The 71,327-nt window shown below is 47.7% G+C and overlaps 2 protein-coding genes across 2 annotated transcripts; one reads left to right on the top strand and one right to left on the bottom strand.

The window, feature by feature from the left end:
• Window positions 1-9,055: 9,055 nt before the first annotated feature.
• LOC137833943 (uncharacterized) lies at window positions 9,056-9,739 on the bottom strand. Its single transcript, XM_068642012.1, has one exon. The coding sequence runs from the start codon at window positions 9,737-9,739 to the stop codon at window positions 9,056-9,058; it is 684 nt and encodes a 227-aa protein (XP_068498113.1).
• Window positions 9,740-25,046: 15,307 nt separating this feature from the next.
• On the top strand, window positions 25,047-38,023 carry LOC137833942 (uncharacterized). Its single transcript, XM_068642011.1, has 2 exons — window positions 25,047-25,207; window positions 37,480-38,023. Exons 1-2 carry the CDS (start codon window positions 25,047-25,049, stop codon window positions 38,021-38,023), a joined length of 705 nt encoding a protein of 234 aa, XP_068498112.1.
• Window positions 38,024-71,327: the final 33,304 nt, after the last annotated feature.

The following is a 71,327-nucleotide window of genomic DNA, read 5'->3' as shown; positions in this document are numbered from 1 at the left end:
GAACAATCTATCGTGTGCCCAAACTTCAATGGCTCTGCTAGTTATCCGTTATGAAGGACTGATGAATCCCTGAAAGATAAAGCATTCCTAAACTAGTTAAATCTTTCAGAAGAATGACCCAGAGCATGACACAGGACCCATGGCTAGGTCAAGACCATCCACTAGCCAGTGCCTTAGAGCCTATCATTCCTCAGAAGATCACCAAGAGCAGAGCCCATGTGATGGAAGCTAAGCACCAGCTCGTTTCTTTGTTTTTAATTTTAGTAGATTAGGTTGTATATAGCAAAATACGGGTGTACGTAGTATAAATTGGGCTCACTTTGAGAATTCAAATAGAAGAATAAGCTAGAAGAAGGTGTACTTAGTAAATTGGGCTTGTGCCAAAGCCCACCTTAACCTAGCTTCTAGAAACTCACCTATGTGCCACCCATGTGCTCACATTTGACCTAGTTTCGAAAAGCTTGTAGTCATTTACACCCTTATCCTTCCTCTCTTCCTTTCCAAGGCACTCATATCTATAAATAGGGTGTCTCCCCTCTTGTAAAGACACATTGAATTTGGAAAGTCAAGAAACTTTGTTAGAGTGTTTAATGAGCTGAGTCTCCTATTATCTTGAGTGCTCTTCACTTCAAGTGGCGGTTCTACACCATTCATCTTGGAGTATCCCATCCTCCAAGTGGCGTGACAACTTCTCATCTTCATAAGCTTTCTTCATCTCTTCACTTTTTTCCTTCCTTTTCTTTGCGCCACTTTTCTCCATTCTCTATGTCATTGTGTTTTCTTTTTCTTATGTGCTTTTAATTTCTGCCCATCATCATCTAAATCACCATATAATTGTATTTTCTCTTTACTCTTTAGAAGTGAACTTTCACACTTACTTAACCACTTAGTTAAGTTCGTGTCCAGTGGGAATCTTCTTTGGGTTTCTTACCATAATTGTTAATCCAAAGATCATAAACAAAAAGGTAACCTATAAAAATGTCCAATCCTAAAATCAACTCACATCAATGACCCTTTTCCTTTGTATGTTGTTCATGATTGGCATCTTGTTGACGTGGCACATCAATTCACCAACAATCACATGATCTGCGTCGTTATCTTCATGTTGATCCAATGGTTGAAATTCATACAACGATCGCATTCCTGCCTTCCCCCGAGTCTATAAATAATAGCGATGTGTTCCCCTCATTTGCTCACTTTTCTTCTCTCACTTCTCCTCCCTCTGAAAACCTACCCTGCTAAAAATTCGAGGTAACCATGTCTCTTTCCCTCTCTAATAGCTTTTCCTTGAAAGTGTCTAGAGTAGTGGTCACCAGGGTGTCAAAAGATGTTTTCCACCTATCAGACTCGGTCTCGGCCAGTTCCAAGAGTTCCTCCAAGTCTTCCCGTATTAACGGTCAGGCTAGTGTGGGTGGGTTATCGAGGATGTGTGTCTTTCGTTGAGTCTGCTGCTACTATTGTTGAGTTGAATGTTCCTCCAACCCAGGTTGTTGGCTACGAGTGGGTTGACGCTGGTGTTTGAGAGTATTCTTATAAATTTGATAGTACCACTTTCTTAAAATATTTTATTGCTAGTATAAATATGTTGGATGTGGAGACGCCAGATGGGCTTGTTTCCCTCTGTAAGTGTTTGCCTTTCGACGTTAAATGTCTAGGTCTGAACCCAGTCCTAGGTGATTATTTTTTTATTCGTGTTTAATAACTGATGTTCACGTTCGCTTCCCCTTAGACGAGTTTATCATTGGTGTGTTACGGGCCTTGAATGTGGTGTTGACACAATTACACCTGAATAGTTGGGCTTATACAAGATCAGATAATTGACTAAGGTTGTTTTTCTCGATTAGCCAACCGAGATCATTCTTTTTTGCTCTGTTTACTTCTTATAAATATTTTAAAAGTGTTCTCGAACTAGTTTCGGGACTGGGAGAACTACTGATTCTATATGCTATTCGGTCGGTCTTCACGTGTTCAACGCTCCTTCCTCGGTCTTCCTCGCCGAGTGGCTCCTCAGACGGGTGGGGTACCTGTAGATGGCACTCCAACGCTCAAGTCAGTAGGGTGTCGTATTCGGCTGTCAGAATATTGTAGATAATGACGTACCTTTGTCCTTGGAATGCGTGATATTTATATTACCTTGATGGGCCCTTGTTGTTGGGCCGGATTAAGGGGTTGGTTTGTGATTAGGGTTGGATTAGGTATTCTCTTAACCATGGGTTAGTCTTGCTAACCAGGTCAACCTTTGACTTGAGCGTCCTATGTCGGTCGGCCAGGTGTGCCACGTGGTCGACCTTGTCGTTTAGGTTGGGGTTTGGTAATCTGGGTCGGCCGAGTCAGGTAGACCGATCGGCCATCCCAGTACAGTTGCCTCTCAGGCTCGAGAGGTGGTACAGCCGAAGAGTCTGAAGAATGGGCTTCGGGCGGTTTGTGTAACGATGAGTGAAGTGACAGTAAGGGGCGTTTGAGCGACTGATGTGACGCGCATTTATGAGGGGTTTTTTAGGCGCCAAACGATGTGGGCCGTTGGATCAAGCAGATCCAATGGTTGAGATTTTGTGACGTTTGGGCTCCCGAGGTCACTACGGGCTATATATAGGGGCTGGGAACAGTTACACTTTACGCGTTATCTTTGCTTGAGCTCCAATACTCCAAACTGATTCGACCGATCTTGGTTGCCTCCTTCGTTTGTTCAAAGGTTAGTCATGTCTACTCATTCGCGTCCGACTTCTTCTTCTAAGTCTCCTCCTGAACCTCCTTCTTGTTCTTCGTCTTCTTCGTCCTCCCCTTCTTCTTCTTCCTCTTCGTCTAACCAGGTTGCCCCGGTCGGGGTAGCGGAGGGTGCTGCTTCCCTGCTGGGGTTGATGAGGGACGACGCTGGTAATGCGTCGGATAGGTCAGTCCCTTTGGAACGGTCGCTCCCTTATGTGGGGCCTGCTTGGGTTGACCCCAAGGTATGTGAGGTTTCGTCCCTTTTCTATACAAAATCCTCGGTGGCCGAGTTCTTGAACGAGGTTCCTGTCTTAAAGGCTTCGGCCGAGGAGTCCTTGTTAGCATTCGACCTTTGTTCCCTGGAGGACCGCGTGTATAGGGAACGATCATCCACCGAACCCCCCTTCTTTTTTATGTACAGTTGTCTTTTTGCGGACCTCCATGTGTCCGTTCCCTTTGACGCCTTTACGGCCGGAGTTCTTAAGGAACTGAACGTGGCCCCGACCCAGTTGCATCCCAATTCGTGGGCGTCCATGCAAGCCTTTCGCATTGTGTGTCGGACGTTCGGGGTGCGTCCTCTTCCTTCATGTTTTCTTCATTTCTACGCGTCCCATCCGGCCAAGGTGGCCGGTTGGCATTCTTTGGTAAGCGGGGCTGGTAGCGTGTTATTCAAGCCCTTCACGGCCTCTTATAAGAATTTCAAAGAGAAGTTCTTTAAAGTGTACATGGAGCCGGCCGGTACACATTATTTTTTTTTATTTGGTCGGTCAACCTCGATTTCTCTTGTTCTGGTCGAGGAAGCCCACAAAGATAACGGATTGGCCGAGGCCAGCCTATCCAAGCGAACATGAGCGGTTAATTTTTTCTTTATTCGATAATCTTCCTAAGAAGTTCCCCCCTTGGCCGCTCATGTCGCTATACACAGTGACCGATCGCACGACAGCTTTCGAGGGTATGTGGTTTAACACTTGTCTGTTTTGTTTTTCCTGCTTTGGCTGACCGGTTTCTTTTTGTCTATCTGCAGAAATCGCTAAGAAAGAGATACCGCAGGCGGTCGGTATGTTGCACTTGTTTAAGAACAAATTGAGTGAAAAGAGGGGGGCCACTGGTGCCAAGGGACCCATCGAGGAGAGCAACCGGGCGGGCTCCTCTAAGGGCTTGAAGAAACGCGGTCCGGAAGGGAGCAACATTGCCCGGACCGTGAGAGCAGCGGGGCAACTACCGATGCCTCCCCCAAGCCGATCGGTGAGGGCTACCTCACTGCCCACCGATGATTTCAACCGCCCGATCCCAACGGCGGTGGCAGTGCCCGTGTCTGCCTTGGGTGGCTCGACCCTAGCATTGCTGGGGGGCGATCGGTCCTTCTCGCGAGTCGTGAGCTTCAAACTACCTCCCAGCCTCGAGGGGGAAATAAGATCGGTCCCCGAGGACGATCTTCTCGATAGTGGCATCGAGATGATCTATCGGGGGCTAGTGTTGGCACGCCGAGGTGCTGACGCTCAGAGGGGCCGCGCAGAGGACGTGTCGTGCCTCGAACATGACCTCCAAAAGGCGGGGCATGACCTAAAGCAGGCCGTGGAGGCCAACACGACTTATGAGAAGAAGTTGTGTGCGCAAGCTGGAGCTGCGTAAAGATCGGCTGGCCGAAGTTGAAAAGGCCGACGCCAACAAAGCTGCGGAGATTACACTACTCCGGAAGGCATTGGAGGCGGCCGATCGCCGAGCCGCCTTATTGGAGAAGGAAGCCGCTGCCGAGCGGGAGGGGAAAGAGGCGGCCGATGCCGAAGTTCTGAAGACCATGGAGGATACCATGGTCTTAATCAACCAGAGCTTCGATCTGGTCGTCCGCCAGGCTGAGGTGCTGTATGACGGTCCTCCACCTTCTGGTCGATTTGACCAAGAGATGGAGGTTGTCGATGGCCGTTTGGTCCCTACAGGTGGCGGCCAGCCTGCTGAAGAGGGCGATCCTTCCACCGCCATTCTAAATGTTGAAGACTAGGGCGGTCGGCTTAGGGTGTTGCTTTTCTTTTTGTTCCCTCGAGGCCGGGGTGTGGCCTCCACCTTTTGGATTGATATAATGAAGTCTTTTCTTTAATCATTGCGTTTTTCTTTGGGTTTGGACGAACGAGCTAACTGGAATGAAATCAGCTAAGTAATTGGGATGAATTGACGCCAGTTGGCTTAATTGAACTAATGTTAATCGTAGAATCCACCAAGTCGTTGGGATGAATTCGACGGATATTGATCGAGGTGAAATCAGTTAAGTGATTGGAACGAAATAACGCCGGTCGACTTACTTGAACTATCTTTAATCGGAACAAAATCTTGCTTTTGTCGTGAAGCTCGTTCAGGAGGTCCTGACCGACCGCCAGGCTTTCTTTGTTGAGGGATAGGTCGAAGAGCTGGCGTCTGATGGATGGTTCTTCGACCTCCACCAGTATCATAGCTTCGGTGTCGTATGTGAGGCCGTAGGGGGTTTCTTGCGTGGTGGACTGTGGGGTGCAGCGATATGCCCATAGGACCTCGGGCAGCACCTCCGTCCATCTTCCTTTCGCGGTGCCGAGCCTCTTCTTTAGTTCGTTCAGCAGGACTTTGTTGGCCGCTTCTGCTTGTCCGTTTGTTTGTGGGTGTTCAACTGAGCTCGTGAGGGATTTGATGCCGAGGTCGTTGTAGAAGGTCATGAGGCCTTGATCGATGAACTGTCGGCCGTTGTCAGAGACTATAGAGTGTGGTATGCTGAATCGGCATACTATGTTTTTCCACACGAAGTTTTGCACGTTTCTAGCGGTTATGGTGGCTAGGGTCTCGGCCTCTATCCATTTGGTGAAATAATCTATCGCGACCAGTAGGTGCTTCGCTTGGCCCTTCCCAGGCGAGAACGGCCCAATGATGTCCATCCCCCACATGACGAACGACCAGGGTGACGTCATGCTGTGCAGTTCCTCTGGCTTCCGGTGGTAGAGGGGGTCGAACTCTTGGAATTTTTGGCATTTTTTGACGTAGTCTGCGCTGTCCCCATGTACGGTCGGCCAGTAGTATACTGCTCGGATGACTTTGGCCGCCATGGTTCGGGCTCCGGAATGGCTTTCGCACGCTCCATCATGAATTTCCTGCAACACATATTGAGATTGCTCCTTGGTAAGACATTTTAGGAGTGGTGTCGAGTACCCCCTTCGGTATATGTCCTGGCCGATCATGGTGTATCGGGCACACTGCCGTCAGATGCTTTTTTCTTCTCCTGGCTGGCATGTGCCATGCTCTAGGTACTGGATGATCGGGCTCATCCACGTGTGGGTTTCAGTTATCACCATGCACTCGGCGTTACACACACTAGGCTCTGGCAGACGCATTTGGACGACCGATCGGTGGTGGCTTTGTTTTTAGAAGAAGCGAGGCGCGAGAGTGCGTCTGCCTGCTCGTTTTCCTGCCATGGTATGTGTTCGACTGCGACTTTGTCGAACTTGGCTATGACGTTGCTGACCGTGCGGTAGTACCGCTGGAGCAGAGGTTCCTTGACTTCGAATTCTCCTTTGATCTGACCGACCACCAGCTGAGAGTCGCTTTTGCACGTGACCTCTTGTGCGCCTAGGTCGTTTGCTAGGTTGAGGCCGGCCACTATGGCCTCATATTCCGCTTGGTTGTTTGTTGCCTTGAAGGAGAACTGGAGTGCTTGCTCGATTAACAGATCTTCGGGACCTTCAAGGACGACCCCGGCACCACAGGCCTTTTTGTTGGACGAACCGTCTACGTAGAGTACCCACTTGGCCGAGGTCTCTAGGTGTGGGGCGAGTTCGGACGAGAAATCTACCAAACATTGGGATTTTACGCCGCCTCTTGGCTCATATCGGATGTCGAACTCGGACAGCTCGACCGACCACCCTATCATCCGTCCTGCGAGGTCAGGTTTAGACAGAATTTTGTATATGGGGTAATTGGTCCTTACCGTGATTTTGGAAGTATGGGCGCATCCTCCTTGCTGTCAGTACCAAAGCCAACGCCACTTTCTCTATCATTTGATATCTAGTTTCGGCCGCGTGGAGCGTCTGGCTAACGAAGTATACAGGGTATTCTTAGTGGTTCACTTCTTGGACCAGTGCTGAGCTGACCGCTTCTTCAGATACGACCAGGTACACTACGATGGGTAGGTCTAGCCTTGGTTTCTTAATGACGGCCGGCGATGACAAAAATGCTTTGAGTTGGCCGAAAATTTGCTCACATTCCTCGTTCTAGCTGAATTTTGATGTTTTGCGGAGTTTTTGGGCTATGGGCCTGATCCGCTCGGCTAGGCGGGGGACGAACCTAGACAGCGCTGTTAGTCGGCCGAGCAGTTGCTGGATTTCTTTCAAGTTCTTCGGGCTTCTCATCTCTGTTATAGCCTTGCATTTGTCGGGGTTTGCCTCAATTCCCCTGTGGGTTAGCATGAAACCGAGGAACTTGCCGCCCTCTATGCCGAATGCACACTTTTCGGGGTTGAGGCGCATATTGACCCTTCTTAGGGCGTCAAAGACCTCTTGCAAGTCTTTGATGTGTTTGCCGCACGAGTCGGATTTCACCACAATGTCATCTACGTAGACTTCCACGCTTCTGTCGATCATCCCCTTGAAGATTTTGTCCATAAGCCTTTGGTAGGTGGCTCCGGCATTTTTCAGACCGAATGGCATTACCTTGTAGAAGTAGTTCGCGACGTCGGTCATAAAGGCTGTTTTTCCCCTGTCGCTATGGTGCATGCTTATCTGGTTGTAGCCGGAGTAGGCGTCCAAAAAGCTCAGCATCTTGGGGCCGGCTGCTCCATCCACGAGTCGGTCAATGTTGGGGAAGGGGTATGAATCTTTGGGGCATGCCTTGTTCATATCTTTTTTTTGTAATCCACGCACATTCGCCGTTTGCTGCTTGCCTTCTTGACCATAACCACACTGGCCAGCCAAGTGGAGTACCGTGCTTCGGCGATGAAGCCAGCCTTAAGAAATTTTTCGGCTTCAGCCCTGGCCGCTAGCCTCTTGTCCTCCCCATGGTTCCTTTTCTTATGTGCCACCGGACGTGCCTCCTTGTATACAGAGAGACGGTGGGTGATAATGTCCGGGTGAACGCCCGGACGTCGGCCGTCGTCCAGGAGAAAAGGTCTGCGTTCTTTTTAAGAGTGAGGTGGATGAACTCTGCGTCAGCGGCCGCCATCGCCGTGCCAATGCTCGTATACCGCTCCTCCCCACCGAGTACTACTTGGCGCAACTCATCTTTTGCTTCGAGTCTTGGCTCGACTTCTCTTAGGTCCAGGTCTGCCATGGCAACGGTGTACCTGGGTTGGGGGAAGTGTCTCCGAGGGCTTCTACCTCGACCGACTATCTTCCCTTTTGGCGAGTGGCTGCCTACGGTCTTCTGCCGTGTTGGCTCTACTCTCAAGCTTTCTGCGTATCATTCTCTGGCGATTTTTTGATCCACGTGGATCGTCAAAATGTCGCCCGAGAGGGAGGGGAACTTCATTACTAGGTAGGGTGTTGAGATGATCGCCCCAAGCTTGTTAAGGGACGACCGCCCTAGGAGGATGTTGTAGGAGGTGTTTGCATCTATGACTAGGTATCTGATCCTCAGGGCTTTTGCTTGCTTCTTCTAGGTCGAAGGTTATGTACAACTCGATGTAACCCTTCGTGCCTACGTGTTCCTCGGAAAAACCGACCACGTGGTTGTTGTAGGGCATCATCTCTTCCACTGGAATTCTCATTGCCTTGAAGGTCTTCCAGTACAAGATATCGACTGAGCTTACTTGATCTACAAGGGCCTTCTTGATGGTAAAGTTGTCAATGTCGACCGATATCACCATCGGATCGTCCTGGGTAGGGTCTATCCCCTTGAAGTCTTTGTCCGTGAACGTAATTGGTGGCATTCTTGGTCGGACGGAGACGAGGTTTACTTGGTGGACGGTGTGCAGGTGCCTTTTCCGTGCGCTGTTGGAACTGCCGCCCCCCGACGAATCCACCTGCAATGGTGTTGATGACTTCCCGGCCTCTACGGGTGTCGGTTTTGGGGGGTTCGTCTCTCCTTCCTCGTTGGTCACCGAGCCGATCACCTTCTCGTGGTCCCAGGGGGGTTCGGTCTCTCCTCCTAGGAGTTTCTTCTTTGCACGGAGAGCAGCGTGTTTCTCGGCTGCTCCGCACGAAGCGTCGTAGGTGGCCTGCCTGGATGAGCTCTTCTATCTTGTCTTTCAGAGCTTGACATTCTTCGGTTGAGTGACCGGTGTTCTTGTGGTATCGGCATTTTTTACTGCGGTCAGCGTTTTCAGGGCTTAGGGCCCTCCGGGGTGGTGGTATTAGCTCAGCGCTGAGGGCCTCTTATAGTATTTTGCCCCTATCGACGTTCAGAGGTGTGTAACGGAGAAGCGGGGTCCTCGGGTGTCCCGCTTTTGGTCTCGGCCAGCCCTGGGCCTTCCTTGTCGTTCTCTATCATCCTTCTTTTCTCCACTGGCCTCAGCGCGGGCGGTGTTTCTGAACTCGCGGAGTTCCTCTAGCTGCATGAACTTGGCCGCTCGGCGTCTAAGATCATCGAGACTGGTTGCGGGCTGCATGCACAAGCTATCAGCGAATGGACCGGGACGCAGGACGACCAGCATGTGGTGCATTGCCACCTCAGGGCTGAGGTTGCAAATGCTTAAAGCGGTTTTACCGAACCGGTCGATGAATGTTCTCAGGGATTCTCCTTTCTCTTGGTGAACACCGACCAGTGCTATGGATGTCAGGTGGTGGGGGCGGCTCATTGTGAACTGGATGTCGAACTTCACTATCAGAGTCTCGAAGCAGTCTATCGAGTTCAGGGGGAGTTTAGTGAACCAGCTGAGGGCTCCCCCCTTTAGAGAGGTGGGGAAGAATCGGCACAAGACCGCGTCGTCCGTTGTGTATAAGCTCATGTGGGTTGTATACGCGTCCACATGTTCGTCAGGGTCGGTCGTCCCATCATACCGATCCCTGTTGAAGCCTTTCCACTTGTCTGGCAGGAGGGTATCCATGATGAGGTCGGTGAAAGGATGGCGCCGCTCGGTACCCATCGTGCCGGTAGTGTTAGTCGTTTTGTTGGGGTGAGATTCCCCATCCATCTCCAGGGTGAGGTCATTCTTCATCTCCTTCTCGGCCTAGAGGGCGGCTGCTGTAGCATAGGACTTCCCGGCCTGGTAGGTCATAACGAGGGACGACACCCCCTCCACCAGCCTTTTCATTTGTCTGTTCTCTTCCTGGAGGTTTTTGATTTCCTCCTCGTTCCTCTTAGCGGCCTCCTCATGGGCCTTCTTCATCTCAGCTAACTCCTTCTGAAGGGCTAACATCATCGCCGCCTGATCTGCCTCGGACATGGTTGCCATATTGCGGGTTGATACCATCTACTGCTACAATTCCTTCTTACTCTCCTCGGGCCCCACGGTGGGCGCCAATTGTTCTAGAACTAGTTTGGGGACTGGGAGAACTACTGTGCTATTCGGTCGGTCTTCACATGTTCAACGCTCCTTCCTCGGTCTTCCTCGCCTTGTGGCTCCTCAGACGGGTGGGGTACCTGCAGATGGCACTCCAACGCTCAAGTCAGTAGGGTGTCGTATTCGGCTGTCAGAATACTGTAGATAATGACGTACCTTTGTCTTTGGAATGCGTGATATTTATATTATCTTGATGGGCCCTTGTTGTTGGGCCGGATTAAGGAGTTGGTTTGTGATTAGGGTTGGATTAGGTCATCTCTTAACCATGGGTTAGTCTTGCTAACCAGATCAATCTTTGACTTGAGCGTCCTATGTCAGTCAACCAGGTGTGCCACGTGGTCGACTTTGTCGTTTAGGTTAAAGTTTGGTTATCTGGGTCGGTCGAGTCAGGTAGACCAGTCGGTCATCCCAGTACAAAAAGGAGTTTCATTAAGGTTGTGGTCGGGAAGAAGGTCGCTACCTTTTTTATGATACCGGTACTCCACGATTTTCTTATATTGGACTCGGGAACTCGCACGTTTTCGCTTATGGCCAAGGTCGCCGTTAATCCAAGTTAATCCAAGAAGACCTGGAAACCTAGTCAATATTAAACAAGCTTCCCCACAAAATTCCTACGTAACGGTTGCTACGGGTTTACTTGTCGTCAACCCGACTTCGTGATCTTAAGGGTATACATCCGTGTCCATTTGATTTTGTCCTTGTTGTTTTATGTTGTTTGACTTATGTCTTTTGCAACTATCATGGTCTTCGTCACTTTGGAAGAGGGCAAACTCTTTTACAAAGAGCTCTACTAAAACAGCGACAAGGTGTTGTCTGGAAGGCCCAGCCGATTCAAGCCGAAGCCATGGAGCCTCTACCGGTCGTCCCTGTTGGTGAAGCCCTCCCGCCTCTTAATCTTAGTTCTAAGAAGGTTCACCGAGAGAAAGATCACAAGAAGTCCTCTTGTCGCCATTTCGACAAGTTCTCTTTAAGAAAATCTCATAAGTGGGAGTATCGTGAGGTTGACGTCAAGCCCAACTCATCACAAAACAACTTCTTGGGGCGGGATAGGCCACTTCTTTCGAGCTTCCTGACTTCTTGAAGTTAAGTGCGCGTGCTATAATGCTCGACAAGCACATGGGTTCGATTCTCAAAGAGAAAGACGAGACCGACGTAGAGGACCTCAAGGTTCAACTGGCTGAGTCTTCCTCTTCCCTTCAATATGCCTTGCTTGCCAACAATAATTTGGTTGGTCAAAACAAGGATTTAGCTGTTGAGTTGGCCCAACTTAAGTTAGAAAATGACTCGTTGCTAACCCGTTGCTTGATTGTGGAAGAAAAGGGGAAGGACGTGTCGGCTAAGAATGACAGTCTTAAATAGGGTCTTACTGACATGAACATGACCTATTATGCTGAGCAAGATAAGACTGATCGGCTACAAACAGCTCTGCACAAGGTTTAAGAGGACTTTTGTCGAGCACAAGATTTCGTACTCGATCAACATGAGCTCGACTTTTAATAATGCTTTGGAGCAGGAAACTTACTTTTATGGCATCCTCCTTGACGAAGGAAAATTCAATTTTAACAAATTATTTTACAAGGGGGAACTTATGCTTATCACTGATATTGATGACGATGACATTGAGGAGTCTACTCAACTGGCCACCCCTGGTTCTGATGACACAACTGAGAAAGCTCTTCCCTCTTACTTAGCTTAAGAGTTTTGTTTGGTGGGTTTGTCCCCTTTTTTTTTGTGCTTCTAATGTAGGCAATTTTTTCTTTTTGATGGTCTCTTTGTGCTTTGATGGCTTTCTTTTTTATGTAATAACTTTTGATATATGAATTTGCCTTTTCCCCTAGTTTTATTGTCTTATTCTTTTCTTAATGGTCGATACCTTTACTTATTCGACTTCGTTGTTGATTTGTCGGTTTACCGCTTTTATTACTAGGCTGAGTTCCTTTGTAATATGCATTTACAATTGGCTCGACTTGTAGGCGTTACTTAATTTATAATCCTTTTTTATTTCGTTTAGGCATAGATCCTTTTATAGATTCTTCCTTGACCTATCGGTGTTGATTTGCTCAACTTGTCGATGTTTATTTGATGATTTTATTTTGTTTGGCAGGGATCTTTTTACAAATTCTTCCTTGGCCTATCGGTTTCGGGTTGATTACATCGGCTTGTCAGCATTTATCTGTTTGCTTTGCAAGGATCCATATTTCAAATTCTTCCTTGACTTGTTGTTGTCTTATCCGCAGGGATCCATGCGCGGATTCGTCCTTAACAGATAGGATTCGTCCTTAACAGATAAGTGTTTTGATTTACAAAGAAAGATAGTCCATAAGACATAAATTCACTTCAAGGTGTTTCGTTAAAACCTCCCTGACCAAAACCCATTTCAGGAAAAAATACTGGTGGTAGGAAAGAGTACACTTACATTGTTTGACCTTAGCTCAAATAAATTTTAAATGGCTTGAGCTCCAAGTTCTTGGAATTTGTTGGTCCTTAAGATTCTCTTGTCGATATGCTTCGTTGCCCAAACTCTTGAAAACTCTGAAGGGTCGTTGTTTAGGCACTCCTCCAACAACATCGTTGGTCCATGAATGTTTGTTGGATTATCGTGTTGTGTCTTCCCTTCCCTTTGTCGCCGACCAGCTTGGACAGGATAACTTCCTGAGTATTTTCTTGTCTTCGGATATGTTGTATTTCTATTTCTTCAAAACCAACCATTAACGTGGATACTCGGTGAAAATATTTCAAGAGTAGGGGTTTTCTACCTTATATTCTTTGTTTACCTGGCTCACTGTTAGCTGGGAGTCGCTTCCACATTTGAATTTTTATGCCTCCGTGTCTTTCACAAAGAGGAGGTTGGCTACCAGTCCTCATACTCAACCTAGTTGTTTGACACCTTGAAGCCAAACTTTAGTGATTGCTCGATTATGATATTTCTCGATACCTCGAGTACTATTCTTGCTCCCCCTCCGATCTTGTTGGATGAACCGTCCACAATTGTTGTTTATTGCTTTATCTTAGAGTTTGGATATGAAATTAGCAAAGCACTATAATTTTATGGGTCTTTGAGGTTCGTACTTGATCTTGAAATCAAATAGCTCAACAAACCACGCTATCATCCGGTCGCCAACTCGTGCTTTCGGAGCACCTTACTTATCGAACAAACAGTTTTGACCACAATCTCGTTACTTTGGAAATAATATCGCAATCTTTAAGTTGTGTGCACTAGTGCCAAGGCGACCTTTTTGATCATTTGGTATCGGGTTTCAGCATCGTGCAAAACCTAACTCACGATATATACGGGCTTCTGGTGAGTTGTTCCTTGGGCAATAGCGGTGCTTATGGCTTTGGCCGACACGACCAAATATACAAGCAAGGGGTCCCTCACTCATGGCTTGCTAAGGATGGGTGGAGTCGTCAATCCCTTCTTTACAAAGGAGAAGGCATTCTCGCATGTTTCATCCCATGCAAACTTGTTGGCCCTCTTCATTGATATGAGTATGGGATTTATTTTATCTGCTAGCATGAGCATGAACCTTGACAGCAAGGTCAATCTGTCGACGAGTCTTTGTACATCTTTAAAGTTTTGGGGGCTTTGCATTTGCTCCAAGGCTTTGGACTTGTTGGAGTTTGCTTTGATTCCTTGGCTCGTTAGCAAAAGTCCGAGGAATTTTCCCCCGTTTACCCTGAATACACACTTTTTGAGATTGAATCTCATGTTGAACTCTTGTAACATGCCGAAAATCTCATATAGACTTCAACGTTCTGTCTGATTTGTTCTCTAAAGACACAGTCCATTAGTCTTTGGTACGTAATGCCGCATTTTTCAGGCCGAATGGCATCACTTCGTAACAGAAGTTGGCCTTGTTAATAATGAATGCAGTTTTCGGCTTATCAACCTCGTGCATACTAATTTGGTTGTAGTCAGAATAAGCATCTAGGAAGCTCGTGATTTTGTGCTCTGCTACACCGTCGACCAATCTATCGATGATGGGAAGGGGATTGCATATTTTTTTAGACATGTTTTTATTGAGGTCGGTATAATCGGTTGAACATGCGCCACTGTTTGTTCCTTTTTTTTACTAGGACAATTCTTGTTGTTTACATTTCTGTTTTTAGGCTTATTTTGAGTTTTATTGCTGTTTTCTTAATTGTGCCTATCATGTGTTTGTGTCTTTTCCTTTTTGAATCCATACAAGTTTTGTCATAGTCATGTTTTTCCAAGAAATGTCATCACTTCTTGTAGTACTTTTATTGAATTTTTTTGTTTCTTGCTTTGGTATAATACAGTTTTCTGAGTTTGATATTTGATCCTTTGTGCATTTTCTGTTTTAGTTTTGTGTTCATACTTGTATTTTAGATCTATACAAGTTCCTATACATCATTTCCATTATGTCTTTGCTAGTTCTTAATTCTGTTTTTCATTCCTGTTAGGATTCCTCTGTTTTTCTGAAAACGTGCTTACTGTTTCGATTTATTGCAATTGATTTACTCACTGGAAAATTCTGAAATTCTGGATTTGTGTTCTTTAAAGTGTTATAAAACAGTAGAAAAAAGAAGTACTTCAAAATTCCAAGTACAAAAAAAATGATAAATCAAAAACAAAAAGTGTGCAATTCTGCCGAAAAAAATACGGTAATCTGGCAGTGATTTTGAAAACTTTATCTCAATTAATTGGCTTACTGTTTTTGAGTAATTCCAGTGCCTTTGTTGAGCTAAGATCTTGAAATTTCTGTGGTTAAATTTTCAAAATCCAGTTCTCTTTATATCGTTCCAGTTAAATCAGTGAACATCAAGCACAGTTTGCATAAAAATATTTTCCAGTAGCTCTGTTTTTGTTTTCTTCATCTACTCCAGTGCTTTTCTTTAGGTATCTTTTGTGTGCCTTCTTTTTCATTGAGTACCTTATTTTTCTTGCTTGTCTTTTATTCATTACTCTTTGAGTTTGTCATACATCTAGTATTCCTTTTGTTATAGCCTTTTATTGCTTATACCTTTACTTGCTTGTCTTTCATTATTCATTGGTTTTGTGGTGAAGTGCTTTGAAGATTGTGTGCTCTTGCTTTGACATATTTCATTTGAGGATACTCAAGGCCTCAAGATCAGCTTGGTCAAGGGAGTATTCTTTCTTTGAGAGTGATTTTCAGTGCCACTTCACTTTGGCAGTTGGTTCCAAATTCTTTTGGCTAACTTTGTTTTCTTAACTTTGTTTGCTGTTTTGTTGTTTGCTGTTTTCTTTTCCAAATGGCTTCATATTACAGTGATGAGTGTTACAACCAGCATTCTCCTAGCAAAGCTTATGTCCTTGGTGAATTAAAGGAGGCCAAGCGAGCTCTTACACAAAAGGATGAAGCTATTAGACGGTTGGAGGAAAGATTACAACACCTTGAAATGAAGCAAGCTAGGTCCTCTCATTCTATTCATTGAGAGCATCATCATCATAGACCTTCATCAAGAGGCTCTTCCAATGATCATGGCCGTGAAGAAGAACATATAAGAAGGAGGCCTCAACCCAACTTTCATGGATATAGACCACCTCATGCTCATGAAGATCAACGTGAAGATGGCTACTACCGTGATGCAAAGGCCAAGCTACCTTCGGTCAAAGTTCCTAGTTTCAATGGGGATAGTGATCCTAATGTGTATCTAGATTGGGAGGCTAAATGTGAACAGATTTTTGACCTCCATGAGACCCTAAATGAGCACAAATATAAGCTAGCCACCTTAGAATTTAGTGATTATGCCATGAAATGGTGGCATGGTGTTGTAAAGGACATTATCTATCACAAGGGTCCTCCCGTGGACTCTTGGAACTCTTTAAAGGATCAAATGCGTCGTAGGTTTGTGCCACCACACTTTAGGAAAGACCTCATGTTGAAACTCCAACGAATTCAACAAGGAACGCTAAGTGTGGATGCTTATTACAAGGAATTAGAAACGCTTTTACTTAAAGTTGATGTGAAAGAAAGCGAGGAAGCTATGATTGCTAGGTTTGTGAGTGGTCTAAGGAAGGATATTCAAGATATTGTTGAGTTACAAGAGTATTCATCATTGGATTCTTTAGTTCATCTTGCAATGAAGGTGGAAGCCCAACTTGCTAAGAAAAATTCTTTCAAATATGTTTCCAATGATGGTTACTACAACAATTCTTGGAAGAACAAAAAGTCTTTTTCTAAATTTCCTTCCAAAGATTCTTCTTTCAAACTCAAAGAATCTAAGCCATCTACTTCTAGGCCTAAATCACCAACTAAATCGTCTAGTAAGAAATGCTTTAAGTGTATGGGTTATGGTCACATTGCGGCTAATTGTCCTTCTAAAAGGAATATGTTTGTGCATAATGGCATTGTTATGAGTGAGCATGATTCGGATTCACCTAGGCATTCTTCACATTCTAGGGCATCTAGTGAGAATGAGAGTGAAAGTCCACTAGAAGGGGATTTGTTAGTTGTGAGAAGACTTCTTGGACAAGTTTCACAACCTTTTGATGAAAGTCAAAGGGAAAATATTTTCCATACAAGATGTCTTATTCAAAACAACATTTGTTCCTTAATAGTGGATGGGGGTAGTTGTGCTAATGTGGCTAGTACAAGAGTAGTAGATAAACTTGGATTGCCTACTATCTCTCATACAAAGCCCTACAAATTGCAATGGCTTAGTGAAGTAAGCGAAATAGTTGCGAATAAACAAGTCCTCATCCATTTCTCAATTGGAAAATACAAAAATGAGGTATTATGTGATGTTGTGCCCATGGAAGCAACCCATGTTCTTTTGGGAAGGCCTTGGCAATATGATAGAAAAGTTTTTCATTATGGCTTTACCAACAAACTTTCTTTTGATTTCCATGGTCACAAGGTTACTTTAAAATCTCTCTCTCCAAGGGAAGTCCATGAGGATTAAATTCTAATGAAGAAAAAGAGGGAGAGTGAAAAAGAAAAAAGTCCTAAGCCTACACTTCTTGTGTCTAGGCATGAGGTTCAAAGGGAAATAATGGCTCACAATCCTATCTTCTTAGCTATCCCTAGACCTCTTAAGTTAGAACCACTTGTTGATAGTTCTCATGCCTTGGATAATTTGGTAAAGGAGTTTCAAGATGTGTTTCAAGATCCTCCCAAAGGCCTTCCACCTTTGAGAGGGATGGAACACCAAATTGATTTGATTCCGGGATCTTCCTTACCAAATCGTCCGGCCTATAGAACCAATCCAAGTGAAACCAAGGAAATTCACCAACAAATAGAGGCTTTGATTGAAAAAGGTTGGGTCCAAGATAGCATGAGCCCTTGTGTTATGCCTATTATCCTTGTCCCTAAGAAAGATGGCACATGGAGCATGTGTTCGGATTGTAGGGCTATCAATAACATTACAATTAAGTATAGGCATCCCATACCTAGGCTTGATGATTTGTTGGATGAATTGCATGGTTCTCAAATCTTTACAAAGATTGATCTTAAGAGCGGCTACAATCAAATCCGTATCAAACCGGGTGATGAATGGAAGACGGCTTTTAAGACCAACTTTGGCTTATATGAGTGGTTAGTTATGCCCTTTGGTTTAACTAATGCTCCAAGTACTTTCATGTGCCTCATGCATCATGTTTTGAGACCTTTCATTGGTAAGTTTGTTGTTGTTGTTTATTTTGATGATATACTCATTTATAGCTTATCTTTGAAAGACCATAGACTGCATGTTAGGCAAGTATTAGAAACCCTTAGGAAGGAACAATTGTATGCTAACCTTGCTAAATATATGTTTGCACTTGATCATATAGAATTCCTAGGGTTTGTTGTGAGTAGCAAAGGGGTCCATGTGGATCAAGCTAAGGTGGCGGCCATTCAAAATTGGCCTACACCTAAATCCATGAATGAAGTCCGAAGTTTCCATGGACTTGCTTCTTTTTATAGAAGATTTGTACCTAACTTTGGTACAATAGCCGCACCACTCAATGATATAGTAAAAAAGGATGTAGTTTTTCAATGGGGAGAAGCACAACAAAAAGCTTTTGATATTTTGAAGGAAAAATTGACTAATGCTCTCATCTTAGCCCTTCCTAATTTTGCTAAAACCTTTGAGATTGAGTGTGATGCTTCAAGTATAGGCATTGGGGCTGTTCTCCTTCAAGAGAGCCACCCCATAGCTTATTTTAGTGAGAAATTGAAGGGAAGTCATCTCAACTATTCCACTTATGATAAAGAGTTATATGCACTTGTTAGGGCTTTGTTTACTTGGCAACATTATCTTTTTCCTAAAGAGTTTGTGATTCATAGTGATCATGAATCTCTTAAATATTTGAAAAGCCAAAACAAACTTAACAAGAGGCATGCTAAGTGGGTGGAATTCCTTGAGCAATTTCCTTATGTGATCAAACACAAGCAAGGAAAAATAAACATTGTGGCCGATGCACTTTCTAGAAGATATGCCTTGATTACTCTTTTGGGTTCTCAATATCTTGGCTTTGATCACATTAAGGATCTTTATCATGATGACCTTGATTTTTCTCTTATCTATCAAGAGTGTCTTAAAGGAGGACACAAAGACTTTTTTATACAAGATGACTTTCTTTTTAGAGGAAAACGTCTTTGTGTTCCCCAATGCTCAATTAGATTATCTCTTGTTAGAGAAGCACATGAGGGAGGATTAATGGGTCACTTTGGGGTTGCTAAAACTTTGGCTGTGTTGCATGAACATTTCTGTTGGCCTCATATGCATAAACATGTTCATAGTTTGTGTGATAAATGCATAGCTTGCCGCAAGGCTAAATCTAGGATGCATCCCCATGGTCTATATACTCCTCTCCCTATCCCTTCAATGCCTTGGGTTGACATTTCTATGGATTTCATCTTAGGATTACCCAAGACATCAAAGGGAAAGGATTCCATTTTTGTGGTAGTGGATCATTTTTCAAAGATGGCTCACTTTATTCCTTGCCACAAAGTGGATGATGCATGTCATATTGCAAACCTCTTCTTTCAAGAAGTGGTTCGTTTGCATGGGATTCCTAGAACTATTGTGTCCGATAGAGATCCAAAGTTCTTGAGTCACTTTTGGAAGACCTTGTGGGGTAAACTTGTGATGGAGATCAAGCTCAAGTGGACATGGAGGCCAATCATCAAGAGCAAGAAGAGGTTGAGGCTCAAGTGGAGGACGCCCATGGAGATCAAAGCCCACCTCAAAGGCTTACAAGAAGCATGTTCAAAGCTTTAAGAGCTAATAGACGATTATTTTCTCTTTTTGTAATTTCTTTGTGTGAAGGTGCTTAAGAGGGAAACATTAGAAACCTCTTTTGTTAAAGCATCTTTAGGTCTTTAGTTAGGAGTATTAGGGGGGGTGCGTTAGTAGATAGGTGTAGGAGTAACTAGGGAGGTGCCAAAGTGAGAGAGAAGGTCACACCTTCTTCATGACCATAGTTGGCGCCACTTTCATTAGCTTTTGGGGGGAATTTTGAATTTAATTTGCCTTGCATTTCAGCACCTCTAGGCTATAAATTAAGGTGCTGCCCTTGTACATTTCAGATTTGAATTTTGATTAGAGAAACTATACTCAATTTTTGAGAGAGCATTGGAGAGCTTTGTTACTTCTTCACTTGATGGAAACCATCTAGCCACATACATCCAAATAATGATGATGAAGAAGAAGCATTGGATTTGAGGACAAATCCTTTTCAAGAGGGAGGGGATGATGGAAGAGGCCCAAGCCCATGATAGAAAAAGCCTAAGCCCAAGCCCAAATACAAGTTCAAGCTTCAACTCAAGCCCAACAAATAGAAGATATGGGCAAACTAAGCATCATTGGATGTCTTTCTTTTGTAATTACTTTTGAGTATTTTTAGTAGAACATAAAGGGAGGTCTAGATATAAATATAAGAGGTGCAAATGTATAAATCTAAGTCACACCTTCCATGTGACACAAAAGAAGGTGTAGGTATAGATTTAGGAGGTGCCAAAAATAGAAACCAAGTCACACTTCCCTTGTGACTAGGAATTGGCTCCAAATTCAAATGCTTCTCATTTGAATTTCCCTCCACTTTCTTTTTAATTTCCAGCCCCCTAAACACTATAAATAAGAGGGCTTGGCTCATGTATTTGCAAGATTAATGAGAGTAAAGTTATGCTGCCAACATTGTGCCATGCTTTGCTTCTACCTAGTTTCTAGGCTCTAATCTTCATCTTCCTCACCTACTATAGGGCTGGCCGAACCTCCCTACTTCCATACACATCATGCACCTTCAAGATCACCATAGTTCCTAGGAGGATCTTGCACATTTACATCCATGGCTTCCACACCATTTTTCACATGATTCCAAGAAGAGCTCCATGAATTTGCCATCATCACTAGTCTTATCTTGATGGTTCAATGGTTGCCTCAAGTGGCGGCTTGCACACTCATCTTGGAGTCTCCATCCTCCTAGTGGCGTGATCATCCAAGCATTCCTCCATCTTCATGAGCTTTCTCTTCTCCTTCCTTACGTCTCTTTAATTGTTCATGTCCTAGTTTGCTTCCTTTGATTTTCTGTTCGGTACTTTTGTTGTTCTTGCTTCGGTTTTGTGTTTCTACTGATTCATCCTTGCTTCTTTTGTATTTTCTAGCTTTTATGTTCGGTACATTTCAGTTCTATGTTGTTTTGTTCGGTGCAATTGCTTTTCCTTTCACTTTAATCGGTTCAATTTGACAATAATTGGAACTTCCATATGAGTTTGTGTTTTGGTACTAGTTTTGGTGAGTTCTTGTTCATAGAACCTTGATCCAATTCTATGTTAAAGTGCCTGTCTCATAACCAACTCAAGATGATTCCTAAGAATGTCAAGAATCATTCATATTGTGCTAGTGGAATCACATCATGTGGTATCATCAGTTTAGGTGTGTTCTTGTTTAATTTTTGAGTTGTGTTGCACTTTAATTTCAAGAGCTCTTTAATTTCTTGCAATTTACGGTTCTGTTTTTAGGCTTATTTGAGTTTGCTTGCTGTTTTAATTCTTTTGCCTATCATATGTTTGAGTATTTTCCTTTTTGAATCCATACAAGTTTTGTCTTAGTCTTGTTTTTCCATAATTGTCATCACTTCTTGTAGTACTTTTATTGATTTTGTTGTTTCTTGCTTTAGTGTCATATAATTTTGCTGAGTTTGATATTTGATCCTTTGTGCATTTTCTGTTTTAGTTTGAGTTCATGCTTGTATTCTAGACCTATACAAGTTCCTATACATCATTTTCCATTATGTCTTTGCTAGTTCATAATTCTGTTTTTCATTCCTATTAGGATTCCTCTGTTTTCTGAAAACGTGCTTACTGTTTTTCCTTATTGAAATTGATTTACTCACTGGAAAATTCTGAAATTCTGGATTTGTGATGTTCAAAGTGTTAGAAAAAAGTAGAAAAAAGAAGTACTCAAAAATTCAAAGTACACAAAAAATGATAAATAAAATACAAAAAGTGTACAATTCTGCCGAAAAAAATACGATAATCTGGCAGCGATTTTGAAAAATTTATCTCAATTAATTGGCTTACTGTTTTTAAGTGATTCCAGTGCCAGTTTTGAGCTAAGATCTTGACGTTTGTGTGGTTAAAATTTCATAATCCAGTTCGCTCTATATCATTCCATTTAAATCAGTGAACATCAAGCACAATTTGCATAAAAATATTTTCCAGTAGCTAAATTTTTGTTTTCTTCATCTACTCTAGTGCTTTTCTTTAAGTATTCTTTTGTGTGACTACTTTCTCATTGAGTTCCTTATTTTTCTTGCTTGTCTTTTGTTCATTAATCTTTGAGTTTGTCAAACATCTAGTATTCCTTTTGTTCTAGCCTTTCATTGCTTATACTTTTCTTGTTTGTCTTTATTGCTTCTTTGGTTTTGTTGTGGTTGGCTTTGAGATTGGTGTGCCTTGCTTTGACATCTTTCATTTGAGGATTTCAAGACCTCAAGATCAGATTGGTGCAAGGACATTCTTTCTTTGAGAGTGACCTCTTTTTCTAGCCAAATTCACTTCGGCAATTTGGTTGCCAAACTCACAGTTTTTTTTTTTGCTAATTTTGTTTCTTGACTTGTTTGCTGTTTTTGTGTGTTTGCTGTTTTTATTTGCAAATGGCTGGATTTTCAAGTGATGCATCCTACAAGCAGCATTCTCCTTCCAAAGCTTCGGTCCTTGGTGAATTGCATGAAGCTCAACGCACCATTAGGCGTTTGGAAGAGAAATTATAAAAGATGGAGGTCCAACAAGCTAGGCCATCTCCTTCTATCCATGATGGGCATCATTCACATAGACCTTCAACAAGAGCTTCTTCAAATGATTTTGGCCGTGAAGAAGACCATAGGAGAAGGAGAACTCCACCCCAATTTCATGGACATAGACATCATAACCAAGGGGAGAGACATCACTATGGCAATGCCTTCTACCAAGATGCAAAGGCTAGGCTACCGTCGGTCAAGCTTCCTTGTTTTAATGGCTCTAGTGATCCTAATGTATATTTAGATTGGGAGGCTAAGTGTGAATAAATATTTGAGATCCATGAGATCCAAGATGAGCATAAGCTTAAGCTAGCCACCTTAGAGTTTAGTGATTATGCCATGAAATGGTGGCATGGTGTTGTAAAGGACATTATCTATCACAAGGGTCCTCCCATGGACTCTTGGAAGTCTTTAAAGGATCACATGCACGCTAGGTTTGTGCCCCCACATTTTAGGAAAGACCTCATGTTGAGACTCCAACGGTTTCAACAAGGCACGCTAAATGTGGATGAATATTATAAGGAGCTAGAAACGCTTGTGCCTAAAATTGAATTAGAAGAAAGTGAGGAAGCTATGATTGCTAGGTTTGTGCGTGGTCTAAGGAAGGATATCCAAGATATTGTTGAGTTACAAGAGTATTCATTATTGGGTTCTTTAGTTCATCTTGCAATGAAGGTGAAAGCCCAACTTGCTAAGAAAAATTCTTTCAAAAATGCTCCCTGATCCTGCCGGTTGACCTAAGTGTAAGAGTCTTGCCACGTCAAAGGTCTCTTCTCTTGATCAGCTTCACACCACGTTAGCCTTTGCTCCTCACGCCCTAATTCCTCGCAAGAACCTGAAGAAAACAAAGTGGCGCAGCTGCGGCCGATCGCGCTTCGACGCTCAAGTCAGTGACGGAATCACCAAAAACTCAGAGAGAATATCTCAACTCAAGGAACCGTGCACAGTGAATCTCAGTGTACTAGAAAGTATTCTGAAAGCGTACCTCAAAAGTCCGTTAAGAGTTCCTTATATACCTGAGCACTTTCTCTCTCTTGACGGTTACACCTCTGGACACGTGGCTCGCATCCAGCTGTACACGTGTCGCCATCTGGAGCCCCCTCCACTTGAGCGTCATTTCTACTCTTCAAGCTATTCGACTAAGTTACCCATACAAGGGGTAACTTGGTGCACAGCTTCCTTGGAGCGCGACCCTTTAAGTGGCGAGTACGGGGTGTCACCATGCACACCTTCTCTGTGGTCTCGCCTGCCGCTATCACGATCTGCTTCACTTGCACATCATGCATGCTCTGGGAAACTGTTCCCTTGCCTCGACCTCTGGCTAGGGAATGATCATCTGATAACCTCATCCTCCACTGCTGCGTGATAAACATATCATTGGCGCATTCTTCGTACTTGTACCCCTTGAAAGCCTTAGGCAAGGTTTCATGATCTTTCGGCGATGTGCCCCTTTCGGCGGTCTCTAACCACCTGATCTCCTAGTACTCATATATGGCGACTATGGCGCAACTCTGGCGACCGCCAATTACACATACTAGAGATCGGAGAGCGCCAAATCAACGATTGGCGACTACACAGACTTCCTGATGTACTTCCCTTCTATCAGCCAGGTGTCCCGTTCAACACGCCTATATTATCGCTTGCTGCCACGTCATCACTTCCGATTACCTGATCGGTACACAAGCCCCCCAGTCTTAAGCTGAGACTTTGACCAGCGAAAAGACTAAGAAGTCAAATCATCTTCGATCTACGTGGCGCTTGTACGGATCTCCGTAAGTTCGTACCCTTTGCCTCTCTGACGCTCCACCAACCCCCTCTCTAATCAAACGACACGTGACTTCATCAACGGTCGTTTTTAATCGTTGTTTGCGCTTCCTACAACGTTCGAAAACCCTTAAACCCTTCGCACTATTCACTGTTTCATCATCTTTCTTCATCCTCAATTCACTGTCTCATCTATCCTTTACCTTGTGCAGATAACATGTTGGGAAAAGGGAAACTGGCGAAATTGAGGGCGATCGCCCGATCTCACAAGCTCGCGGCGGGCTCCCAAACCGTGCCCAACTCGGTGGTGGAGATCGCCGCTGCCCAAGGCAAGACTCCTCCCCGAGGTCCAACTTCTTCTGGGGTACAACCCGCCCCAGAAAGGAAAAAACTAATTTTGAGGAAACCCAAAAGGAAGACTCCTCAGGTGGTGCAAGAGGAAGAACATGACGACGAAGATACTGAGGATGGTCTTATTACTAAGAGGACAAGGGTGGCCATCTCTATGCCACCTACACTCCCAACACCAACACCACCCTCACCTCCAGCTCTGCTAGGACCTGTCCAAGCAACACCCTTGGCCGCCGCGCCCCCAGTAGTTGAAAGCAGCGGCCCTAACTACGTGGAAAACCCTCCAAGCGCCTCAACACCGTTTGTATCTGTCGGAGAGGGTCCTCCTTCCACCACATCCATCGCTGGGGCCGCACTAGGAGAAGATGAGGGCGCTCAGATTTCGCCAATACTGATAACAGAATCCCCGACCTCACCACCACGCCTAGAAGCCCCCTTGCTTTACAAACTCAAGAGGGTGGTGGTGAAAGTCAACATCATACCCCGCCAGTGCCTCCAGCATCGGCATCAAGCCTCCCAGCTTCCTTTGAAGGGACCTTGGGACCCTTCACAGCCCAACTGAAGACCATGGCGGAAGATCTTCCTTTGCTCGTATCAAGAGCTGTGAAGGCTTCACTCAAGAAGCTCCAAGAGGAGAACTCCGCGCTCAAGGAATCAAATCTTATGATAAGGGCTGAGGCGGAGAAGCTCACTTGCAACCTGCTGATGACTGAGATGGAACACTCAAGGTTGGAGGACGCATTGGACGCTGAGTGTTTCGTCCGGTTGACCGGGACGTCTTCGTGCGCGACCTCAACCGTCAGCTAAGGACCCCTTCCCACTGATTGCCTGTGAATTCCTGCAAAAAAGAGGACAAAGAGGCGCCCTAGCGGCCGTTTGCACTCCGACGCTCAAGTCAGCCAGCAAGAAACACCAAAAACTGTCCACCCACGTATCTGAGCACCGCGTGTGGCACTCTGAAGGTGGTAAAAGAACTGTGTATCTGTGTGTGTGTTGTCTCCTTTTGGCAAAAATATTCTCCAGTCACTTGTACGTAACCTTAACGCACGGGCAAGCAACCAAAGAGTTTCTCGTAAGTTTGCCAAAGGTTCCAACCCTTTTTCCGACATTCTCAGCGCTATTTAAACTGCCCAGCATTTAAAGCGCCTTAAAGCGCTTTTACTCTCTAACGTAACGCACTCTTTAAAGCGCTTAATTACGAAACGTAGCGCATTTAAGACGTTTGAAACGCTTGGGAGCTCTAATAGTACCAGAATGCCCGAAAGGGAAACTGTATTGAATATCTTTAATTACCTGGCACCTGACTAGAGGGTGTTTCCATTCTGGCATGGCTGTCGTACACGTGGAGGGCCTCACGACGCCATGACCCCATCTGGGGGCGTTTCTGCCCATCTGGGGACGTTTCTACGTGTGGGTCCTCCTGCCTGGGAGTGCTACTGCTCTAGGGGTGGCTTTTTGGGTGCCATCTCATGCCCCCAAGTATCTAGCCACTTACTCTGAGAGCGTATCTGCCTTCCTCTCGCACCCTGCACCCGGTTATCCTGGGCGTGACCTTCCTCTTGGGTCGTATCTGTCCCGAAGGGGTCTCTGAGGCGGCAGGGGTGCTTCACGAGTCAGGCTGCCCTTCACTGGTACTATCACTATGGCTTTGAAACCACCTTTTCCTTCTCTTTATCACTTTCCCGAGATATCGGGTCCTGAGGCTTCCCCACGACGTCGCTCCCTCCATGGTCTTTCCTACCCATGGGTATCGAGGAACCACACCGCGGTTACCTTGCTTTTACACTGTTTGATCTGGCGACGCCCTGGTTGGGCGACGCCTCCACCCAGGCGACGCCTGGCCTTGGCGACGCCTTGCCTTGGCAACGCCTTACCTTGGCGACGCCTTACCTTGGCGACGCCTTGTCTCTATCTTGGCGACGCTTCCTCTTGGCGTCTCTACACCTGGGCGACACCTTGAGTTGACTTTGACTTTCCAGTCGTTGACTTTGACCTTGACTTAGTCAACGCCCTGATACGGGACGGTACACAAGCCCCCCAGTCTTAAGCCGAAGACTTGTCTTCAGCGCAAAGACTAAAGCCTTGCCCCCGCCATCCACGTGCCTTCTCGATGACGTGTCATTCTCTGCTGACTCAGCAAATTTTCGAATTATTGACGCGACATCTTCTGAACCGCAGGGGTATTCTTAATGACTGATTGGACATCCCCTGAAATGAGGATGATAATACCTTTTGGGCTACCCTTGATCGCGCGCCACGTGGCCCATCGCACGGCCATCCTCCAGGGACCTTTGCGTTTCCCTTGGGTAATTGATCCTCTGACGCGTGGCGCGATCCTGCGGCCCTTAGCTAGCGCTTCTTGAGTCGCGAAATGTAACGTTTAAGTTACTCCAAACCCCGCGCTCACCCTACTGTTACATTCATTCACTCTGCTACTTTGCCCTGTTCATCGCCTCCAAAACCTCTTCTCTCTGCACTTGCGATTCTCCCCTTCCTGCGCTCTCCTACCGCCTCCATTTCAATCAGCAAAGGTATGGTTTCGAGCACTCTCAACTCTTCACTGTTGTCGCATTATAGGAAACTGCCTGGGACTGTTGTTATTCTCGTATTTCTCTGGGTATTGTTTGTATGCTTCGTTGTTCCTTTCGCTTCCCTTCGTTCTCTTGTGGGTAGGGCGCTCCTAGGGTTCCTCCATTTTCCCCTTTTCTTCTGCCCAAACCCCTTTTCTCTGAACCCTTTCTTTCTCTTTTGATCTTCAGCATTGGCGTTTATGGCGAAAACCAAGACCACCGCGCCTCCCCCGCTCCCAACGCTGCCGCCCCCGACTTCATTGCCATTCCCCCTCCAATCATGCATCTGATGAGGGGTTTCAGTGGCGAGACTATGCCAGAAGGTACCGACAGGAGGGAAGGTATGCCTTTCTATTTGGGGGCCTTCTTGGCGGTGGCTCTCGAATGGCGCTCCCAGGCCAGAAACGCTGTCTTGCAAACTCAAACTCTCCAGGCCTTGGAAACGAAGGCAACTACCCTGGAGGAGGAGATGAGGATCCTGGGACGCCAGAACGAGGCTTATTGTTCCTCCTTGAAACAAGCACAAGAGTCCAGGGCAGAAACTGAGAGGAAACTGGCAGAGGACTTGGAGCTCCAGGCTGACTTCTACGCTCGTGAAGTTGCTCTCCAAGTACAGGTGACGGGTCTTCAGGAAGTGGTCAAAGCGGATGCAGAAACTCACAAAGACCTGAAGGACCGTTGCTGTGAACAGGCTGCCGAGGTGGAGCGGATGGAGGAGGAAATGGCCACGCAGGCCAAAGCCATGGACCTTCTCCGAGTTGACTACGACAAACTGCAGGTCGAGGTTAGCCGGCTTCGCGTGGAGAAAGAGGCTCTGGAGAAGCAAGTGGCCTCTGGAGACGCCGCCATTGAGGAACTGGAGAAGAAGAAAAAGTCCCTTATCCAGGAGATGGCGGGCACCTTCGAGGAGGGGTTCCAAGAGGCCCTGTCCCAGGCGTCCTGCGAGAATCCTAGCGTCAACCTTTCGAACTGCGACCCCACACACCACGTAGTCGACGGGAAGGTCGTGCCCATGGATTTGAACGACTGAACTGCTGCCCCTCATTCGCCACCTTCCTCTTCAAGCTTAACTCTTCATTCTTTACCTTCGCTTTTTGATTTTATCTGCCAAAACTTGTAATTCTTTGAACTATCCGCACTCTTGTTGCTGATTTGGGACATTCGCATGGTTGTCTTTATTTCTTTTTCACATACGATTCTGCCTATGCGATCTCGTTCTCATCTTTTCCCTTCATACGCTTCAATTATTTTATCTGTGTTCTGCCCGTTTCTCACACTTCGTTGGGCGGTTTGGTATGATTGGGTAAGGTCGCCCGCCAACCCTTACGCCCATGGAGAGGCTCACTAAGTGGCGCCGTATCGTCCACGGGACGTCTCTGATACCGAAAGGCTCTTTCTTTGATCTTTTAACGCTCGACGCCCACGCCTAAGGAGAGGCCTGCTAAAGCAGCACCGTATCGTCCCCGGGTGTCTAAAACGCTGAGTGCTGTGGGGTTTTTGTTCCCTCCATGGTCTTTCCTGCCCATAGGTATCGGGGAACACCCTGCCAGTGACTCGATGGCGTTTGACGGTCTCGTCTCCCTCCACAGTCTTTCCTACCTGTGGGTATCGGGGAGGCGACGCCTGCAACTAACTTTGCCTTTCTCTGATTTCTTCTCCCTCCTCAGTCTTTCCTACCTGGGGGTATCGGGGAGGTAACGCCAGTCGGTATTTGGGTTGGCGACGCCCGCAACTTCTCGTCTGTCGTCGCCCTTTACGTCCTTCCTGGCAACGTCTCGGGCGTTACCTTTACTTCGTCATCGACCTTAATTCTTGCCTTGGTCAACGCCTGATAACAGCGAAGAGCCCAAGGCTTTGCCTGTGCCATCCACGCGGCGCTCCTTGTATAGCTGATGGGACCTTCTGTCATTCGACTTGATCCACGTGGCGCTGCTTACATGGTTGGTGGGGTATCTAGTCATTTCATTTTCTGACTCCTGCTGTGCCCCTGGCTCATTTTCGACGGCGGATCGTACCATTGGATATTCTGTTGACGGGACATTTTCTGATTTAAACCAGAGGTGCCAGCGTCATCCTTTCATCTTCTGCCACGTGTATCAATCGTGCGGTGCATCCATTCACGTCGTTTGGCGCTCTAACCGCTTTATTTAACTCTTCAAGCTCTGGAACTATCTTCATCGTTTTCTCACTCTTCATATCCTACTTGCGTTCTTTCTTCTTGCACCCTTTTTTCTCTGTCGAAGGGCTGTTCTAACCTTCGCTCCCTCGCTCAACCCTTGCACTTCTAGCCATCCTGATCGTGCTAAAGAATGTCTTCTCACGATGCTTCCCCTAGGGTTCGTCCCACAGACTTGTACCCTTGGGCCTCGAGCGAACTTCTTGATGAGTGTTCGTGCTTGCTCTCCACCAGGGCCGTACGGGAACACAAAGGGGAGTTGTGTTCTTACGACCACCGGGCCTTCGCGAGGAGGCACGATGACGACATCGCTGTGCTCCCTTGCACTCTGGGGGAGCCAGTGTGTGGAGACGAACGGGCCAACAACGGGGTCCCTTTCTTTTACTTTTACCAGGTGGTGTTCAAGACCATCGGGGTGCGCTTACCCTTCTCCTGGTTCGAGAAGGAGCTGCTGACGGAGATCAACGTGGCTCCAGCCCAGTTATACCCCAACAGCTGGGCCTTTGTCAAGGCCTTCGATGTCCTCTTTGGGTTTCTGGGTTGTGCACCCTCGGTTGACCTCTTTCTTCACTTTTTTGAGGTGAAGAGACAGAGACACAACCTCTGGGTAACTCTCAGCAATGTACCCGGAAGAGTTCTCTTCACGCCCTTCCAAAGCTCGTTCACGGGGTGGAAAGGCCGGTTCTTCAAGATCTACTGTACTGATCTTGTTCCCGACGCTCTGGATGGGTTTCCACTGTACTGGGTGAGAGAGGAAAAGGCCCTCAAAGCTAAACCCCTCAAGAATCTGGCTCCAAGTGATCAAATAGCTTGCCGGATTCTTGCTGAGGCGGGAGGTTTTGACTCTGCTACGGTGATCAGCTTGGAGTTCAACGCTAGGACTCTTGAGAAGTACATAAGTAAGAACCACTGCCTCAGGCAACTTCGACCTTCGTTACTTTCTAACTGTGCCTGTCTTTCTTCACTGTGTCTCTAATACATCTGTTCCCTTTATGCAGGTTCGAAAATAAACCAAGAAAAGAGGACACGACTTACTCGAGCGCTGCGGGCTGGGAAAGGGGCTTCGGCCTTCCTCCAGTGATGACTCTGATGAGCGCTGAGAAGTGACTTGTTTGTGTTTTTCATTTTGTACTGAACATTGCTTGTAACAACAACTTTTCAATATCATAATTCTTTACAACGCCACTTTACTTTGCATATGCTTCATATACCGCGCGACTTCCTTTCGTCTCGTTCTGCCACCGATGCATGCTTTTCCTTGGGCGACGCCTTCTTTCTGGGCGACGCCTAGACCTAGGCGACACCTTCTTCCCTGGCGACACCATGGCCTAGGCGGCGCATCACATTACTTCTAACAAGGAAAAATAAAGGCTGAAAACCAAGGCACTTCTTTTTCTCAACTGGTTTTTCCATTTATTAGGGTGACCTCATTAAAAAACCCCCGAAAGGGAAAAAGAGCGTCCCCTTCAACTAAATTGTTACATGCTGCTTACATAGGTCAACTGAAATAAAATTTTAAGTTGGCTGCATTCCAACTGCGCGGGATAGGGCCTCCATCTAAAGTCTCCAGGTTGTACGAACCGTTGCCCTTAGCCTCAGTAACTCTGAAGGGCCCGGTCCACTTGGGAGACAGCTTATTCTCCAACTCGTAAGGGTGAGCTTTCCTCATCACCAGGTCGCCCACCTGAAACTGTCGTGGCTTTACTTTAGAGCTATATTGCCGCTCCACTCTTCTCTTCATCGCTTCAGCTTTTATTCTAGCTTCTTCCCTGGCCTCTTCTAGCAGATCCAGGTTTACCCGTCTTTCCTCATTAGATTCCTCCACCACAAAGTTTTGAAAACGCGGTGAGCTTTCGTGTATTTCTACTGGAATCATCGCGTCCGACCCGTACACCAAACTGAACGGCGTCTCCATAGTAGAGGATTGGGGCGTGGTGTGGTATGCCCATACAATCCTTGGCACCTCTTCCGCCCACGCCCCTTTGGCCTTCTCTAATCTTCTTTTTAACCCCCTCAGCAGAACTCTGTTTGCTGACTCTACTTGTCCATTGGTCTGGGGGTGTTCGACCGACGCGAACACTTGCTTGATTCCCACTTCAGCGCACAGATTTCTCAACTGCTGACTGGCGAACTGGGTCCCGTTGTCAGATACCAGGCGCCTGGGTACGCCAAAGCGACACACGATGTTTCTCCACACAAAATGCTGTACCTTATGCGCAATGATTTGTGCCACGGGCTCTGCCTCTATCCACTTAGTGAAGTATTCTATGGCGACGATCAGATATTTCATCTGCCTGATTGCCAGTGGAAAAGGGCCCAAGATGTCAATTCCCCATGTGTGGAAAGGCCACGGGCTGTATATGGACCGCAACTCTTCTGGCGGCGCCTTGTGCCAGTCGGCGTGCTTTTGGCATTGCTTACACCGCTGGGCGTGCCGTGCGCAATCCTCTTTCACTGTTGGCCAGAAGAAACCTGCGTGTATCACCTTGGAGGCTAAGGACCTTCCTCCTACATGGCTTCTGCAGATGCCTTCATGTAGCTCCGCCATTATCCTGGTGCACTCATCGCCACTGACGCACGTTAGGATAGGGTGAGTGAAACCGTGTCTGAACAGCACCCCATCCACCAAGGTATATCTTGCGGCGTTCCTTTTGATTTTCTTACTCTCTTCAGGGTCCACTGGAAGGGCCCCATCCGCCAGGTACCGTTTATAGGGCATCATCCAGGTGTCTCCCGTGGACAGGACACAAACCTGCATCTGCTCTTCCTCAGACGCATCCGCGTATATACTGATGAGGGGCGCCCTCTGCGTATCTTGGGTTAATGAGGAATGACTCCTCGGCCTTCCCCTTGATGCGTAAATCTGGAGGACATCCACCCTGTTGTCTTCCACGAATCGACGCGGAGCTTTGAGGGTCTCCTGGATCACTGTCCTCTGTCTACCCCCCTTGCCTGAGCTGGCCAGCTTTGCGAGCAGGTCGGCTCTGGCATTCTGCTCCCTCGGGACGTGTATTAACTCAAGAGCGTTGAACGCCCCTTTCAACAACTGGACGTATTTTAGATACGCCGCCATCTGGGGGTCCTTCGCCTGGAACTCTCCCGACACCTGCCCCGTAATCAACTGGGAGTCGCTCTTCACTAGGAGGTTCTGTGCGCCCATCTCCTTGGCCAAGAGCATTCCTGCAATCAGGGCTTCATATTCTGCTTGGTTGTTACTTGCCTTGAAGGCAAAACGCAAGGCCTGCTCGATCAGTATGCCGTCGGGTCCTTCCAGCACTATTCCCGCATCACTCCCTTGTTGGTTTGAGGAGCCACCAACCGAGAGCAGCCACTGTGAACTCGGCTCACCTCCGGGCGAAAGTTCTGCTACAAAATCCGCGTACACCTGCCCTTTAATGGATCCTCTAGGCTCGTACTGTATGTCGAATTCTGACAGCTCCACTGCCCAGCGTACCATTCTTCCTGCCACATCGGGCTTCTGCAGCACCTTCTGTATGGGGAGGTTGGTCATTACCACCACCGTAAAACTGTGGAAGTAATGGCGGAGCCTCCTAGCCGAGAACACTACCGCCAGCGCCGCCTTCTCTAGTGCTTGGTACCTTGTCTCAGCTCCCTGTAAGGCTTTGCTTACAAAGTAGATGGGCTTCTGACTCTGGTCCTGCTCTTGGACCAACACAGAACTGATGGCCCTATCTGTTACAGTAAAATACAATCGGAGGGGCACGCCCGTTACCGGTTTGCAGAGAATTGGAGGCTCGCCAGGTAATCCTTCAGCTTAACGAAAGCCGCTTCGCATTCCTCAGTCCATGCAAAGCGACTGTTTCTCTTGAGGCACTGGAAGTACGGATGCCCCTTTTCTCCTCCGGCGGAAACAAACCTCGAGAGCGCCGCCATCCACCCTGTCAACTGTTTAACCTCTTTTACCGATGTCGGACTCCACATGGCGATAATAGCCGCACATTTGTCGGGGTTCGCCTCTATCCCCCTCTCGGTGAGCAGAAAACCTAAGAATTTACCGGCCTCTACCCCGAAAACACACTTCTCGGGGTTCAACTTGAGGCGGTATTTGGATATTGTGTTGAACAACTCCTCCAAGTCTGCCATGTGCCGCACCCTGTTCTGCGACGCCACCACCATGTCGTCTACGTAGGCGTATACGTTCCTCCCGAGCATTGGCGCTAGGACCTTGTCCATTAACCTCTGGTACGTGGCGCCCGCATTTTTGAGCCCGAAGGGCATCACCTTATAGCAATAACTGCATGTTTCAGTCATGAACGCAGTCTTGCTCTCGTCCCTGGGGTGCATCTTGATTTGGTTATACCCTAAGAAGGCGTCCAGGAAGCTTAACACCTTGCTGCCAGACGCGCTGTCCACTAGGGCGTCGATGCTGGGCAGCGGATAGGAATCCTTTGGGCACGCCTTGTTCAGGTCCGTGAAGTCAACGCACATTCTCCATTTTTCGTTCGCCTTTTTCACCAAGACGACGTTGGCGAGCCACTCAGGGTACTGGATCTCCCTAATGTGGCCAGCACTCAGCAGCTTCTGCGTTTCGTCTTTCACCACCTGTTGTCGCTCCTCATTGAACTTCCTCCTTCTCTGACGCACGGGGCGGACCGTGGCGTCCATGCTGAGGTGGTGACACAGGAAATCGGGGTCGATGCCCGGCATATCCGAGGCGGACCATGCGAAGGCATCCAGGTGGCGCGAAATCACTTCTGCCACCCCTTCCTGTTCTTCTGGACTTAGCGAGCTTCCTAACTTGAAAGCTTTGCCGCCAATCTCCCTTTCTAGGGTGTTAGCTGCAGGTTGCTCCCTATTATCATCTTCGGCGGGCGCCGCTTCTTCTACGGGCGCCGCTTCTTCGGGGGGCACCGCCTCTTCCACGGGCGCCTCCTCCATTGGCACATCTGCTACGGGCATCGCCCTTTCTGCTATGGCCTCTTCAAGCGTCAGCCTAGCGGGCGTCGCCTCAATCATCGTTGCGTCCGCGCTCGGCGGACGTTCGTACACTATGAAAACGCCTCTCTTCGTCTTCAGGCTGTTTTCGTAGCATTTCCTCGCCTCCTCCTGGTCTGATCTGATGACTATCACCCGGCCACTGAGGTCCGGTAGCTTCATCTTCATGTGACGGGTGGAGGATATTGCACTCAGGCGGTTTAACGCCAGTCTGCCCAGCAAAATATTGTAGGCAGAATTGGCGTTCACGACGAGGTACCGAATGCTCTCTGTACGGGAGGCCTCTCCGTCTGTGAACGTAGTCCTCAACTCCAGGTACCCCCGGACCACTACCTGGTTATCCCCAAACCCATACAAACATCCCGTATAGGGACTCAGCAGATCGGGGGACAACCGTAACTTATTAAAGGTCGACAGAAACATGACGTCTGCCGAGCTTCCTTGATCAACAAGCACTCTGTGGACCTTCCTTCCAGCCGTGACGACTGAGATGACAACGGGATCGTTGTCATGGGGCACTACATCTCGGAGGTCTCTTCTTGTGAACACAATATCTGACTCCCAAGGCTCCCCCGAGAGCCTCTCTTCGATTGAATTCACCCCCCTCGCGTATTTCTTCCGCTGGGAGGCGGTGGGTCCTCCGCCGGAAAAACCTCCAGCAATGGTGTGGACCTCGCCAAGCACAGGCATCTCATGTGCTGGCTCATCTGCCGGCGGCGGCAGGGTGGCGGTCGTGGTGGACTCTGCGACATAATCTTTCAAAAACCCAGTCCTCACCAGCTCATCTAGCTGGTAGCCCAACGACAGGCAATTATCAATTTGGTGCCCGAAAGCCTCGTGAAATTCGCACCAAGAGTCTTTGCGAGGCCCTAACACCTTGTCGGTCTTCGCCGGTCGCCTCAGCCTCTCGGCTATGTTGGGTACGACGATCAAATCCTTCAACTCAACTACGAAGTTGTACCTCGCCGGTCTTGCTCTTTCTCTGGAGGGGCGTTCACCTCTGGCGGGGCCCCGAGGCTGGGGCTTTCTGGCCTCGTAGGGGCGTCTAGCCTCTGGCTTCTTTCTCCCCGTCGTTGTCTCATTGACTCTGACGGGTTGAACTCGCGTTGGTCCCCTCGGGCGTGAGGGCACGGCGCTGGTGCGCTTCACACATACCTCCCCTTCCGAAGCAATATGCTCTACCGCCCTACGCCGTAATTCAGCGAAAGTCCTAGGGCGATTGCGGATAATAGATTCGCCAAAGGGGCCGGGGCATACGCCTTTCACAAATGCGTACACGATCATAGGCTCCTCTGTTGTACCAACCTTCACGACCTGGGCCCCGAAGCGATTGATATACTCCTTCAGGGTCTCCCCCTGATACTGCTTCACGTCAAACAGGTCGTAAGAGACCGGTGGCGGGGCCTTGTTGGCCAAATACTGTTCTCTGAATAACCGCGACAACTGGCGGAAAGATGTGATATGACCCTCGGGGAGGCTAATGAACCAGTCCATGGCCATCCCTGTCAGGGTGCTCATGAAGAGCTTGCACTTGGCAGCATCAGAACCGCCTATCAGGACCATCTGCGTGTGAAATGCAGCGAGGTGCGTCTCTGGGTCCTCCATCCCAGTGAAGATTACCTTGGGTCCCGCGAACGTGTTCGGGATCGCTGCGTCTAGGATCTCCTGCGAGAAAGGAGTGGAAAACTCCCTCGGCGGGGAATGGTTCTCCGTCTCGTCCTGCCCAGGCCGCCTCCGATCGTTTCTCAGGCCCTGGCGCAACTCCTCATTCACACGGTGGAGCTCTTCGTTGCGCTCATGCGAGGCGTCAAGATCTGCCTGCATGCGCTCCTGCTCCATCTTCGAATCCGCCATGTCCTGCTGCAGCCCCCTCATTATTTCCAGGACCTGCTGCATGGATAGGTCTGCTGGGGCTGCGCGCGCTGCTCTTCGTCTGGTGGGGGCCATTGTCACTCCAACCTCCTTCAACGTTATTGTAGCTTGGTAACTTCTCCTCGAACTTGTGATGGGACTGATGTTTTATATCGAGCCCCACGGTGGGCGCCAAATGTTCCGTCCGGTTGACCGGGACGTCTTCGTGCGCGACCTCAACCGTCAGCTAAGGACTCCTTCCCACTGATTGCCTGTGAATTCCTGCAAAAAGGAGGACAAAGAGGCGCCCTAGCGGCCGTTTGCACTCCGACGCTCAAGTCAGCCAGCAAGAAACACCAAAAACTGTCCACCCACGTATCTGAGCACCGCGTGTGGCACTCTGAAGGTGGTAAAAGAACTGTGTATCTGTGTGTGTGTTGTCTCCTTTTGGCAAAAATATTCTCCAGTCACTTGTACGTAACCTTAACGCACGGGCAAGCAACCAAAGAGTTTCTCGTAAGTTTGCCAAAGGTTCCAACCCTTTTTCCGACATTCTCAGCGCTATTTAAACTGCCCAGCATTTAAAGCGCCTTAAAGCGCTTTTACTCTCTAACGTAACGCACTCTTTAAAGCGCTTAATTACGAAACGTAGCGCATTTAAGACGTTTGAAACGCTTGGGAGCTCTAATAGTACCAGAATGCCCGAAAGGGAAACTGAATTGAATATCTTTAATTACCTGGCACCTGACTAGAGGGTGTTTCCATTCTGGCATGGCTGTCGTACACGTGGAGGGCCTCACGACGCCATGACCCCATCTGGGGGCGTTTCTGCCCATCTGGGGACGTCTCTACGTGTGGGTCCTCCTGCCTGGGAGTGCTACTGCGCTAGGGGTGGCTTTTTGGGTGCCATCTCATGCCCCCAAGTATCTAGCCACTTACTCTGAGAGCGTATCTGCCTTCCTCTCGCACCCTGCACCCGGTTATCCTGGGCGTGACCTTCCTCTTGGGTCGTATCTGTCCCGAAGGGGTCTCTGGGGCGGCAGGGGTACTTCACGAGTCAGGCTGCCCTTCACTGGTACTATCACTATGGCTTTGAAACCACCTTTTCCTTCTCTTTATCACTTTCTCGAGATATCGGGTCCTGAGGCTTCCCCACGACGTTGCTCCCTCCATGGTCTTTCCTACCCATGGGTATCGGGGAACCACACCGCGGTTACCTTGCTTTTACACTGTTTGATCTGGCGACGCCCTGGTTGGGCGACGCCTCCACCCAGGCGACGCCTTGCCTTGGCGACGCCTTACCTTGGCGAGGCCTTACCTTGGCGACGCCTTACCTTGGCGACGCCTTGTCTCTATCTTGGCGACGCTTCCTCTTGGCGTCTCTACACCTGGGCGACACCTTGAGTTGACTTTGACTTTCTAGTCGTTGACTTTGACCTTGACTTAGTCAACGCCCTGATACGGGACGGTACACTGAGCTAAGGAACACACGCAAGGAGGCCTCCGATCTGCGCCAAAAACTGCACACCCAGCTTCAAGAGAAGATTGACCTAGAGAGCAAATTAGTTCCATACAGGGTCAAGGTTGCAGATATGGAGGCTGCACGAAAAGCTGAAGCTTCCCTGGTGGAAAAACTTGAGAAAAGGTCGACAGATAGGGAGGTCCTCCTGGGGAAGGTTGAGAATGAAAGGGACAAGGTTCTCGCCGAGCTTGCCGAAGCTCGCGAGGAGACCAAAAAGATCACTGCAGAGCTGGCCCAAACTCGGGACGAGAGCAAAAAAGCTGCTGAAGAACTTGCTCGATCTCATGAGGAGAAAGAAGGTCTGAAGAAGCAAACTCATGAGCTCGAGCAGAGCGCTGCTCAAGTCCTCTCCGCCGGGTTCGACGCCGCTCTGGAGCAAGTAGCATGCCAATACCCTGAGCTCGACCATTCCATGGTGTCGATCTGCAACGAAGTGGTGGATGGGAAGATTGTACCCTCCGAAGACTAACAGCCTCTCCCCATCACCTCTTCTTTGAAACTTGTCGTTCATCTTTTTGTTTGTAATAGCCATTTGTGTATAGACTTGTTTTGACGTTGCTTTATATAATTTTCATTTCCTGAATACCGTCTTTCTTCTTACCTTGCATGCTTTTGCCTCTATTTGTTGTGGGGTCAACTACTGTAACCGGTGAAACTCACTCAACTGCATTAACTTAGCAATACTCGGGCTCAACCCTTCATACACTGCTTTTAACTTGAGTAAACTGTTAACCTTATAACAACTTATCAAACTGTTAACTCAAAGTAAACTTGAGCAACTATTAACTCTTTAGCGATGACATTTAACACAACTTGTGAACTTAAGGCAACAAACCTTAGCATAAACCACTTACAAGGCAGCAGGTTTTAACTCAAACTAGTATTAAAATACAGTTTACCTGATCTGCCAAGCGAGGTGACCTCTTACTCCTGTCATCGCCTGGAACTGATCGCCGTACAGCCCACTCGCTATCTCAACCTTCACGCCGTAGGGCTCTGGCGATGCAGTCTTTCTTACTTTCATAACTTGATCATTGTGCCCTCATCTGGGGGTAGAGGCGCCTTTCGGATCCTTCTCTACCTCCTTGAGTTTTAGAACAATGATCTGAAATTTTTTAAGTCGAGAGGGATTTTATCTACCTTCGCACTGCCTGCAAGCGTGGAAGCTTTATCTGGTCTTATTGGGCCAATATTGATGTTTCACTTAAAGGGGGAAAGGCGTTTTCCATCAACCTTCCCTTCCCGCCGTTTAAGGTCACGAACACCTCTGACTTTTCAGTTCATCTTGCCTGAACTCACTCCGAGGTGAGAAGGACTTTTTCTGGTGCCCCAGTTTGCCTAGGGTGTACATCTCCTCCCCCTTGGATGCATTGAGGACTTTTAATCTTGCCTCAATCTGCTTATGCAAAGAGGTCTTTCGATCTGTTCTTGCCTTCACTCGCTTAAAGGCGAGGAGGACTTCCTCTGTTCTTGCCTGCACTCGCTCAAGGGCGAAGAGGACTTCTTCTGTTCTCGCCTGCACTCGCTCAAGGGCGAGGAGGACTTCTTCTGTTCTCGCCTGCACTCGCTCAAAGGCGAGGAGGACTTCCTCTGTTCTTGCCTGCACTCGCTCAGAGGCGAGGAGGACTTCTTCTGTTCTTGCCTGCACTCGCTCAGAGGCGAGGAGGACTTCTTCTGTTCTAGCCTGCACTCGCTTAGAGGCGAGGAGGACTTCTTCTGTTGCCTCAAGACGCACGAGAGCGTTGAGGTCTTTAATCTTCACTGGTGCCTCCGATCGTCGAAAGACGATGAGGTCTTTTAAACTGTTTAACTATTGCCACCGATCGCCGAAAAACGATGGGGACTTTAAAACTTTTAACTAGATACCGCCAATCGCCGAAAAGCGATGGGGATTTTAAAACCTTTAACTGATGCCGCCAATCACCGAAAAACGATGGGGACTTTAATACTTTTAACTAATGCCGCCAATCGCCGAAAAACGATGGGGACTTTAAAACCTTTAACTGATGCCGCCAATCGCCGAAAAACGATGGGGACTTTAAAACTTTTAACTAGAAAGCACGCAATCTTAGAAACTTTAAACTTGAAAACTCTTATTTATTGGGTGGCCTCATTAAAAACCCTCCTTAGGGAAAAAAGAGTGCCCCCTTGAACTGTTTCAACAGAAAGCATGTAAATCTCTTCATGTTCGTCTTTACTTACAAGGCTTTAACTGTAATATAATTTGAGATGTGCGGCGTTCCAGGTGCGAGGAATCGCCCCTCCTTCTAACGTCTCTAAGCAGTAGGCGCCGTTCCCGAGCACCTCGGTTATTTTGAACGGTCCCGTCCACTTAGGCGATAATTTGTTCTCCATCTCGTACTGATGGGCCTTCCTCATCACCAGGTCGCCTCCTCTAAACTGCCTTGGCATTACCTTAGAGTTATACCTTCTTTCAATCCTCCTTTTTACTGCCTCGGCCTTTACTCTAGCCTCCCCCCTGACCTCATCCAGTAAATCCAGATTCATTCTTCTTTCTTCGTTCGAGTCTTCCGCCACAAAGTTCTGGAATCTCGGCGAGCTTTCCTGGATTTCAACTGGAATCATCGCATCACATCCATAAACCAAGCTAAACGGGGTCTCGTGGGTTCCTGACTATTCAGTGGTATGGTACGCCCAAACTATGCGGGGTACCTCTTCAGCCCACGATCCCTTAGCTTTCTCGAGCCTTCTCTTTAAACCTCTCAGCAACACCCGATTGGCAGACTCCACTTGGCCATTCGTTTGTGGGTGCTCAACGGATACAAACACCTGTTGTATTCCCACCTCTTCGCACAGCTTCTTCAACAGGTGACTTGCAAACTGAGTCCCATTGTCCGACACCAGGCGTTTAGGCACACCAAACCGGCACACGAGGTTCTTCCACACAAAGCCTTCGATCTTATGTGCGGTGATCTGAGCTACTGGCTCCGCTTCGATCCACTTTGTGAAGTATTCAATCGCCACTACCAAGTACTTCATCTGCCTGACTGCCAATGGGAAGGGTCCCAGAATGTCAATTCCCCAAGTGTGAAACGGCCAGGGGCTATAAATTGACTTCAGCTCTTCTAGGGGTGCCTTGTGCCAATCGGCGTGCTGCTGACATTGCTTGCAACATTGAGCATACTTCTTGCAATCCTCCCTCATCGTTGGCCAGTAATAACCTGCACGGAGAGCTCTTGCAGCCAGAGCTCAACCCCCGATGTGACTCCCACATATACCTTCATGGAGCTCGGCCATAATTCTTGTACATTTTTCTCCGTGCACACATTCTAGGAGTGGGTGCGTAAACCCAAACCTGTACAGCTCGCCGTCGATCAAGGTGAACTTGCTAGAGTTCTTCTTTATCTTCCTAGCCTCCGTTGGATCCAGCGGGAGAACGCCATCTGCCAGGCAGCGCTGGTATTGCGTTATCCATGTGTCTGGCTTATGCGTAGCGCAGACCTGCGCCACGTTCACCCTCTCCCCTCGACATGCTCTTATTCTCGGCGATCTCAAGGTCTCCTGGGTCAAGGACCTGTGACTCCTCGCCGCTTTTTCCGTCAACTTACTTATCTGAAAAACCTGGTGGTCTGCCACGAACGCCCTGGGCGTCTTCAGAGTTTCTTGAATAACTGTTCTCTGCCTACCCCCCTTGCCTGAACTGGCGAGCTTGGCTAGCAAGTCAGCTTGGGCATTTTGCTCCCTGGGTACATGCACCACATCGAACGAGGCAAAGGAACCCTTCAACTCCTGCACACGCCATTTGTGGATCCTTGGCCTGGAACTCGCCTGTTACTTGTCCCGTGACCAACAACGAGTCACTCTTGGCCATCAACACCTTAGCTCCCATCTCCTTAGCCAACAAGATACCTGCGATCAACGCCTCATATTCTGTTTGATTGTTGCTAGCTTTAAAGGCAAACCTGAAGGACTGTTCTATCAGCACGCCATTGGGCCGTTCTAGAATGACTCCAGCACCGCTACCCTGCTGGTTAGACGATCCGTCCACCGAAAGTACCCAACGAAAATCGTCCCCCTCAACTCGTGCTGCTTTCGACGAGAGCTCGACCACAAAATCAGCGAAAATCTACCCCTTGATCGGTCCTCGGGGCTCGTATTTGATGTCGAACTCTGACAGCTCCACTGCCCACTTCACCATTCTCCCAGCTACATCAGGCTTCTTTAAGACTTTTTGGATAGGCAAGTCGGTCATCACCAGCACCGTAAAGCTGTGAAAATAGTGGCGCAACCTCCTCGCCGAGAATACGACTGCCAGTGCAGCTTTCTCCAAGGCTTGATACCTTACTTCTGGGCCTTGCAGCACCTTGCTAACGAAGTAGATAGGTTTTTGAGCCTGATCTTGATCTTGGGCAAGCACCGCACTCACCGCCCTCTCAGTTACAGCAAAATACAACCTGAGAGGGGTTCCTTCCAAAGGTTTGCACAAAACCGGCGGGCTCGCCAGGTACTCTTTAAGCTTTACGAAAGCTTCTTCGTATTCCTTCGACCAGGCAAACCTATTGTTTCGCCTTAAGCATTGGAAATACGGATGACCTTTCTCTCCACTAGCTGACACGAAACGAGATAGGGCGGCCATCCGACCTGTAAGCTGCTGCACCTCCTTTACGGTAGCTGGGCTTCTCATCGCCAAGATGGCAGCACACTTATCAGGATTTGCTTCAATTCCCCTTTCAGTCAAGAGGAAACCCAAGAACTTCCCTGCCTCTACGCCAAAAATGCACTTCTCGGGGTTTAGCTTTAATCTGTACTTGGTGATTGTGGTAAACAGCTCCTCCAGATCTGAGATGTGCTTGCTTTTTTCTAGCGAGGTTACGACCATATCATCTACGTACGCCTGCACATTCCTTCCCAGCATCGGTGCAAGTACTTTGTCCATCAACCTTTGGTACGTAGCCCCTGCATTTTTCAGCCCGAAAGGCATCACTTTGTAGCAGTAGCACGATCTCTCAGTCATGAAGGCGGTCTTCTCTTCATCCATAGGATGCATCTTAATCTGGTTGTACCCAGAGAAGGCATCGAGGAAGCTCAACAACTTGCACCCTGCTGCACTGTCGACCAGGGCGTCTATACTTGGCAAAGGGTATGAATCCTTTGGGCAAGCCTTGTTTAGATCCGTGAAGTCGACGCACATGCGCCACTTCCCGTTGCTCTTCTTTACCAGCACGACATTAGCTAACCACTCAGGGTACTGGACCTCCCTGATATGGCCTGCGGCGAGGAGCTTCTGCGTTTCGTCCCTAATCGCCTGTCTTCTCTCCCCATTAAACTTTCTTCTTCTCTGTCGCATTGGTCTGACCTGTGTGTCCATTGCTAGGTGGTGACACAAGAAGTCGGGGTCGATTCCCAGCATGGCTGAAGCAGACCATGCAAAAGCATCCAGATGCCTTTCTATCACTTTGGCGATCTGGTCTTGCATCTCACCTTCCAAAGATCTTCCCAACTTGAAGACCTTGCCCCCGATCTCCCTCTCGAGCCACTCCTCGACGGGTTTAGGCCTTGTTTCACTGGCGATCACCGTCCTGGCGATTCCCGACTCCCTAGCCTCTTCTGGGCGGTTTCTTGCTTCTTCCTCCCGACCGGCATTTTCTCCCCCTGCTTCAGCGTCCACCATGACGACATCGCCTCCGGCGGTCACTTCCATCGCCGCGTCGACAACTCGCCTCTCTGCTGTCCCAGGCTCCACGCCAGGAGGTGGTGTCGTGGTGACATAGCTCACCCACCTCTTGGTCTTGAGGCTGTTTTCGTAACACTTCTTTCCTCCTTCTGGTCAGACCTTATGGTGATCACCACCCCTTCCATTGACGGCAATTTAACCTTCATGTGCCTGGTTCAGGGCACAGCTCCTATTCTGTTGAGGGTCGGTCTTCCCAACAGAATGTTATACGCCGAGGGGGCATTCATAACGAGGTACTTGATCTTCTCCGTCCTCGAGGCCGCCTCGTCTGTGAACGTGGTTCTCAACTCAATGTACCCCGTGACCTCCACCTGGTCGCCAGCGAACCCATACAAGCATCCTCCGTAGGGCCTTAACTGGTCAAGGGGTAATTGCAACTTGGTGAAAGTCGGCCAGAACATGACATCTGTCGAGCTTCCTTGATCCACCAGTACCCGGTGGATCTTCCTTCCCGCCGTGACTAGCGACACAACTATGGGATCATTGTCATGAGGCACAACGTCCCTGAGATCCTCCTTTGTGAACGTGATGTCTACATCCGGCGAGTGGTCTTCGAACACATCTACTGCCATCACAGACCTTGCATATTTCTTCCTCTGTGATGCGGTACATCCACCACCTGAGAAACCTCTAGCGATGGTGTGGATCTCGCCGTGAGTGGGCATCTCATGCTGTTGGCCCTCACTGCTTGCCGGCTGAGAGCTCGACGCTTGCCCCATTCTCTTGTCCAGCAGGTAGTCATTCAGGAAGTCGCTCTTGACCAAATCGTCGAGTTGGTAACCCAGGGCCAAGCATGAATCAAGGGAGTGACCAAAACTTTGGTGGAATTCACACCATGCGTTCGGTTTTGGTCCTAACACCTTGTCTGAGACTTTCTCAGGCGCCTTAAGCCTGGCAGCTATGTTGGGAATGGCGATCAGGTCCGCCAATCCCATGACGAACTTGTACCTCGGGGGGCGATTGAACTCCCTAGGGCGCCCTAGACCCTTCCCCTTGTTTTTCTTTGGATCGTAAGGATGGCGAGTCCTTTGATCCTTTTTGGCCGCCGCCGTCTCCAGCACCCTCTACGGCTGAATTCTAGTTTGGGCCCGTGGCCTAGCAGGAGCCACGTTCCCTCTCTTTTCTGCAACCTCGCTCTCGTCGGCGATGTGGGCCACAACAAGTCGCCGAACTTCAGCAAACGTGGCGGGGTGGCCCCTAATCAACGCCTCGTTGAAAGGTCCAGGCAGCACGCCCTTTTTGAAGGCGTATACCAACATCTCCTCGTCCTTGGCAGGCGAGCGGACCATCTGTGCTCCAAAACGATTCAGATAGTCCCTGAGGGACTCTCCCTGATATTGCCTTACGTCGAACAAGTCGTAAGACACCCTAGGTGGCGCCTTGTTCATGATGTACTGGTCGACGAAAAGCTTCGAGAACTGCTGAAAACTGGTTATGTGACCTGTAGGCAGGCTAACGAACCATTCCAGTGTTGTTCCCTGGAGTGTGCTCATAAACATCTTGCAATACACTGCGTCTGAGCCTCCTGACAGCATCATCTGCGTGTGGAACGCAGTGAGATGTGCTTCAGGATCCTCCACGCCGGTGAAAGAAGCTTTCACAGCTACCACGCTCGCGATGACGGTGTAATTTCTTCAACAGTTGCGCGTCCTCTCTGCTCGTGAAGAGCTTGTCGTAGCTTCTCAGTGACCTTGCTGAGTTCCTCGTTCCTGGCCTGAGAGGCGACCAGGTCTTCGTGCATCTTCGCCTGCTGGACGCGCGACGCCTCCACATTCTCTTGCAACGCGCGCATGATCTCCATCATTTGCGCCATGGTCATGGCGCCTTCTTCAGCAGTTGGCACAACGGGACTTGGACGCGCACTTCTCATCTTTCTCATGAAAAATCAACAGATCAAACTCCAACGACCAGAACCTTTACCAGCGGAGCGATCGATCCAGCAACCAATCGGTCAAAACTTCTATAACTCCAAAGAACTTCCAAGAACGCAACCACAACAGCGCGAGATTGATTCGGATGCCAAAACCTCCACAGAAATTCGCAATCTCAACACGAACCTACCGCTTCTCCATTAAAACTCCCGATTCACCGATCAGAAACTCGAACGAACGGTAAAAACCTCGATTTACCGATTGAAACTCGCACAAACGGTGAAAAGCTTTAATTTATCGATCGAAAGCTTAAACAAACGGTGAAGAACTTCAAAAATGGTTGCACCAGCACACAACCACACAAGAACTGTAGAAACTTCAAAAAACTCACGCTGTGGATGGGAAACACGTTTTACACGGCCCCACGGTGGGCGCCTGATGATCCTGCCGGTTGACCTAAGTGCAAGAGTCTTGCCACGTCAAAGGTCTCTCCTCTTGATCAGCTTCGCACCACGTTAGCCTTTGCTCCTCACGCCCTAATTCCTCGCAAGAACCTGAAGAAAACAAAGTGGCGCGGCTGCGGCCGATCGCGCTCCGACGCTCAAGTCAGTGACGAAATCACCAAAAACTCAGAGAGAATATCTCAACTCAAGGAACCGTGCGTAGTGAATCTCAGTGTACTAGAAAGTATTCTGAAAGCGTACCTCAAAAGTCTGTTAAGAGTTCCTTATATACCTGAGCACTTTCTCTCTCCTGACGGTTACACCTCTGGACACGTGGCTCGCATCCAGCTGTACACGTGTCGCCATCTGGAGCCCCCTCCACTTGAGCGTCATTTCTACTCTTCAAGCTATTCGACTAAGTTACCCATACAAGGGGTAACTTGGTGCACAGCTTCCTTGGAGCGCGACCCTTTAAGTAGCGAGTACGGGTTGTCACCATGCACACCTTCTCTGTGGTCTCGCCTGCCGCTATCACGATATGCTTCACTTGCACATCATGCATGCTCTGGGAAACTGTTCCCTTGCCTCGACCTCTGGCTAGGGAATGATCATCTGATAACCTCATCCTCCACTGCTGCGTGATAAACATATCATTGGCGCCTTCTTCGTACTTGTACCCCTTGAAAGCCTTAGGCAAGGTTTCCTGATCTTTCGGCGATGTTTCCCTTTCGGTGGTCTCTAACCACCTGATCTCCTAGTACTCATATATGGCGACAATGGCGCAACTCTGGCGACCGCCAATTACACATACTAGAGATCGGAGAGCGCCAAATCAACGATTGGCGACTACACAGACTTCCCGATGTACTTCCCTTCTGTCAGCCAGGTGTCCCGTTCAACACGCCTATATTATCGCTTGCTAGCACGTCATCACTTCCGATTACCTGATCGGAACACTCCCAATGATGGTTACTACAACAAGTCTTGGAGGAACAAAAAGTCTTTTTCTAAATTTCCTTCCAAAGATTCTTCTTTCAAACCCAAGGAAACTACTTCTAGGCCTAAATCACCCACTAGAACGTCTAATACTAAATGTTTTAAATGTATGGGTTATGGTCACTTAGCTGCTAATTGCCCTTCTAAACGAAGTATGTACATGCATGAAGGCATTGTAGTGAGTGAGCATGATTCGGATTCTCCTAAGCATTCATTGCATTCTAGTGCATCTAGTGGGGAAGGGAGTGAATGTCCACTTGAAGGGGATTTGTTAGTTGTGAGAAGACTTCTTGGTCAAGTTTCACAACCTTTTGATGAAAGTCAAAGGGAAAATATTTTCCATACAAGATGTCTTATTCAAAACAACATTTGCTCTTTGATAATGGATGGGGGTAGTTGTGCTAATGTGGGTAGTACAAGAGTAGTAGATAAGCTTGGATTGCCTACTATCTCTCATACAAAGCCCTACAAATTACAATGGCTTAGTGAAGTAGGAGAAATAGTTGTAAATAAACAAGTCCTCATCCATTTCTCAATTGGAAAATACAAAGATGAGGTATTATGTGATGTTGTGCCCATGGAAGCCACTCATGTTCTTTTGGGAAGGCCTTGGCAATTTGATAGAAAAGTTTTACATGATGGCTTTACCTAGAGAAGTCCATGAGGACCAAGTCATAATGAAGAAAAAGAGGGAGAGTGAAAAAGATAAAAAAGATAAGAGTTCTAAGCCTACACTCCTTGTGTATAGGCATGAAATTGAAAGGGAAATAGTGGCTCATCATCCTCTTTTCTTAGCCATCCCTGGAACTCTTAAAGTAGAATCACTTGTTGATAGTCCTCATTGCTTGGAAAATTTGGTAGAAGAGTTTCAAGATCCTCCAAAAGGACTTCCACTTTTGAGAGGGATTGAGCACCAAATTGATTTGATACCGGGCTCTTCTTTACCAAATCGTCCAGCATATAGGACCAATCCAAGTGAAACCAAGGAAATTCGCCAACAAGTTGAGGCTTTGATTGAGAAAGGGTGGGTTCAAGATAGCATGAGTCCTTGTACTATGCCTATCATCTTAGTGCCTAAAAAGGATGGCACGTGGCGAATGTGTTCGGATTGTAGGGCCATCAATAACATTACAATTAAGTATAGGCATCCCATACCTAGACTAGATGATTTGTTGGATGAATTACATGGTTCAAAAATCTTTTCAAAGATTGATCTTAAAAGCGGCTACAATCAAATCCGTATCAAACCGAGTGATGAATGGAAGACGGCTTTTAAGACCAACTTTGGTTTATATGAGTGGTTAGTTATGCCCTTTGGTTTAACTAATGCACCAAGTACCTTCATGCGCCTCATGCATCATGTTCTTAGACCTTTCATTGGTAAGTTTGTTGTTGTTTATTTTGATGACATTCTCATTTATAGCTTATCTTTGGAGGACCATAGGTTGCATGTTAGGCAAGTTTTAGAAACCCTTAGGAAGGAACATTTGTATGCTAATCTTGCTAAATGTATGTTTGCTCTTGATCATATAGAATTCCTAGGGTTTGTTGTGAGTTGCAAAGGGGTCCATGTGGACAAAACAAAGGTGATGGCCATTCAAAATTGGCCTACACCAAAAACCTTGAATGAGGTCCGAAGTTTTCATGGACTTGCTTTTTTCTATAGAAGATTTGTCCCAAACTTTGGTACCATTGCCGCACCTTTCAATGACATAGTGAAAAAGGATGTAGTCTTTCAATGGGGAGAAGCACAACAAAAAGCTTTTGAAACTTTGAAAGAAAAATTGACTAATGCTCCCATCTTGGCCCTTCCTAATTTCACTACGACATTTGAGATTGAGTGTGATGCTTCAAGCATAGGTATTGGGGTTGTTCTCCTTCAAGAGGGCCACCCCATAGCCTATTTTAGTGAGAAATTGAAGGGAAGTCATCTCAATTATTCCACTTATGATAAAGAATTATATGCACTTGTTAGGGCTTTGTTTACTTGGCAACACTATCTTTTTCCCAAAGAGTTTGTGATACATAGTGATCATGAATCTCTTAAGTATTTGAAAAGCCAAAATAAGCTTAACAAGAGGCATGCTAAGTGGGTGGAATTCATTGAGCAATTTCCTTATGTGATCAAACACAAGCAAGGCAAAGTAAACATTGTGGCAGATGCACTTTCTAGAAGATACACTTTGCTAAATCTTTTAAGCTCACAATATCTTGCTTTTGATCACATTAAGGAACTTTATCATGACGACCTTGATTTTTCTCTTACCTATCAAGAGTGTCTTAAGGGAGGACACAAAGATTTTTTTATACAAGATGGCTTTCTTTTTAAAGGAAAACGTCTTTGTGTTCCTCAATGCTCTATTAGATTATCTCTTGTTAGAGAAGCTCATGAGGGGGGTTTAATGGGTCACTTTGGGGTTGCTAAAACTTTGGATGTGTTGCATGAACATTTCTTTTGGCCTCATATGCATAAACATGTTCATAGTTTGTGTGATAAATGCATAGCTTGCCGCAAAGCTAAGTCTAAAATGCATCCCCATGGTTTATATACTCCTCTTCCTATTCCTTCAATGCCTTGGGTTGATATATCTATGGATTTCATCTTAGGATTACCCAAGACATCAAAGGGAAAGGACTCCATTTTTGTGGTAGTGGATCGTTTTTCAAATATGGCTCACTTTATTCCTTGCCACAAAGTGGATGATGCATGCCACATTGCAAACCTCTTCTTCCAAGAAGTGGTTCGTTTGCATGGGATCCCTAGATCTATAGTGTCCGATAGAGATCCCAAGTTCTTGAGTCACTTTTGGAAGACCTTGTGGGGCAAGCTTGGGACTAAACTTTTATTTTCTACCACTTGCCACCCACAAACTGATGGTCAAACCGAGGTGGTGAATAGAACTTTGGGACAACTATTGAGATGTTTTATTTCGGGGAATCCTAAAGTGTGGGAGAATTTACTACCCCATGTTGAGTTTGCATATAATCGTGTAGTAAATTCTACCACCTCACATTCTCCTTTTGAGGTTGTCTATGGGTTTAACCCCTTAACACCTCTTGATCTTCTTCCTATTCCCATTCTTGGAGATGTCTTGTGCAAAGATGGGGATGAAAAAGCTTCTTTTGTGAAAACTTTGCATAAAGACATCAAGAAGAGAATTGAGAAGAAGGTTGGCAAGTATGCTGAAATTGCCAATAAAAGGAGAAAAGCATTGTTGTTTGATGAGGGAGATTAGGTTTGGCTTCACTTGAGGAATGATCATTTTCCTACTCAAAGGAAGTCCAAACTAATGCCTCGGGGGGATGGACCTTTCCAAGTCCTCAAGAGGATTAATGACAATGCTTATGAGTTAGATATGCCTGATACATTCTTAGGTAGTCATACTTTTAATGTCAGCGATCTAACTCCTTTTTCTGTAGGTCTCCAGAATTCGTGGTCGAATTCTCTCCAACTTGGGGAGTATGATGGAGATCAAGCTCAAGTGGACATGGAGGCCAATCATCAAGAGCAAGAAGAGGTTGAGGCTCAAGTGGAGGACGCCCATGGAGGTCAAAGCCCACCTCAAAGGCTTACAAGAAGCATGTTCAAAGCTTTAGGAGCTAATAGACGATTATTTTCTCTTTTTGTAATTTCTTTGTGTGAAGGTGCTTAAGAGGGAAACATTAGAAACCTCTTTTGTTAAAGCATCTTTAGGTCTTTAGTTAGGAGTATTAGGGGCGGTGCGTTAGTAGATAGGTGTGGGAGTAACTAGGGAGGTGCCAAAGTGAGAGAGAAGGTCACACCTTCTTCATGACCATAGTTGGCGCCACTTTCATTAGCTTTTGGGGGAATTTTGAATTTAATTTGCCTTGCATTTCAGCACCTCTAGGCTATAAATTAAGGTGCTGCCCTTGTACATTTCAGATTTGAATTTTGATTAGAGAAACTATACTCAATTTTTGAGAGAGCATTGGAGAGCTTTGTGCCTTCTTCACTAGTCTTATCTTGATGGTTCAATGGTTACTTCAAGTGGCGACTTGCACACTCATCTTGGAGTCTCCATCCTCCTAGTGGCGTGATCATCCAACCATTCCTCCATCTTCATGAGCTTTCTCTTCTCCTTCCTTCCTTCTCTTTAATTGTTCATGTCCTAGTTTGCTTCCTTTGATTTTCTGTTCGGTACTTTTGTTGTTCTTGTTGTTCTTGCTTCGGTTTTGTGTTTCTACCGATTCATCCTTGCTTCTTTTGCATTTTCTAGCTTTTATGTTCGGTACGTTTCAGTTCTATGCTGTTTTGTTCGGTGCAATTGCTTTTCCTTTCACTTTAATCGGTTCAATTTGACAATAATTGGAACTTCCATATGAGTTTGTGTTTTGGTACTAGTTTTGGTGAGTTCTTGTTCATAGAACCTTGATCCAATTCTATGTTAAAGTTGGTATCTCATAACCAACTCAAGATGATTCCTAAGAATGTCAAGAATCATTCATATTGTGCTAGTGGAATCACATTAGCTTGATACTAAGCTTTTATTTTCTACCACTTGTCACCCACAAACCGATGGTCAAACCGAAGTGGTCCATAGAACTTTAGGAAAACTATTGAGATGCTTCATTTCCGGGAATCCTAGAGTGTGGGAAAATTTACTACCCCATGTTGAGTTTGCATATAACCGTGTAGTAAATTCTACCACCTCACATTCTCCTTTTGAGGTTGTCTATGGGTTTAACCCCTTAACACCTCTTGATCTTCTTCCTATTCCCATTCTTGGAGTTGTCTTGTGCAAAGATGGGGATGAAAAGGCTTCTTTTGTGAAAACTTTGCATAAAGACTTCAAGATGAGAATTGAGAAGAAGGTTGGCAAGTATGCTGAACTTGCCAATAAAAGGAGAAAAGCATTGTTGTTTGAGGAAGGTGATTGGGTTTGGCTTCACTTGAGGAAGCATCGCTTTCCTACTCAAAGGAAGTCCAAACTAATGCCTCGTGGTGATGGACCTTTCCAAGTCCTAAAGAGGATTAATGACAATGCTTATGAGTTAGATATGCCTGATACATACCTTGGTAGTCATACATTTAATATCAGTGATCTAAATCCTTTTTTTGTAGGTCTCTAGAATTCGTGGTCGAATTCTCTCCAACTCGGGGAGTATGATGGAGATCAAGTTCAAGACCAAATGGAGGCCAATACTCAAGGACAAGAAGAGGAAGAGGCTCAAGTGTTAGACGCTCAAGGAGTTGGTAGCCCACCTCAAAGGCTTACAAGGAGTCAATTCAAGGCATTAGGAAATAATGGAAGGTTGTTTTCTCTTTTTGTAATATCTTTGTGTTAGAAGGTGCTTAGAGGAAAACATAAGACACCTCTTTTGTAAAAGCATCTTTAGGTCTTTAGTTTAGGAAAATAATAGGAAGCTTGGGGGGTGTGAGCTTAGTAGAGGGGTGTAGGTGTAATAGGGAGGTGCCAAACTAAGAGAGGAAGTCACACCTTCCTCATGCTCTAAGTTGGCGCCACTTTTATGTCATTTGGGGGGTAATTTGAGTTTAATTAGCTTTTCATTTCAGCACCTCTTAGGCTATAAATAAAGGTGCTTGCCTTTGTAAAAATCAGATTGGAAATTAGTAATAGAGAAACTCTACTCAATTTGAGAGAGAATTTGTGAGAACTTGTCTTCTCCTTCACCTTGTCTTATCTTGAGTGCAATTGGTTCTCTCAAGTGGCGGCACTAGCTCACTCATCTTGGAGCCTTCACCATCGAAGTGGCGTCAATCACCAAACCAAGTCTTCCATCTCCATAAGTTCTTCTTTCTTTCAACTCCATATTCATATGAATCTTAAACATGTCTTAGTTTCTTTTATTCGGTTCATCTTCCTTTCCTTGCACTTATGTTTGGCTATTTTCATTTGCTTCTGTTTTAATTGAGTTTAGTAGCTTCTTTTCATATTCTGTTCGGTTCAATTGTTTTCTTAAGAGTTTCAATCGATTCATTTTCCTTTTTACACATTTTAATCGGTTCAATTGGCAATAGATGGATCTTCCATGTGAGTTTGTTGTTTGGTGCAAGTTTTGGTGAGTTCTTGAAACATAGAACCTTGATCCAATTCTATTAAAAGTGCCTAAGCTATCTCCAACTCAAGTTGATTCCATAGAATGTCAAAGAATCATTCATATCTACCTAGTGGAATCATATCAAATGTGGTATATTGTAATTCCCGTATGAAGTTGGCGTGCACTAGTTCTTACACATCCGTCTGGGCCGCTATCCTTTTTTCCTCCTTGAGCCTTCTTTTCTTTTGTGATATTGGCTTGGCGTCTTGGCATATTTCTAATTTGTGAGACATGACAATTGTATTGATTCACAACATGTCAACTGCTATCCATGCAAAAAGGTCTCAGTTTTTCGACAAAACCTCAATGATTATCTACTTATCCTTTCCTTTTTAGGTTTGCGATTATTTGTGTGTTTTGTCCAGGTTTGTCGACCTGGCATGGGGCGGTCTCGTCTCTTTCTTCTACTCGAGGTTCGTCATTCGGCCTCAGGTCGAAGTTTACCTTCGATCGGTGACTTGGTATTTTGGGCATCATTCTGAGGTTGGTCGCGTAACATTCCCTTGCAGTTTTTGGTGGACTTTCACCCTTGCTAGCCCTCATTCTTGGTTGGAATTTCATGATTAAAAGGGGCGTAGACACGATGAACTTCATTCGATTCAGGGATGGTCTTCCCAATAGTATATTATAGGAGGTTTCGACATCTACTATCAAGTATCTAACTGTTCCGTCCGGTTGACCGGGACGTCTTCGTGCACGACCTCAACCGTCAGCTGGGGTCTCCTTCCCGTTGGTTGCCCGCGGATTCCTGCAAAAAAGGGGACAAAGAGGCGCCCTAGCGGCCGTGTGCACTCCGACGCTCAAGTTAGCCAGCAAGAAACACCAAAAAACTGTCCACCCACGTATCTGAGCACCGCGTGTGGCACTCTGAAGGTGGTAAAAGAACTGTGTATATGTGTGTGTGTTGTCTCCTTCAGGCAAAAATATTCTCCAGTCACTTGTACGTAATCTTAGACAACGGGCAAGCAACCAGAGAGTTTCTCGGAAATTTGCCAAAGGTTCCAACCCTTTTTCCGACATTCCCCAGCGCTATTTAAACTGCCCCAGCATTTAAAGCGCCTTAAAGCGCTTTTAATCTCAAACGTAACGCACTCATTAAAGCGCTTAATTACGAAACGTAGCGCATTTAAGACGTTGAAACGCTCGGGAGCCCTAATAGTACCTGAATGCTCGAAAGGGAAACTGTAATGAATATCTTTAATTACCTGGCACCTGACTAGAGGGTGTTTCTATTCTGGCATGGCTGTCGTACACGTGGAGGGCCTCACGACGCCATGACCCCATCTGGGGGCGTTTCTGCCCACCTGGGGACGTCTCTACGTGTGAGCCCTCCTGCTTGGAGTGCTACTGCGCTAGGGGTGGCTTTTTGGGTGCCAACTCATGCCCCCAAGTATCTAGCCACTTACTCTGAGAGCGTATCTGCCTTCCTCTCGCACCCTGCACCCGGTTATCCTGGGCGTGACCTTCCTCTTGGGTCGTATCTGTCCCGAAGGCGTCTCTGGGGCGGCAGGGGTATTTCACGAGTCAGGCTGCCCTTCACTGGTACTATCACTATGGCCTTGAAGCCACCTTTTCCTTCTCTTTATCACTTTCCCGAGATATCGGGTTCTGAGGCTTTCCCACGGCGTCGCTCCCTCCATGGTCTTTCCTACCCATGGGTATCGGGGAACCATACTGTGATTGCCTTACTTTTACACTGTTTGATCTGGCTACGCCCTGGTTGGGCGACGCCTCCACCCAGGCGACGCCTGGCTTTGGCGACGCCTTGCCTTGGCGACGCCTTGTCCTATCTTGGCGACGCTTCCTCTTGGCGTCTCTACACCTGGGCGACACCTTGAGTTGACTTTGACTTTCCAGTCGTTGACTTTGACCTTGACTTAGTCAACGCCCTGATACGGGACGGTACACAAGCCCCCCAGTCTTAAGCCGAAGACTTGTCTTCAGCGCAAAGACTAAAGCCTTGCCCCCACCATCCGCGTGCCTTCCTGATGACGTGTCATTCTCTGCTGACTCAGCAATTTTTCGAATTACTGACGCGACACTTTCTGAACCACAGGGTATTCTTAATGGCCGATTGGACATTCCCTGAAATGGGGATGATAACGCCTTTTGGGCTACCCTTGATCGCGCGCCACGTGGCCCATCGCGTGGTCCTCCTTTAGGGACCTTTGCGTTTCCCCTGGGCAATCGACCCTCTGACGCGTGGCCCGATCCTGCGGCCCTTAGCTTGCGCCTCTTGAGTTGCGAAATGTAACGTTTAAGTTACTCCAAACCCCGCGCTCACCCTACTGTTACATTCATTCACTCTGCTACTTCGCACTATTCATCGCCTCCAAAACCTTTTTTCTCTGCAACTGCGATTCTCCCCTTCCTGCGCTCTCCTACTGCCTCCATTTCAACAGCAAAGGTATGGTTTCGAGCACTCACAACTCTTTACTTCCGTCGCATTATAGGAAACTGCCTGGGACTGTTGTTACTCTCGTATTTCTCTGGATATTGTTTGTATGCTTCGTTGTTCCTCTCGCTTCCCTTCGTTCTCTTGTGGGTAGGGCGCTCCTAGGGTTCTTCCATTTTCCCCTTTTCTTCTCCCCAAACCCCTTTTCTCTGAAGCCTTTCTTTCTCTTTTGATCTTCAGCATTGGCGTTGATGGCGAAAACCAAGACCACCGCGCCTCCCCCGCTCCCCAAGTCTCATTATAAGGGCGAATATGACTGGGCCCCCGACGAACTTCTGGACGAATGTTCCCTCCTGAACTCTGTTGAGGACGTGGAGGCTCATAGGGGGGACCCTGCCCTCTATAACTTCAATGCGTTCCACAAAAATCACGACTCCCAAGTCCTGGTAAGCCGGGTGCGACCTGGGATGCCCGTTTGTGCGGACTCACGGGATACTGGGGGATGCCCTTTCTTCTTCCTCTATCAGATGGTGCTCAAGAGGGTGGGCCTGCGTCTACCCCTCACTCCCTTCGAAAAAGAGCTTCTGACAGAGATAAACACTGCTCCCGCCCAACTCCATCCCAACAGTTGGGCTTTCGTGAGGGGGTTCCAAATTCTCTGTGGCTATCTAGGCGTTCCTTCCTCCATGGACGTTTTTCTTCACTTCTTCGAGGTAAAGAAGCAAGGGAAGAGTCTCTGGATGAGCTTTTCTGGCATCGCCGGGCGCATCATCCTTACGCTCTTTCAGAATTCGTTCAAAGGATGGAAGGGGAAATTCTTCAAGGTACGCGCGACCAAGCGCGATCCTTCCATCCTAGAGGGCTTTCCCCTGTACTGGACAGACAAACCCATAACCATGAAGCCCTTGTGATGGAGATCAAGCTCAAGAGAACATGGAGACCAATCATCAAGCTCAAGAAGAGGTGGAGGCACAAATGGAGGACGCCCATGGAGGTCAAAGTCCACCTCAAAGGATTACAAGAAGCATGTTCAAAGCTTTGGGAGCTAGAGGACATTTATTTTCTCTTTTTGTAGTTTCTTTAGTTGAAGGTGCTTAGAGGGAAACTTTAGAAACCTCTTTTGTTATAGCATCTTTTAGGCTTTAGTTAGGAGCTTTAGGGGGGTGTGTTAGTAGATAGGTGTAGAAGTAGAATAGGAGGTGCCAAAGTGAAGGAAGGAGTCACACCTTCCTCATGGCTTGAAATAGGCGCCGGTTTTAGCTAGCTTTGGGAGGGAAATTTGAATTGTTTTAGCTTGCATTTTCAGCACCTTAGGCTATAAATAGAGGTGCTCTCTTTGTAAAATTCAGATTGGAATTAATCTAAGAAAATTATACTCAAATTTTGAGTGACCTTTGGAGAGCTTTTGGAGCCTTCTTCCCTAGTCTTATCTTGATGGATCCATGGAGTCCTCAAGTGGCGGCATCACTCTCATCTAGGAGCATTCCACACTTCTAGTGGCGAGATCATCCATCCTCCTTCCATCTTCATGAGCATTCTCTTCTCCTTCCTTTCTTCTTCTTCAATTGATCATGTTGCCTTGTGTTTTGAGTTGTTTTAGTTTCGGTTCTTCCATTTTTCCAGCACCTATATTCTGTTTTGTTTCTTAATTCTGTTCGAATCAATTGAATATTGGTTTATTTCTGTTCGGTCTTTTCAATTTTAATTCCTTTGTTGATTCAATTTGACAATATTTGGTTCATCCAAATGAGTTTGGGATTTGGTACTAGTTATTGGTGAGTTCTTGTCTTAGAACCATGATCCAACTCTAAGAAAAGTGCCTCTATATTTTCCAGCTCAAGGTGATTCCTAAAAATGTCTTCGATACCGCCAAACTCATCGCAAACGAATTCAATGCCCATGGGCTTTCTACCTACTTCGGTATCTGCTCTTGGCGATTTATGATGCATTAGTTGTTGTGGTTATCTGCATGTATTTGGCCACAAAATCTTCCTTCTGATTCATCTGAATTAAACTTATGCTACCATTTTTCGCTGTACAATGTTACTTGCATTTTCACGCCTCTTCATGTATTGTGAATTCGCATAACTGCTCTAGTGCTAATCCTTGTTGTTTGGCCTGTCTTGATATAGGATCAGTGATGGGCGTTTCCAAAAGAATAATGTTGGCGAAAGCACGGAAGGAGGCTCGTGCCGCTAAGGCAGGCGTCTCCTCCAGCCCTGTTGCCAATCCGGTTCTCCCACCGGCTCCGTCACCGCCGCCTCCAGTCACCGCTGAAGCTGTTTCTAGCCCATCTCCGACGTCTCCACCTGGCTCCGACTTGCTTCCAACTCCCAACTCTCCTTCGCCTATCGCCGCTGTCCCCCTAGCTGCGGCCTCGTCACCGGCTCCACCCCCCCTTGACAAAGGGAAAAGGGTTTTGGAGATTCTGTCAGATGACGAGGATTCGGAAGGGGTGGCACCCTTCAGAAGGAGAAAATCCGCGCGGGTTCCTCTTCTGGTAGAGACGTCGCCGCAGGGAGGGAACACCTTTATGGACAACCCTCCAAGCGCAACCTCACTCCCTCCTAGGATACTCCAAGAGGAAAGGGGCGAAGGCGCCGAATCTGCGCCGCCTCCGCCGCCGCCAGAAACCACTGCTTCCCCGGCTCCCGACGCTGCTGCCCCCAACTTCATCGCCATCCCTCCTCCAATCATGCATCTGATGAGGGGTTTCAGTGGCGGGACTATGCCAGAAGGTACCGACAGGAGGGAAGGCATGCCTTTCTACTTGGGGGCCTTCTTGGTGGTGGCTCTTGAATGGCGCTCCCAGGCCAGAAATGCGGTCCTGCAAACTCATACCCTCCAAGCCTTGGAAACAAAAGCATATACTCTGGAAGAGGAAATGAGGGTCCTGGGACACCAGAACGAAGCCTATCAAACTTCCCTGAGACAAATACAAGAGTCCAAAGCGGAAACAGAGAGGCGACTGGCGGAGGCATTGGAGCTCCAGGCAGACTTCTACACTCAGGAAGTTGCTCTTCAAGTGCAGGTAGCGGGTCTTCAGGAAGTGGTCAAAGCGGATGCAGAAACTCACAAGGACCTGAAGGACCGTTGCTGTGAACAGGCTGCCAAGGTGGAGCGGATGGAGGAGGAAATGGCCACCCAGGCCAAAGCTATGGACCTTCTCCGAGTTGACTACGACAAACTGCAGGTCGAGGTTAGCCGGCTTCGCGTGGAGAAAGAGGCTCTGGAGAAGTAGGTGGCCTCTGGAGACGCCGCCATTGAGGAACTGGAGAAGGAGAAAAAGTCCCTTATTCAGGAGATGGCGGGCACCTTCGAGGAGGGGTTCCAAGAGGCCCTGACCCAGACGTCCTGCGAGAATCCTGGCGTCAACCTTTCGAACTGCGACCCCACACAGCACGTAGTCGACGGGAAGGTCGTGCCCATGGACTTGAACGACTGAACCGCTGCCCCTCATCCGCCACCTTCCTCTTCAAGCTTAACTCTTCATTCTTCACCTTCGTTTTTTGATTTTATCTGTCAAAACTTGTAATTCTTTAAACTATCCGCACTCTTGTTACTGATTTGAAACGTTCGTATGGTTGCCTTTATTTTTTTGTCACATACGATTCTGCCTATGCGATCTCGTTCTCATCTTTTCCCTTCACGTGCTTCACTTACTTTATCTGGGTTCTGCCCATTTCTTTCACTTCGTTGGGCGGTCTGGTAAGATTGGGTAAGGTCGCCCGCCAACCCTCACGCCCATGGAGAGGCTCACTAAGTGGCGCCGTATCGTCCACGGGGCGTCTCTGATACCGAAAGGCCCTTTCTTTGATCTTTAACGCTCGGCACCCACGCCTAAGGATAGGCCTGCTAAAGCAGCACCGTATCGTCCCCGGGTGTCTAAAACGTTGAGTGTTGTGGGGTCTGTTCCCTCCATGGTCTTTCCTTCCCATAGGTATCGGGGAACACCCTGCCAGCGATTCGCTGGCGTTTGGTGATCTCATCTCCCTCCACAGTCTTTCCTACCTGTGGGTATCGGGGAGGTAACGCCAGTCGGTATTTGGGTTGGCGGCGCCCGCGACATCTCGCGCTGTCGTCGCCCTTTACGTCCTTCCTGGCAACGCCTCGGGCGTTACCTTTACTTCGACATTGACCTTAATTCTTGCCTTGGTCAACGCCTGATAACAGCGAAGAGCCCAAGGCTTTGCCTGTGCCATCCACGTGGCGCTCCTCGTATAGCTGATGGGACCTTCTGTCATTCGACTTGATCCACGTGGCGCTGCTTGCATGGTTGATGGGGTATCTAGTCATTCCATTTTCTGACTCCTGTTGTACCCCTGGCTCACTTTCGACGGTGCATCGTACCACTGGATATTCTGCTGATACGACGTTTTCTGATTTAAACCAGTGGTGCCAGCGTCATCCTTTCATCTTCTGCCACGTGTATCCATCGCACGGTGCATCCGTTCGCGTCGTTTGGCGCTCTAACCGCTTTATTTAACTCTTCAAACTCTAGAACTATCTTCACCATTTTCTCACTCTTCATAACCTACTTGCGTTCTTTCTCCTTGCACCCTTCCTTCTTGCACCCTTTCTTCTCCGTCGAAGGGTTGTTCTAACCTTCGCTCCCCTCGCTCAACTCTTGCATTTCTGGCCATCCTGCTCTTGTTAAAGAATGTCTTCTCACGATGCTTCCTCCAAGGTCCGTCCCAAAGACTTGTACCCTTGGGCCTCGAGTGAACTTCTTGATGAGTGTTCATGCTTGCTCTCCACCAGGGTCGTACAGGAACACAAAGGGGAGTTGTGTTCTTATGACCACCGGGCCTTCGCAAGGAGGCACGATGACGACATCGCTGTGCTCCCTTGCACTCTGGGGGAGCCAGTATGTGGAGACGAACGGGCCAACGACGGGGTCCCTTTCTTTTACTTTTACCAGGTGGTGTTCAAGACCATCGGGGTGCGCCTACCCTTCTCCTGGTTTGAGAAGGAACTGCTGACGGAGATCAACGTTGCTCCGGCCCAGTTATATCCCAACAGCTGGGCCTTTGTCAAGGCCTTCGACGTTCTCTTCGGGTTTCTGGGTTGTGCACCCTCGGTTGACCTCTTTCTTCACTTCTTTGAGGTGAAGAGACAGAGACACAACCTCTGGGTAACTCTCAGTAATGTGCTCGGGAGGGTTCTCTTCACACCCTTCCAGAGCTCGTTCACCGGGTGGAAGGGCCGGTTCTTCAAGATCTGTCGTACTGACCTTGTTCCCAACGCTCTGGATGGGTTTCCACTGTACTGGGTGAGAGAGGAAAAGGCCCTCAAAGCCAAACCCCTCAAGAATCTGGCTCCAAGTGATCAAATAGCTTGCCGGATTCTTGCTGAGGCGGGAGGCTTTGACTCTGCTACGGTGATCAGCTTGGAGTTCAACGCTAGGACTCTTGAGAAATACATATGTGAGAACCACTGCCTTAGGCGACTTCGGCCTTCGTTACTTTCTAACTGTGCCTGTCTTTCTTCACAGTATCTCTAACACATTTGTTCCCTTTGTGCAGGTTCGAAAATAAGCCATGAAAAGAGGACACGACTTACTCGAGCGTTGCGGGCTGGGAAAGGGGCTTCGCCTTCCTCCAGTGATGACTCTGATGAGCGCTGAGAAGTGGCTTGTTTGTGTTTTTGCATTTTGTACTGAACATTGCTTGTAACAACAACTTTTCAATGTCATAATTCTTTACAACGCCACTTTACTTTGCTTATGCTTCATATACCGCGCAACTTCCTTTCGTCTCGTTCTGCCAACGATGCATGATTTTACTTGGGCGACGCCAAGACCTAGGCGACGCCTTCTTCCTTGGCGACGCCATGGCCCAGGCGGCGCATCACATTACTTCTAACAAGGAAAGATAAAGGCTGAAAACCAAGGCACTTCTTTTTCTCAACTGGTTTTTCCATTTATTAGGGTGACCTCATTAAAAAACCCCCGAAAGGGAAAAAGAGCGTCCCCTTCAACTAAATTGTTACATGCTGCTTACATAAGTCAACTGAAATAAAATTTTAAGTTGGCTGCATTCCAACTGCGCGGGATAGGGCCTCCATCTAAAGTCTCCAGGTTGTATGAACCGTTGCCCTTAGCCTCAGTAACTCTGAAGGGCCCGGTCCACTTGGGAGACAGCTTATTCTCCAACTCGTATGGGTGAGCTTTCCTCATCACTAGGTCGCCCACCTGAAACTGTCGCGGCTTTACTTTAGAGCTATATTGCCGCTCCACTCTTCTCTTCATCGCTTCAGCTTTTATTCTAGCTTCTTCCCTGGCCTCTTCTAGCAGATCCAGGTTTACCCGTCTCTCCTCATTAGATTCCTCCACCACAAAGTTTTGAAAACGCGGTGAGCTTTCGTGTATTTCTACTGGAATCATCGCGTCCGACCCGTACACCAAACTGAAAGGCGTCTCCATAGTAGAGGATTGGGGCGTGGTGTGGTATGCCCATACAATCCTTGGCACCTCTTCCGCCCACGCCCCTTTGGCCTTCTCTAACCTTCTTTTTAACCCCCTCAGCAGAACTCTGTTTGCTGACTCTACTTGTCCATTGGTCTGGGGGTGTTCGACCGACGCGAACACTTGCTTGATTCCGACTTCAGCGCACAGATTTCTCAACTGCTGACTGGCGAACTGGGTCCCGTTGTCAGATATCAGGCGCCTGGGTACGCCAAAGCGACACACGATGTTTCTCCACACAAAATGTTGTACCTTATGCGCAGTGATTTGTGCCACGGGCTCTGCCTCTATCCACTTAGTGAAGTATTCTATGGCGACGATCAGATATTTCATCTGCCTGATTGCCAGTGGGAAAGGGCCCAGGATGTCAATTCCCCATGTGTGGAAAGGCCACGGGCTGTATATGGACCGCAACTCTTCTGGCGGCGCCTTGTGCCAGTCGGCGTGCTTTTGGCATTGCTTACACCGCTGGGCGTGCCGTGCGCAATCCTCTTTCACTGTTGGCCAGAAGAAACCTGCGCGTATTACCTTGGAGGCTAAGGACCTTCCTCCTACATGGCTTCCGCAGATGCCTTCGTGTAGCTCCGCCATTATCCTGGTGCACTCATCGCCACTGACGCATGTTAGGATAGGGTGAGTGAAACCGTGCCTGAACAACACCCCATCCACCAAAGTATATCTTGCGGCATTTCTTTTGATTTTCTTACGCTCTTCAGGGTCCACTGGAAGGGCCCCATCCGCCAGGTATCGTTTATAGGGCGTCATCCAGGTGTCTCCCTTGGACAGGACACAGACCTGCATCTGCTCTTCCTCAGACACACCCGCGTATATACTGATGCGGGGCGCCCTCTGCGTATCTTGGGTCAATGAGGAATGACTCCTCGGCCTTCCCCTTGATGCATAAATCTGGAGGACATCCACCCTGTTGTCTTCCACGAATCGACGCGGAGCTTTGAGAGTCTCCTGGATCACTGTCCTCTGTCTACCCCCCTTGCCTGAGCTGGCCAGCTTTGCGAGCAGGTCAGCTCTGGCATTCTGCTCCCTCGGGACGTGTATTAACTCAAGAGCGTTGAACGCCCCTCTCAACAACTGGACGTATTTTAGATACGCCGCCATCTGTGGGTCCTTCGCCTGGAACTCACCCGACACCTGCCCCGTAATCAACTGGGAGTCGCTCTTCACTAGGAGGTTCTGTGCGCCCATCTCCTTGGCCAAGAGCATTCCTGCAATCAGGGCTTCATATTCTGCTTAATTGTTACTTGCCTTGAAGGCAAAACGCAAGGCCTGCTCGATCAGTATGCCGTCGGGTCCTTCCAGCACTATTCCCGCACCACTCCCTTGTTGGTTTGAGGAGCCATCAACCGAGAGCAGCCACTGTGAACTCGCTTCCACCTCTTGCTCACCTCCGGGCGAAAGTTCCGCTATAAAATCCGCGTACACCTGCCCTTTGATGGGTCCTCTAGGCTCGTACTGTATGTCGAATTCTGACAGCTCCACTGCCCAGCGTACCATCCTTCCTGCCACATCGGGTTTCTGTAGCACTTTCTGTATGGGGAGATTGGTCATCACTACCACCGTAAAACTGTGGAAGTAATGACGGAGCCTCCTAGCAGAAAACACTACCGCCAGCGCCGCCTTCTCCAGTGCTTGGTACCTTGTCTCAGCCCCCTGTAAGGCCTTGCTTACAAAATAGATGGGCTTCTGACTCTGGTCCTGCTCTTGGACCAACACAGAACTGATGGCCCGCTCCGTTACAGTAAAATACAACCGGAGGGGCACGCCCGTTACCGGCTTGCAGAGAACCGGTGGCGTCGCCAGGTACTCCTTCAGCTTAATGAAAGCCGCTTCGCACTCATCAGTCCAGGCAAAGCGACTGTTTCTCTTGAGGCACTGGAAGTACGGGTGCCCCTTTTCTCCTCCGGCGGAAACAAACCTCGAGAGCGCCGCCATCCGCCCTGTCAACTGTTGCACCTCCTTTACCGATGTCGGACTCTGCATGGCGATAATAGCCGCACATTTGTCGGGGTTCGCCTCTATTCCCCTCTCGGTGAGCAAAAAACCCAAGAACTTACCGGCCTCTACCCCGAAAACACACTTTTCGGGGTTCAACTTGAGGCGGTATTTGGATATTGTGTTGAACAACTCCTCGAGGTCTGCCATGTGCTGCACCCTACTCTGTGACGCCACCACCATGTCGTCGACATAAGCGTACACATTCCTCCCAAGCATTGGCGCCAGGACCTTATCCATTAGCCTCTGGTACGTAGCGCCCGCATTTTTCAGCCCGAAGGGCATCACCTTATAACAGTAACTGCATGTCTCCGTCATGAATGCAGTTTTGCTCTCGTCTCTTGGGTGCATCTTGATTTGGTTGTACCCTGAGAAGGCGTCCAGGAAGCTTAACACCTTGCTGCCGGACGCGCTGTCCACTAAGGCGTCGATGCTGGACAACAGATAGGAATCCTTTGGGCACGCCTTGTTCAGGTCCGTGAAGTCAATGCACATTCTCCACTTTCCGTTCGCCTTTTTCACCAAGACGACATTGGCGAGCCACTCAGGGTACTGAATCTCCCTAATGTGGCCAGCACTCAGCAGCTTCTGCGTTTCGTCTCTCACCACCTATTGTCGTTCCTCATTGAACTTCCTCCTTCTCTGACGCACGGGGCGGACCGTGGCGTCCATGCTGAGGTGGTGACACAGGAAATCAGGGTCGATGCCTGGCATATCCGAGGCGGACCATGCGAAGGCATCCAGGTGGCGCGAAATCACTTCTACCACCCCTCCCTGTTCTTCTGGGCTTAGCGAGCTTCCTAACCTGAAAGCTTTGCCGCCAATCTCCCTTTCTATGGCGTTAGCTGCAGGCTGCTCCCTGCTATCATCTTCGACGGACGCCGCCTCTTCGACAGGCGCCGCCTCTTCAAGGCCTTCCTCCATTGGCACATCTGCTTCGGGCCTCGCCCTCTCTACTATGGCCGCTTCAGGCGTCAGCCCAACGGGCATCGCCTCAACCATCGTCGTGTCCGCTCTTGGCGGACGTTCATACACCATAAATACGCCTCTCTTCGTCTTCAGGCTGTTTTCATAGCATTTCCTCGCCTCCTCCTGGTCTGACCTGATGACTATCACCCGGCCACTGAGGTCCGGTAGCTTCATCTTCATGTGACGGGTGGAGGACACTGCACTCAGACGGTTTAACGCCGGTCTGCCCAGCAAAATATTGTAGGCAGAATTGGCGTTCGCGACGAGGTACCGGATGCTCTCTGTACGGGAGGCCTCTCCGTCTGTGAACGTAGTCCTCAACTCCAGGTACCCCCGGACCTCTACCTGGTTATCCCCAAACCCATACAAACATCCCGTATAGGGACTCAGCAGATCGGGGGACAACCGTAACTTATTAAAGGTCGACAGAAACATGACGTCTGCCGAGCTTCCTTGATCAACAAGCACTCTGTGGACCTTTCTTCCGGCTGTGACGACTGAGATGACAACGGGATCGTTGTCGTGGGGCACCACATCTCGGAGGTCTCTTCTTGTGAACACAATATCTGACTCCCAGGGCTCCCCCGAGAGCCTCTCTTCGACTGAATTCACCCCCCTCGCGTATTTCTTCCGTTGGGAGGCGGTGGGTCCTCCGCCGGAAAAACCTCCAGCAATGGTGTGGACCTCGCCAAGCACAGGCATCTCGTGTGCTGGCTCATCTGCCGGCGGCGGCAAGGTGGCGGTCGTGGTGGAATCTGCGACATAATCTTTCAAAAACCCAGTCCTCACCAGCTCATCTAGCTGGTAGCCCAACGACAGGCAATTATCAATTTGGTGCCCGAAAGCCTCGTGAAATTCGCACCAAGAGTCTTTGCGGGGCCCTAACACCTTGTCGGTCTTCGCCGGTCGCCTCAGCCTCTCGGCTATGTTGGGTACGGCGATCAAATCCTTCAACTCAACTACGAAGTTGTACCTCGCCGGTCTTGCTCTTTCTCTGGCGGGGCGTTCGCCTCCTACTGGGCCTCGGGGCTGGGGCTTTCTGGCTTCGTAGGGGCGTCTCGCCTCTGGCTTCTTTCTCCCCATCGTGGTCTCATTGACTCTGACGGGTTGAACTCGCGCCGGCCCCCTCGGGCGTGAGGGCACGGCGCTGGTGCGCTTCACACATACCTCCCCTTCCGAAGCAATATGCTCTACTGCCCTGCGCCGTAATTCAGCGAAAGTCCTAAGGCGATTACGGATAATGGATTCTCCGAAGGGCCGGGGCATACGCCTTTCACAAACGCGTACACGATCATAGGCTCTTATGTTGTGCCAACCTTCACGACCTGGGCCCCGAAGCCGTTGATATACTCCTTCAGGGTCTCCCCCTGATATTGCTTCACGTCGAACAGGTCGTAGGAGACCGGCGGCGGGGCCTTGTTGGCTAAGTACTGTTCTCGGAATAACCGCGACAATTGGCGGAAAGATGTGATATGACCTTCTGGGAGGCTAATGAACCAGTCCATAGCCATCCCGGTCAGGGTGCTCATGAAGAGTTTGCACGTGGCAGCATCAGAACCGCCTATCAGGACCATCTGCGTGTGAAATGCAGCCAGGTGCGTCTCTGGGTCCTCCATCCCGGTGAAGATCACCTTGGGTCCTGCGAACGTGTTCGGGATTGCTGCGTCTAGGATCTCCTGTCAGAAAGGAGTGGAAAACTCCCTTGGTGGGGAATGGTTCTCCGTCTCGTCATGCCCAGGCCGCCTCCTATCGTTTCTCAGGCCCTGGTGCAACTCCTCATTCACACGGTGGAGCTCTTCGTTCCGCTCATGCGAGGCGTCAAGGTCTGCCTGCATTCGCTCCTGCTCCATTTTCGAATCCGCCATGTCCTGCTGCAGCCCCCTCATTATTTCCAGGACCTGCTGCATGGATAGGTCTGCTGGGGCTGCGCGCGCTGCTCTTCGTCTGGTGGGGGCCATTGTCGCTTCAAACTCCTTCACCGTTACTGTAACTTGATAAACCTTCTCGAACTTGTGATGGGACTGATGTTTTATATCGGCCCCACGGTGGGCGCCAAATGTTCCGTCCGGTTGACCGGGACGTCTTCGTGCACGACCTCAACCGTCATCTGGGGTCTCCTTCCCGCTGGTTGCCCGCGGATTCCTGCAAAAAAGGGGACAAAGAGGCGCCCTAGCGGCCGTGTGCACTCCGACGCTCAAGTCAGCCAGCAAGAAACACCAAAAAACTGTCCACCCACATATCTGAGCACCGCGTGTGGCACTCTGAAGGTGGTAAAAGAACTGTGTATATGTGTGTGTGTTGTCTCCTTCAGGCAAAAATATTCTCCAGTCACTTGTACGTAATCTTAAAGCACGGGCAAGCAACCAGAGAGTTTCTCGTAAATTTGCCAAAGGTTCCAACCCTTTTTCCGACATTCCCCAGCGCTATTTAAACTGCCCCAACATTTAAAGCGCCTTAAAGAGCTTTTAATCTCAAACGTAACGCACTCATTAAAGCGCTTAATTACGAAACGTAGCGCATTTAAGACGTTGAAACGCTCGGGAGCCCTAATAGTACCTGAATGCTCGAAAGGGAAACTGTATTGAATATCTTTAATTACCTGGCACCTGACTAGAGGGTGTTTCTATTCTGGCATGGCTGTCGTACACGTAGAGGGCCTCACGATGCCATGACCCCATCTGGGGGCGTTTCTGCCCACCTGGGGACGTCTCTACGTGTGAGCCCTCCTGCTTGGGAGTGCTACTGCGCTAGGGGTGGCTTTTTGGGTGCCAACTCATGCCCCCAAGTATCTAGCCACTTACTCTGAGAGCGTATCTGCCTTCCTCTCGCACCCTGCCCCCGGTTATCCTGGGCGTGACCTTCCTCTTGGGTCGTATCTGTCCCGAAGGCGTCTCTGGGGCGGCAGGGGTATTTCACGAGTCAGGCTGCCCTTCACTGGTACTATCACTATGGCCTTGAAGCCACCTTTTCCTTCTCTTTATCACTTTCCTGAGATATCGGGTCCTGAGGCTTTCCCACGGCGTCGCTCCCTCCATGGTCTTTCCTACCCATGGGTATCGGGGAACCATACTGTGATTGCCTTACTTTTACACTGTTTGATCTGGCTACGCCCTGGTTGGGCGACGCCTCCACCCAGGCGACGCCTGGCCTTGGCGACGCCTTGCCTTGGCGACGCCTTGTCCTATCTTGGCGACGCTTCCTCTTGGCGTCTCTACACCTGGGCGACACCTTGAGTTGACTTTGACTTTCCAGTCGTTGACTTTGACTTAGTCAACGCCCTGATACGGGACGGTACACTAACCTTGATTGTTTGGTGTGTTTTGTCTCCTTTTCTACATTCCCCTTATGTCCACTCTCTCCCCCGAAAATCCTACTATCTTTTCATCATGAGTGATCACCACGTCTGGGGAGAGTCCCGTCTTCTTGAAGGTTTTTAGGTACAAGATGTCCACTGAGCTTCCCTGATCGACCAGGGTTTTCATCGCGACAAAGTTTGACACCTCTATTGTGATGACCATGGGGTTGTCCTGGTCCTGGTCAATGCCTCAAAAATATTCTCCGAGAAGGTTATCGATGGCATGCTCCTCTTGTTTCTCCCTACATAATTGACAAATCGGAGGCTTTGTATATGATGTTTCACTATGAAGCTCCTCCTCCCATGAACCCTCCAGCTATGGTATTGATAACTGTTGATTTTGGCTTAATTTCAAGTCCCACATCGGTGGGTTCATTGTTTGGGAAGGAGGTTTGAGGGTTATAAATTAAAATCTCCTCCTTCACTGTTATATATCCCAATTTGTAATATCTTCTCCCATAATAATAAAAGTGAGCTGTTTTTGTTGTGCTCAGAGATTAGGCTAAATTGGCCGAAATCCGTTAACAATTTTTTGGTGTGTTTTTTCCTCTTTATCTCTTTTATTATTCTGCTCTGTTTATTCAATATTATTTTTCGGGTAGCTCTGTTAAGGTTCTGTTTTAGTGAGGAAATTACCCGTTTTTCCCAACAAATGGTATCAAGAACCAAAGGTTCGCCTTGGGTTGTTTGAAATTATTTGTAATATTGAATACTATATTTTGAGTTTGTAATGGCAAATCAAGAAGAAGAAGCGAAGGATGTATCCAGAGTGTCTCGTTCCTCGTCATCATGGTCGAGGTTCCTGGTGTCCACTTTGAAATTGGCGGTGGAAATATTTGATGGCACTGAACATTTTGGCATGTGGCAAGGAGAGGTCTTGGACTCTCTTTTTCAGCAGGGTCTTGATATTGCTATTGAAGGAGAGAAACCAGAAGAGGTAGAGGAGAAAGACTGGAGCATCATCAACCGGTTGGCATGCGGAACTATTCGATCCTGCCTGTCTAGAGAGCAGAAATATGCGGTAAAAAACGAGACTTCTACACAAACTGTGGAAGGCATTGGAGGAAAAGTTTCCGAAGAAGAGTGGTCAGAACAAGCTCTTGATGAAGAAAAGGTTGTTCTGATTTGACTACCAACAAGGTACTACTATGAATGCACACATCACTATGTTTAATCAATTAGTAGCAGACCTGTTGAATTTAGATGTGAAGTTTGAGGATGAGCATTTGGCTTTGATGTTGTTATCATCTCTTCCTGATAAATTTGAACATTTGGAGACTACGCTACTTCACGGGAAGGAGAATGTGTCGTTAGATGTTGTTTGTTCTGCTTTATATAGTCATGAATTGAGAAAGCAGGATAAGATGAAAACCAAATCAACGACATCAGAAGAAGCATTGGTGGCAAGAGGTCGTCAGCAAAGCCATACAAAGGAGACAAGAAGGAGGTCTAAGTCTAAAGGTCGAGCCATTGCCAAAGATGAGTGTGCTTTCTATCATGAGAAAGGACACTCGAAGAAAGACTGTCCAAAACTGCAGAAGAAAGGGAAGGCTCCACAAGATGCAAATGTTGCAGAATGCAAAAGTGATGTGGAATCAGATATCTCTTTAATTGTCTCGCTTTCAGCATCATCGTATCCAGATGAGTGGATATTGGATTTAGGTTGTACCTATCATATGTGTCCCATTCGGGATTGGTTCTTTGAATTTCAAGAACTTGATGGCGGGGTTGTTTACATGGGTAATGATAATCCATGTAAGACAACTGGGATAAGTTCAATCAAGCTGCGGAATCATGATGGATCCACCAGAATTTTGCGGGATGTACGGTACGTGCCAAAGTTGAAGAAGAATCTCATCTCATTGGGGGCTTTAGAATCTAAAGGCCTAGTTGTGACGATGCGAGATGGAATTCTTAAAGCAACTTCAGGAGCACTAGTGATGTTGAAAGGCGTGAGGAAGAACAATTTGTATTTCTATCAAGGTAGTACAATGATGGGGATAGTAGCGACATCAACTTCTAGCACTAAGAAGGATGACGAGGCAAAGAAGTTGTGGCATATGAGGTTGGGACATGCTGGAGATAAATCCTTGCAAATTCTTACCAAGCAGGGATTGTAGAAAGGTACGAAGGCTTGCAAAATTGATTTTTATGGGCATTGTGTTCTGGGAAAACAATGAAGAGTGAAGTTTGGCACTGCAATTCACAACACCAAGGGTATTCTAGATTATGTGCATTCAGATGTGTGGGGACCTGCCAAGACTCCGTCAATCGGAGGTAGGCATTATTTTGTCTCTTTTGTGGATGATTTTCCCAGGAGAGTTTGGGTGTTTACTATGAAGAACAAAAATGATGTGCTTGAAAATTTCCTTAAGTGGAAAGCTCAAGTTGAAAACCAGACAGGAAGGAAGATTAAGGTTCTTCGAATGGAGGAAAATACAAGAGTAATCCGTTCCTGAAGGTATGCCAAGATTGTGGCATAGTTCGGCACTTCACTGTTAGAAAAACACCACAGCAGAATGGGGTGTCGGAGCGTATGAACAAGACACTTGTGGAGAAAGTTCGTTGTATGTTGTCTAATGCTGAGTTAGGCAGAGAGTTTTGGACTGAGACTGTGACATACGCTCAACATCTCGTCAATCGTTTGCCATCATCGCTATAGATGGCAAAACCCCGTTAGAGGTATGGTCTGGAAAACTTGCCACTGATTATGATTCTTTGCATGTTTTTGGTTCTATTGCATATTATCATGTGATTGAATCAAAGTTGGATCCACGGGAAAAGAAGGCTGTTTTCATGGGCTTTAGTCCTGGAATGAAGGGATACCGTTTGTGGTGTCTAGAGGCAAAGAAGACGATTATCAGCAGGGATGTTACCTTTGATGAATCTGCCATGTTAAAGAAGGTAAATCCAGAAGGAGCTGATAGTACTCCGCAACAGGTGGAGTGTGCCCGGAAGCAGGTGGAGTTTGAGCAGACAGTGGTAATCCCAACACGAAATACCACAAGTGACTCTCCTATGGCAAAAGAAGAGTCAGATGAGGAAGAGGTTCCTACCCAAGAATCTCAACAGCAATAAGCGCCAATTGCATTTAGAAGACAGAGACGAGATATTCAGAAGCCTGCTCGTTTCATGGATATGGTTGCCTATGCACTTCCAGTTGTTGATGACATTCCATCCACTTACCCAGAAGCCATTTTGAGTTCATAGAGTGGTAATTAGGCAGGTGCGATGGAAGAGGAGATGCAGTCTTTGAAGAAGAAGAAGACGTGGAAGCTGGCACAATTACCAAAAGGTAAGAAGGCAATTGGGTGCAAATGGGTATTTGCAAAGAAAGAAGGATTTCCTAATAAAGAAGATGTTCGCTACAAGTCAAGGTTGGTTGCTAAAGGCTTTGCTCAGAGGGAGGGAATTGATTATAATGAGGTATTTTCTCCAGTTGTTAAACATTCCTCCATTCGAATTTTGTTGGCCTTGGTAGCACAGTTGAAT

This window comes from Phaseolus vulgaris, chromosome 5, assembly GCF_000499845.2.
Source record: "Phaseolus vulgaris cultivar G19833 chromosome 5, P. vulgaris v2.0, whole genome shotgun sequence".
NCBI lineage: Eukaryota > Viridiplantae > Streptophyta > Magnoliopsida > Fabales > Fabaceae > Phaseolus > Phaseolus vulgaris.
The sequence above is the reverse complement of the archived record's forward strand: the minus strand, read 5'-3'. Positions and strand labels throughout refer to the sequence as shown.

Excerpts from the sequence above, each read along its gene's own strand:
- LOC137833943 (XM_068642012.1), bottom strand. The coding sequence starts at position 9,739 with ATGGGTACCGAGCGGCGCCATCCTTTCACCGACCTCATCATGGATACC.
- LOC137833942 (XM_068642011.1), top strand. The coding sequence starts at position 25,047 with ATGGCGGAAGATCTTCCTTTGCTCGTATCAAGAGCTGTGAAGGCTTCA. Across the intron at positions 25,208-37,479 it reads ACTGAGATGGAACACTCAAG|TCAACGCCCTGATACGGGAC; the intron begins GTTGGAGGACGC and ends ACCTTGACTTAG.